The 72,089-nt window shown below is 44.4% G+C and overlaps 2 protein-coding genes across 4 annotated transcripts; one reads left to right on the top strand and one right to left on the bottom strand.

Moving 5' to 3' along the window:
* The first annotated feature begins 31,401 nt into the window (after positions 1-31,401).
* LOC112902915 lies at positions 31,402-34,736 on the top strand. The gene is made up of 7 exons (XM_025972110.1): positions 31,402-31,558; positions 31,651-31,691; positions 31,981-32,038; positions 33,467-33,560; positions 34,099-34,183; positions 34,256-34,321; positions 34,412-34,736. The coding sequence occupies exons 1-7, from the start codon at positions 31,468-31,470 to the stop codon at positions 34,496-34,498; spliced, it is 522 nt and encodes a 173-aa protein (XP_025827895.1). The 5' UTR covers positions 31,402-31,467; the 3' UTR covers positions 34,499-34,736.
* A 448-nt stretch (positions 34,737-35,184) lies between these two features.
* On the bottom strand, positions 35,185-40,933 carry LOC112902914 (alpha-ketoglutarate-dependent dioxygenase alkB). 3 transcript variants are annotated; one of them, XM_025972108.1, is made up of 7 exons: positions 38,252-40,933; positions 37,991-38,143; positions 36,973-37,325; positions 36,346-36,484; positions 36,144-36,210; positions 35,948-36,069; positions 35,185-35,843 (listed from the first exon to the last, which is right to left on the bottom strand). In XM_025972108.1, exons 1-7 carry the CDS (start codon positions 38,343-38,345, stop codon positions 35,704-35,706), a joined length of 1,068 nt encoding a protein of 355 aa, XP_025827893.1. In that variant the 5' UTR covers positions 38,346-40,933; the 3' UTR covers positions 35,185-35,703. The 3 variants fall into 3 exon arrangements, with proteins under 3 accessions (XP_025827893.1, XP_025827894.1, XP_025827891.1); XM_025972109.1 differs by having other exon boundaries at positions 38,236-38,604; XM_025972106.1 differs by having other exon boundaries at positions 37,986-38,143; positions 38,236-38,601.
* Between the last annotated feature and the right edge of the window lie 31,156 nt (positions 40,934-72,089).

The following is a 72,089-nucleotide window of genomic DNA, read 5'->3' as shown; positions in this document are numbered from 1 at the left end:
TGTCCTATATGTGGTAAGGACACAGATTGTTTCCGTCTTAAATTTGGAGGAAAGATTTGTTACTTCGATTGTCATCGACGTTTCTTGCCAGCGAATCATCAGTTTAGGGCCCAGAAGAATGCTTTCAAGAAAGACACTATTGTCACAAAGGGGCCGCCGAAGCGTCTTAGCGGTACTGAAATTGCCGCTATGCTGGATGATTTGAAATTAAATAAAGATCGTGATGGTTATGAAGGTTTTGGAACTGAACATAATTGGACTCACATCTGTGGATTGTGGGAGCTTTCTTATGTCAAGGCCTTGCTTTTGATGCACAACATTGATGTCATGCATCAAGAACGTAATGTTGGTGAAAGTATTATAAGCACATGTATGGACTTCGCTGACAAAACGAAAGATAATTTGAAGGCCAGAAAGGATTTAGCAGAAATATGTGACCGACCAAGTCTGCATCTGACAGAAAGTGGTGGTAAGCCACGTGCTTCTTTTTGTTTGAAGCCTGAACAGAAGAAAGACGTTATGAGGTGGTTGAAAAATTTAAAATTTCCCAATGGTTATGCTGCGGGATTCAGGAGAGCAGTGAATGTGAAGACAGGAAAATTAAATGGTTTAAAAAGTCATGATTATCATATAATCATGGAAAGACTTCTTCCTGTAATGTTCCGTGGGTATTTGAATGATGATGTGTGGAAAGCTTTAGCTGAACTAAGCTTTTTTTATAGACAACTTTGTGCTAAAGAAATTACAAAAGAGATGATGGAGAAGTTGGAGAAAGAGATCCCGATACTTGTATGTAAGTTGGAAAAAAATTTTCCTCCTGGTTTCTTCAATCCAATGCAATATTTACTTGTCCATCTTCCGTATGAAGCTAAGATTGGGGGCCCTGTGCAATATAGATGGATGTATCATATTGAAAGGACATTAAAAAGGCTTTGTGCAATGGTTGGAAATAAAGGGAGAGTTGAGGGGTGCATCGCCGAAGAATTTAAGTACAAGGAGATAGCATCGTTCACAAGTGTATATTTTGCCGAGGAACATAATGTTAATGCTCCAACGATGCGGTACCATGTAAATGAAGATCGTCCCTGTTCAAATCTGGGAATTTTTCAGAATAAAGGCACGACCGTTGGTGCATCTACATCATATGATTTGTCTGAAACAAAGCGAAAGGCTGCTTTACACTACATGTATGCCAATATGCCGGAGATGCATCAATATTTCAAGTAAGAGTTAGTTGCCTATTTAGTTACTCATCTTATTTGTAGATTTTGCTTTACACTCACTATTTTGCTTTATCAGGATTTTTGATGATTTTATTTGGCCTTCCAAGCGTAAACGAACCACACAACAAATTGAAGCATCACGACGAAAGGGATTCAATGGAAAACCTAATTTCCTCACTTGGTTCCGTGAACATGTAAACACCGATAACACTCCGTATTAGTATGTCACATTTTGGTTATTTTATTAATATTTTTTGTTGGCAGTGCGAACAAAATAATGTACACGAGGATTTAAGACAACTATCTTACGGAATAGTGTCTGCCCGAAGCTATGGTCGATATGATGTCAATGGATTTCGTTTCCGTTCTACCAAATTTGAAGCTGATCATCCTCTAGCAGCCACATCAAATGTTGGGGTTCTCGCTAGAACTATGGACACAACTTATTATGGAATCATTAATGACATACTTGAGTTTGACTTTGCTGGTAACAAAAATCTCAAAGTAATATTTTTTGATTGTGATTGGTTTCATCCCAACACTGGTACAAGGGAGAACCGATTTGGTATGGTGGAAGTCAAGCATAGGGAACGATTACGTGGCTATGATACTTTTGTTCTTGCCCATCAAGTTGATCAAGTGTATTATGTGAAGTATCCATGTCCAATTTTTGAAGCTTGGTGGGTAGTATTCAGAGTGAAATCTCATCAACTACTTGTCCCTAGTGCTGCCGATTATCATGAAACTGAGTTAGGGGAGGGGGTTGATCAAATTTATCAAGATGATGAACTACCAAGCTTCTTTAATGTCGAGACAGAGATCTTGCAAGACTCTTTAGTTGCAGATCGTGATGATGTCGTAGTCATGACGAAAAGGAAACGAGTGTCCAGAAAGAAAAAAGTTACATGGCGTCCTTTGAGAAGAAGAAAGCCACATGATCCTGATTATGAATATGATTAATGTATTTATCTTGTACTTAATTTTATATTTTATATGTTTATTATCATGTATTAATATTAAGGTACTAACTTCTTTGTGTTGATTTTGTTGAACAGGATGTCATCAAGAAAGATCAAGAATATTGCAAAAGCTTTTTTGAGAACTGCAAGTGGGTCAAAGAAGGCGACATATGAAGAAACCTTATTTCAAGGTAGTACTTCAAGCTCAAGTCGGCGCAAACAGTTAATGCAACAGTTAACACAAGATCAGCCAGGTCGCATTGTTTGTTTCCAAAGAGCTGAGGTATAAATTCTAAATTACTGCAAACGTAGTTATATATAATAAATTAAATATTTCTTACTATTTTGCAGAATGAGGAGGAAGAGAGTGAGGAAGTGGAAATGGAAGAAGAACAGGGACAAGAAGAGGAAGGGGGACAAGAAGATGAAAGGGGAGGGGGACAGGGACAAGGAGAGGGAGGGGGACAAGAAGAGGAAAGAGGAGGGGGACAAGGAGAGGAAAATAACCTTAACGAGCAGTTTGTTGAGGGGGCAGGAGATGGGGAGGAAGAAGTGGTTGGGGGAAGAGCACCTCGGAAGAGGCATTGGAACATTCCTCCAAAAGTACCAGCTCAAGCTAACGATAGAACTACAATCCAACCAATTGGTGACAAGTAAGTGTATTTTGTCTTGATTGAAACTTCTTATTTCCTATAATTTCTAAATTATATTATTTTCTTGTAGGACTTGGCGTGATCTGGAATTTGATGGAACGGGTCACCGTACACAGGTCAACTCTATTATAGGTAGTCTGCAACGACTGCATTGGCCTGGGATGGTGACTTTGCCTGATGGACGGCGTAGACCTGCTACAGCATGGGAACACTATCGTCTTCATCGAGTTGTTGTTGAACCCGATCCTGAAAGAATAGTGATGCCTATTACTCAGGACGCTCAAGGAGCAGTGATTGCAGACTTTTGGGTATTATTCTTCTCCGCAATAGGATATGTCATCAAATAAGATGTTTTGTATGCTTATCTGTTTTTTTTTTATTTCAGGCTCGTCTAAAGCTGGCAAACAATGCCAATGTCGAACACGCTAAGAGGGTCTTTCACAACTGTGCTGCGGATGTTATGAGGGATACAATGTCCTATCTAAGAATTCAGGCCAATAATGAATATCTTTGGAATTCTGAAAGAAAACGACCAGAATCAAAGCGAGCATCGGGTGAAATTTACCTGACTGAGGAACAATATCATCAGGTACAATATTTTGTATGTTTTTATGATGTTATTATGTGATCACTTAATTGGAAAAGTGAAATCTGTGTTGTAGACGACAATTCCATCGTGGATGCAAACTCGTGAAGAGGGTTGGTATGGTTTGTGCCATTGGTGGGCTTCAGAGGAGTTCAAGTCAATTTCCATTAGAAACAGGAGATGTCGTGGAAAAAAAGTGTTGCACACCTACGGCGGCGATGAGCATATCCGTTTGGCGAAACGTATTGTAAGATTTCTTAACTGTATTTCTATGTAGAAAACTTGTTCAAACAAATAATTCTAACTTATAACTACAGGAACACAACACTGGTGTTGAGCCGAGTCCTGTCGAAGTTTTTGTTGCCGGTCACAAGGGCTCAAATCCGAGCAATCCTGATTTATTGTGTTCTCAGACACCTTCAGATCGTCTGGTGAGATCTATGTACTCTTCATTGAATTGCACTAGTTTTTTTCCTCTAATTCAATGATATATTTTGTGTGTAGATGGCTTATGGTCAAGAAATGGTCAATCGATATGGAGATAATTGTAATTGGAAAGAACAACCAATTGATCAAGAGGTTGTTTATGCTATTGGAGGTGGAAAAGCTCATGGACGGTAAGACTTTAACATACGTACTAAGCAAAGGATGATTATTGTAAACAACTTCACCCTCTTATTGTGTTGTAGGTACGGCATGTTAAATGGAGTCATTGACTCGAGCCAGGTCAGAGGTGCACGATCATCGCGGACATCCAGCAGTACGTCTCGTCGGGCCTCCGAGCGAGACTTGGAGTTTGATCGGCTGCAGGAAGCACTAAGACAGCAACAACTTTATGCAGAGAGTCAGAGACAATATCAAGCAACTCAAAATGAGTATTATGCAACTATGCTGAAACAACAACAGGAGTTCCTTCGAGTAAGTGTCAAGTGTTATTTCTTTATATTTTCATGATATTTTTCTATAAGAGCAATACTCAGTCCTACATTGAACTATTTGGCACATAGAACTTAATTAATACAAAAAGGACGATGGTTCTGACCGGACAACAAAAAAGAGCAAGTCCTACTAGATTTAATTCAGTCAGCAAAGCCAAAATGATGCAAAAGACCCATTTCAGTTGGAAAGATGACCTACCTGATCTTTAGCTATTATTTGTTAGCATGGTCTATATTAGGCAGGGTTGTTGCTATCTTTGGCAAGCCCTTTTGGGTTTAGGGAGGTGCGGCAGCACATGCATGTTGCCTTGTGCGCCCACTCCTTGTAGAAGCTATCAAAGTGGTTACCCCTCCTGTTTAATATATTTTAACCAGTAGGGGCTTGCCCCTCCTGTTTCTATCAAAAAAGAAAAATACATGAGCTAGTAACAAAACCATACGTGAGCCATTCTACCTAAGCAATCCTAACAAATCGAGGCTAACAACAAACTATAGATGATATCTGAACACCATGGCCGATCAAGCTGCTGATGTCCCAGTGTTCTTCTTGGCACGTCGACTGAAGGTCTGGCACAGTGGCACCACATAACACCTCATGCCAAGGCAGATATGGTTCTATGACGCTCAGCTCTATGGTGTATAATCATTTAAAAAACTAAAATTGTAAATGCAAAAAATTTGAACATAGACTCTAATGTTGTTTGTAGTATAGTTTTATCTTTTGCATACTTCATTTATTTCAAATATTTAGAGATAGAAAGGGCTCAACTAAAAATAGCATCCTTTATTCCCTGATTTCCCTTATAAAAACAAACTAACTCCTAAAATTAACATTGGAGCTTGCAAGGCATATCTGATCACATGAAAGTAGTTCAGTCAGAACTCTTAAAACATGGAGGTTATGCATTTTGCTATTTCAAGTTTTTCACTAAGCCACAGCTAGTATTGCCTAAAGATATGAAATAGAAGTTTATGAGAAAATTTATGGGTTCAAGTTTTGTATTTATTCAGAAGGATAGAGATGCTCAGTTCAAATTTTCAGAAGGAAACATACCAGCGAATAACTGTGAGGCCATGCAAATTTTCAGCAGTTATTGCAAAAAAGGATTTTAAGAAAGAAATGATGGATTTCTGAAATGATAGTTTTTTTGGCCAACTTCTAAAGGACAGCAAACTTACTAAAATTATTGATGTAAATGATATTACGGAGTTGTCTTTGTTAGGCGTTGGTTGAGACTTGAGACATCTGAATACTACTTTCGCTTTCAACATTCTTAGGACCAGTCTGAAGTTGCAGAACGAAGAGCTCCTTCTCAAAGATGGACAACTGTCATCATTTTAGGACAAAATATTAACTTGAGTTTTCATAATTAAATTTCGATAAAAGCAACAGAAGAAATGACTTCATATATCACTAACCTGGGGAAGAGTCTGAACGGCTGGACTATCAAAATTTTAGGACTTTGGGACCCATTGGGAATACACATGCAACATGAATTTTAGGACTTACTCACTGCACATTGCTAGTTTGTCGATCATTTGATACACCATTATATGGAAGTTCATGGCCGGTAGTTGATGTTGAAGCTTCAGCTCCATAATTGCAATAGAATTTGATATATTGATTTTTATTGGCAGCAAATAGCACAACAGCAAGGATTACCTGCACCTTCATTTGAAATGCCACCGCTGCCACCTCCACCTCCACCACCACAGTTTGTTTGGCCTGCTTGGCCCCCTTCGGTATGAAATTTGACTTTAAATACTTACTTTTATTTGATTGATACATTTAACAATTTTATTTGTGGTTTATAGGCGGTGAACACTCCTCCGGCAAGTATCCAAGCTCCAGGAGATGCAAATCAACTTGGAGAACAAATTGCAGCTCAACTTTTTGCAAGTCCAGGAACAGATGGTAGTTGCCACAACTCAAATCATCCAAGTGATCATATCCTGTAGTTTAGTTAAATTTTTATATCTTGTTCAACTTGAGATGGATGATGGATTGTGACTCTAAATTGTGGTTGGATTTTTTAGCTTTGTTTGTGGAATGTGACTGTTGGAATATTGAACTATCCTGTTTGGTTGAAATGATACAGCAGCCAGGGAGGGAGGCAGGTTACGGGTTAGATTAAGACAACTTCCGACGGCCAGCAGCGAGCCGTCGGAAGTAAAGGCTCCAACCGGTCCAGCCCACAGCCAGGAACTTCCGACGGCCAGAAAGGAGCCGTCGGAAGTAATGACTATTTCCGACGGCTAGATACGAGCCGTCGGAAATACGCGAGACGCCGTCAAGGCAGCCGTTTGAAGGATTGTGGGTCCCACTTTCGATTACTTCCGACGGCTTACAGCTGCAGCCGTCGGAAGTTATTATTTCCGACGGCTGCCGTCGGAAGTAACCTTTAACTCCGACGAGTATTTTCCGTCGGCTTTCTTCCGACGGTTTTCGGTCTAAGCCGTCGGAATTAGGTTATTTCCGACGGCTTTGGCCATTTTTCCGACGGCTTTGGCCGTAGGAAGCTGGCCGTTTTGCTGTAGTGGTAGGAGTAATGTAGCTACTCGACGTCTTCTTCGGTGAATAGAGCTGCATCGTCTCGACCTCCGGTTCGCTTGCAAGCATCGCCATCCTCAGGTGCTCTAGGCTTTGATTACCGGTGCATCGCTGTAATCTCGTCTAGCTCATCTACCAGTTATCGATTCCTATCATATCATGTAAGGCTGCATCGTTTGACCTCTTGCAAGATTTGATAGAGTCACAGTTATCATAGCCTTAATTAAGCTTGCATCGGCTGATATTCCTCTAATCTATCGTAGTTTGCTTTAATTAGCTTTTATCATGTTGAAATAGACTATAGATCATTTAATAGCCTGTTGCATCTTAATATCGGCTACCTCTCTAGTACTGTTGGGATCAAGTTCTATTGTGGATAGATCCATCAGCTTGTGAAGTTTAGATTAACCTCTTGCTGCCAGTGTTTCTAGATTGCAACTACTAGATGCATCGCTGTAGTTTCATCTAGAAATACTGGTGGTAACGTTAGTTTAAGCTTCATCGGTTTATGGCCCTAGTCATAGTGGGCAAGAACTCAACGGTGCTCCTTTTCCTATTGGCTTTCTAGCTGATAGCTTTCACGCTTTATTATCATCAATTGTGTGGATCTGGTTTGGACAACCGATGAGCCGCTGATGCTTATTAGGATGCTAGGATTGGCCTAGATCCATCGGCTTATATCTTTTGAATCTATTGCTTAGATGCAAATAACATATTGATTTCATTAATGAAAGCATCAGATTTGTTCTCATTAGCCGATAGTTTTTTATTCTTGGTCTTTACTGAGCTTTTACCGACCTCTTATCTCGTTGCATTTAGATTTATCGGCTAGTGGTTTTTAAGTCTATCGCCCTGCTGCCAGCGTTGTCTCGATTAGGTTCGATCCGACTGGGGTGACGCTAGATTAATCGTCATTAGCTTCCTGGTCCTATTTATAACAATTTATTTGTTCGGCGATGGGAGCATACATGCTTAATTATCGCATCGGCCATTGGTCGTCGGCTCTGTGTACTTCAATCTTATCATATAGCCGACAGATCTTCATATATGCTATTTATCCAAGTGTCGTATCGGCTAAGCATTGTGATTCTATTAAGTGACCATACACACCTTGTCAGTTGAATGGTTAAACTGACTGGCATGCCTTGCATCTACGCAAAGCTATTTTGGAGGTTGCGCTGGAGGAAAGCAAATCTCCCATATTCTTGTGTGGGTTCATGTAGGAAACTAATCACCTGTTTTTGCCCGTCAACACACTTTTGGCGGGTCCAGTGGGACACGAAGATATGCCATGCTTCCTAATCTCAGACATTCAGGAAAGATGTGCCAATAATTACTACGGGATAGTCGATAATATCTATCGACTTCATTGTGAGACCCGATATAAAAGCTCACATTTCCATTCAGCTAAACAAGCATCTGCGTCAGCTGTATCGAGTCAACAAGAATAGCTGATGCAACGGTGTAGCGATGTTAGCCGAGGTATTCAAAAAGTAATTCACTCCAAGTGGGCATACTTCGGCAACGGCACAACTAATGATGTATCGGCGACTAAAGACCATGCTCTGAGCAATATTAGTCCAGTCCAATGGCCGATAATGTAACTGGACATCAGAAGTATCTCGATCAATCAAGTTACGTAAAACATAAGAGCTGGGAATATTGTACAAGGATCGACTGGCTTTACGAGCAGCAGGGATTCGGAATCGATGACCCGCAGTGAATATTGCTGAATCATAGCTTTGAGATGACAGAGATGGCCGTTGATAACTCAGAAATTTTTTTATGTAATTCCATCGATAATGGGGCGGCCGATAAAGATAATACTACAGCCAGTGGCAGTGGTCAGGGTGACGGATGTTGTCAATGCAAAGTGCAACCGGTGAGTTAGAGAACCATCTGGATTAGCAAAAGATGATCTATTTAAGAACAAATTGGCCAAATAATATTCAAAATTCCAAAAGTGTTAAGCTTTACCACTCCGTGCTCATAATTGGCAAACCATGCATCAGCTTGGTTATCTTCTTAGGAGGGCAAGTTTTGGAATCTTCTGTCGTTGTTGGATTCATGTTACAACCGATGATTATTACCAAGAAGAGAAGAATCGGCTGCCATGGTCATTAGTGGGATTGCCTTTTATCAGAAGTTGATGGTCTAACAATAATACGACTTTATATCGGGAGCCGATGGTGAACTACCTTCTATCTTGGCTTGGAAGACGTGCCATAGTGCATTTACAGAGAAGAAATTAAATTGTCTAATGCTGCCGACGCCGTTCTCGCCTTCGACAGGGAAGACAATGGTGATGATGAGGGAGACAAGCTTGAGAGCCGTGGTATATCAGTCCGTCACGATAACTGGGGCAGGCATGACACGATCACCGGCGATATAATCTCCAAGGGTCTAGTTAGTATTAATGATCGTGGCAAGGGCAAGAAAAGGATTTTAGCTCACAAGTTTCCGATAAAATTCTCTTGCCTGAGGAAGATTAGCGGCCGGTGGAATAAAATATACCTCTAGTCGGATTTAGCAGCCAAAGAATGTTCAAGATTTTGAGCTGATGTTGATGAGCATCGAAGCTCCCATACGACTCATATCGGCTTAAGTGCCATTAGGCATCGGTTACTGAACAGCTGACATGAGCTGCCTATCTTTCTCACTGATTTACTGCAAGAGTCAAAGCAACGTTTAGCAGTAATGGTCATTGGAATTAAGAGTGGCGATGCACATGGTCAGACAGCCGATGGAAGTAGTAAGCCGATGGTCGGTGGAATCCTGTAACTCCGCTTTGAACTTTTGTTGATTGGCTGTGTGCTGATTAAGCAATCGGAGCCTAGATGACCGATGGATTAACTCCTTCAGAGCTTGCAGCAATCACATTAGGGATTAACAAAAAGTACTGCACGTAAAAGTAGCCAGGAGATTAATTCATCAGCTATCATGTTTGACTATCGGCTGGTACACATTCATTAGGTACAGCCGATGAAGAGGGTTTTTTGATCCATCCATGCCTCAGGTAGAAGCCAACAGAGGAGAAGCCAACAGTGGGATCAAACAAAAGCCATCAAGCATGTCAGAGCTACGGGGAGCAAGTCAAGGTTCCAAGTGGTCCAGCACGTCAGGAACAAAGAAAAGACCAATACAGCTGACCAACAGCCGATAGCTTCTCATGCCTATCAATACCGAAGGAGTCAAGGATAGGGCATCATTCAGCACCCAGGAGCATAACTACTCAGAAGACTAGTGTATACAGCTACAAAACATTCTAGTTTCAATGATTGCTTGGTTTTTTATTTCTGAAGGAGAAACCTGACAAAGGGGAAACATCGGCTCCTTATGACTCAAAAGTTCCAACAGATGCAAGAACAACCGATACGAAGAGCAAAGAGTGTCGACTCTTGGTTCAAATATAATAATAGCCAATGTGCCCACCTGCGCGAGAATTTTGGCCAAAGTATTTAAAATATATGTATATATATATATATATATATAATGTTCGGATCCATGTGAAGCAGATCGAATTGGAGTTGCTGAGTCAGCCTCATTTGATCTGAAAATCATCTTCTGCGCACCCTGACAAGGCTACAATAAGATCTCCAAGCTGGCATGAGATGTCTGAGAATTTAATGCGTACATCGGCTCCAAACAATCATTTATGTATAAACAATCATTTATGTATTTGTGGTAGCTTCTTTATGGGCATACCAGAGAGCCAATAGCCGAGGCAAGAGGAAAGAAGCGAGCTAGCAGAAACTCCATGCACGTATAAATGCGTGACAGGCTAATATGGCTAGTCATTGATTGGCACTATGCATGACACACGTGGATACGCAAGGCAAAGATGGGCAGATGTGATTATCGGTCACTAAGTGCCGAAGTTGAACCGATACGGTGCTGAGCGTGACCACGGAGATCGTGATGGGGCTAGATATTTCGGACTATGAGATGGCCCACATCACCATGATCGACGATGAGGTCGCCGCATTGCTACCAAAGTGGAGTTCGAACCCCAGCATGGACAAGGGCAACAATGACAAGACTCCCAACGCAAGCCACCCGATGGGATTACCTACTGGACCAACACCTGTCACCCAGCTGAACAACTATTATATTGTTCATGATCAAAGATCGATGGGAGCCACTCAAGAAGAAGACATGCACGCATAGTGGATACAAACAAACAGTCGATGGTTGTTATTGAGCAACAGAGACTGACGATCACAAGACTATGTTGCTGCCGATGCCGCCAATACTGCTGCCAATATCGGTATGATGAGAGAAACGTTATTTCTTACTGCAAAATACTTGGGAGTTTTATCTTGCCAAATAAAAATATCTTAGCTCCTCAATGCTATGATAAATCCCTACCAGAGCCATATGTTGACACATCTTTGAAAACCTTATACATATGCTACTTATTTTTGCATTGAGTGTTGTCAAATTGTCTGTGACCCTTGTGAGATTCATTTCATGCTTTTAAGATCAAGATCACGTACACTCCACATACGGTTCCATTGCTGGGTTTTTTAGGCATTAACTACCGGGCGAATCGCTACTTTGTGATATGCGTGGAACAAGCATGCCTCCTTTTCATTCCTTACCCAGAGCTCCACAAAAAAGCTTTATTAGAAGTAGAAAGAAAAGAGGCAACACAATACCTTGGTGAGAAATCATACACATTGAGCGATCTGAGAGAATCATTTGAGGAGCAAAGTTTTATTTTGATTTAAAAACCTTTCAAAAGACCCAAGTTATTTAGCAGGAAGAGTAGAGTTGACTTGATTCTTCACATCGGTTTTAAAAATTGTGATAAAGAAGCTTAAAGAGGATCGTCGGCTATGAAATGGTTGTACCAAAAAAATTCGCCACAGTCTCCAATTCGCTACGATCTTCATCTGTCAGGTGCTCTAAGCTTTAACTACCAGGCGCATCGCTGTGGTTTTGTCTAGATTCATCTACCGGTTACTGAAGTCTCAGCTAGTCCATCAGGAAATATGATTCTGGTAAGAAATTTGAAGACATCAGCTATGAAAGAGCAGTATCAGAAAAATCAAGGTGTGGAATCCATGAAGTGATCAAGCAGAAGTTTCGAAGCATGAAGCCTTCATACTCCGAAACGAGGGGGGGGGGGGCTTGTGTTGACACCGGATTTTATCGGTAAATCCGATGTAATCTTAAGTATGAAGATCACCAGCTATTAGTGTGCATCGGCAGGGACCACATGCGACGAGCGGGCATGCATGCCAATGATTCACAAGTTTGACTTATTGGGATTTAATGATCATGCTGGAGTCCAGGAGGTTTATTTAAATATTGGCTTAGATTCATCGGGTTGGTCAGGCAAGGTGATTAGAAGGCAAGATTGAAGGAAAAGCCTCCATATATAAATAAAGGCGATTAAATAAAGAAGGAAGGATACGGCATGTGTGTTTGTTTGCCTTGCTTGGGTCACGAGGGAACAGTCCGGGTTAATCACGCATGTGGATCTTGGCACGGATGGATCAGAAAGAAGCTTAATCGAGGAGGATTCTACGGAAAGAAAATTAGAGTCCATGTATCTTAATATTAGCCTGTTTAGATATTTCTTATTTAGAAAGTTTGGTGTGCCATGACCGGCTAGGTTGTCTAGGATATAAATATGTGCCTCCGTCCATTGTGGAAGGGATCATCTCTTGATCAATACAAAATAATTTATCTTTTCAATTTACCTTTTCGGCTCTCACGCCAAACTCTAGGAGTAGGAGTAATGTAGCTACTCAGCATCTTCTTCGGTTAACAAGGCTGCATCACCTCGACCTCCGATTCACTTGCAAGCATCGCCATCCTCAGGTGCTCTAGGCTTTGATTACCGGCGCATCACTGTAATCTCGTCTAGCTCATCTACTAGTTATCATCTACTAATTATCGATTCCTATCATATCTTGTAAAACTGCATCATTCGACCTCTTGCTAGATTTGATAGAGTCACGGTTATCATAGCCTTGATTAAGCTTGCATCTGCTGATATTCCTCTAATCTATCGCCTCACTATTTAGTTTGCTTTAATTAGCTTTTATCCTGTTGAAATAGATGATAGATCATTTAATGGTCTATTGCATCTTAATCTCGGCTACCTCTCAAGTACTATTGGGATCAAGTTCTATTGTGGATACATCCATCGGCTTGTGAAGTTTAGATTAACCTCTTGCTGCCAGCGTTTCTAGATTGCAACTATCGGGCGCATCATCGTAGTTTCATCTAGAAATACTGGTGGTAATGTTAGTTTAAGCTTCATCGGCCTATGGCACTAGTCATAGTGGAGCAAGAACTCAACGGTGCTTCATTTCCTATCGGTTTTCTAGCTGATAGCTTTTACGCTTTATTATCATCAATTGTGTGGATCGGGTTTGGACAACCGATGAACCGCTCATGTTCATCCGGATGCTGGAATCGGCCTAGATCTATCGGCTCATATCTTTTCAATTTGTTGCTTAGCTGCAAATAATAGATTGATTTCATTAATGAAAGCAATATCTTTTCAATCTGTTGCTTAGCTGCAAATAACAGATTGATTTCATTAATGAAAGCATCAGATTAGTTTCTTATTCCTAGCCTTTACTGAGCTTTTACCGAACTCTTATCTCATCGCATTTGGATTCATCGGCTAGTGGCTTTTAAGTTTATCGCCCTGCTGCCGGCGCTGTCTCGGTTAGGTCCGATCTGACTGGTGGTGACGCTAGATTAATCGTCATTAGCTTGCTGGTCCTATTTATAACAATTTATTTGTTCGGCGATTGCTTAGTTTGTTGACTCTATTCAACGGCCAATGAGAGCATACATGCTTAATTATCGCATCGGCCAGTGGTCGACAGCTATGTGTACTTCAATCTTATCATATATGCTATTTGTCCAAGTATCGTATCGGCTGAGCATTGTGATTCTATTAACTGGCCCATATTATTACACATCTTGTCAGTTAAATGGTCAAACTGACTGGCATGCCTTGCACCTACGCGAAGCTATTTTGGAGCCTGCGTCGAGAGGAAAGCAAATCTCCTAGGTCCTTGTGTGGGGTCACACAGGAATCTAATCGCCGGTTTTTCTGCATCAACAGGGCCCATTTGTCCCGGCTGGAGCCATCAACTTGGACAAATGAAGGACTTTTAATCCCGGTTGGGTGCTCAAACCGGGACTAAATTCTCTAGACCCTTTTATCCCCTTCTTCCTCGCCCTGCCCAAGCTATTCCTCCGTTAGTGTTCTTCCTGTTCTTGGCTCTTGGGTGAGAGGAGGTCATGCCAATTTTCTCCACGATTTGTGAAGGCTTTTGACTCCTCCATCCAGCCACCGGTTTAAAGTTAGAAACTTCATCATCTTATCTTCCATTGCTATTGTAGCTCGTATCATGGTTTAGAAATAGAGATTTTAAGGTTTTTTAGATTGGGAAAAATGTTGGAGTTTTTTCATTTATACACCATTTGAGCTCAAATTATTTAAGGTTTGCATAGAGTATAATGTTATTTTTTGGAATGGGAGTATATACATAGAGAGAGAGGAATACTGTTTTGAAAAATATGGATATGAAAATGAGTATAGTAGGATTTTTTATTTTTAGAATGAGAGTATGTATATATGACCATATGTGGATTTGAATGTGAAATGTGAAATATGTGAATGTGAAATTTCAAATTGAATGTTTATGTGCAATGTGAATGTCAAATTGAATAATTATTGAAAGTGAAAAAAAAGATGTATACTTGGTATTTATTTTGTACTATGAATGAATTATTTTGACACTCTAATGATATATTTATTTAGGCTCACATTGAAACCGTTAAGAAGTAAAAAAAATCTTTATTTCGGAACATGTATCTATCGTTAACCTTGACCATGCAGTGATGATATTGCCATTCGGGGTCAACATGATATTCGCGATATGGTGCGATATAAGGACATAATGAAGGAGTACGGCCTTGGTCCCAATGAAGAAATCCTCACCTTTGAGCGAGGTGAGGATGCCGCCATTCAGACCAAGACCGTACTCCTTCATCACGTCCCTATAACGCACCATGTCACGAATATTAATGTTGGCTCCGAATGGCAGTGTCATCACCGCATGGACAATGGACAAGGTTAATTACAGATACATGTTTCTAAATAAAGATTTTTTTTCTCGATGGTTTTTGCATATAGAGACTGAAACAAAGTTGTGAACCTTGATTGCATCCCATATGGCATGGGCGATGAGTGTTTGCCTCAAACTGAAGAGTGTCAAAATAATTAGTGGTCACCTCTAAAAATTTATTCTGTTGCAAATTAAGTATTTTATGTAAAGAACAAGTATGTGGTGCTAGTCAATTTCAAGAATGTGTTTACAAAATGCATATGGGAGCAGGCCATAAGAACAGCATACCAAATATGGTCTTATGTCAATATTACAAGTGGACCTTGTTTTCATTCAATCAGCTTCGATCAGGATTTAAATCCAGAAGAAATATTAATTCCACTAATGAGAGTGTAAATGTAGGTAAACATGTAAGCCGACTACCTGACCAAAAAGGTTACTTCCCAACTTATGCAGCTTCTATCAAGAAGACACTATACCGTTCCTCTAAAGAACCCAAATGTTTCATGAGTTGAATGGCTGACTGGGAATGCAACTAAAAAAACAGGATACCCAAGGAGAAGAACATCAATGAGCTGGTAACCCTATATTAAGACTAGAAGAACCTAACAACAAATTAATCACAGAAGGGAAGTTAACTGAAATGCAGAGAACAACACATTTCAGTCCAGAAACCAGACCTGGCGTCAAGAGGAGCATGGGCGGGCGCAGTTGATGGCGGCGCAGACCTGGTGTCGGGGAGGAGCGCGGGTGGGCGCAGTAGGCGGTGGCGCAAGCCCAGCGTCAGCGCGTCAGCCTCGGGGCGACGGGCATCGGCACAGGCGGCCAAGCGGACGGGGGTGGAGGCACGGCGCTGGCTGAGGAGCGCGGGCGGCCCTGCGTCGCCGATTCGGGCCAGCGGCGTTCGGGGAAGGGGGCCGGCGACGCGATGAGGAAGGGGGACAGCGGCCCTGTGTCGCCCATTGGGGCCAACGGCGTTCGGGGTAGGCGGCCGGCGGCGCGTCGAGGAAAGGGGACGGTGGCCGTGCGTCGCGGTGGTGGGGCATGGCGCTGTTGGCGGCGGCGGGGCGTGCCGGCGTGGGTGGAGCATGGACTGCATAAGGTGCGAGCGGTGGGGCTGGGCCTTCTAACGGCCTGTTTCGGACCGCTGCACTCCCAGCTTTATAACTCTGTTCCAACTCTATATCGCTAAATATCTCCAACTCCATCAACTCTGCTCTTTAAAAAATCATGAAAATACTGCACCGACTTGGTCTTCACCGCCTGCTCCGACTCCGACCCGGTGGTGATACCCGTTTTCTCCGCCGGGTCCAATTATAGGCCGCGGATGAAAATACTATCATAATGAACTACTAAGAAATATCAAATCCTACATATGATTGTTGTTTTACAAGGAAACAATAATAAGGGAAACATTAGTATCCTTTTTCCAGTTCGGTTCCTTGCTATTAAAAATGTTGAATCAACCGACAAAGAATTACTAGCTAACCACTATTGCCTCCATCCTACATTCTTATCCCCTAATGTTGTGAATTACTAGCAATAATGAAGTAATATGTGAAATATTGAAGTAGTGAACCAACCGTATGTTTTACATGTTGGAAACACAAATTTGAATCAAATTATATTAGCAGATGAAAAATCAACGGAATAAAAATTTAGAAATTGATAAAATGCTATTCTACAATTAGAAGTGTATGCATGGAATTCTAGAATAACATCACTTCAATTAAGAAGTTAAAGAAACAGATATTTTGATGTAAATTAACTGCAAAAGCCATATTTCAACTTTTAAAAACAAAAATATGAGTTCTGCGGTGTACACTCTTTTGTATATTAACTTGTATAGAAAAACTTATTTACTGCATAAATCAACTATAGATACTTGTACTGTAATTACAATTCAAGCTTATATAATTACTAGCATGGATGAGCGAACTGGGTAGTTGTGTTTGTTTCTTGGTCTGTCTCTATTTTCTACTGTGTTTTTATACTATGAATAACTACGCAAATAACCTCAGTACAAAACCAAAAATTATATATGCTTAGCTAAGGTAGCATTTTCACCGCCAGCCCATGGTCCCAGCCTCGGGCCGGCGGTGAAAATCATTTTTACCATCGGTTCTAACCTCCACTATATTGGAACCGGTAGTGAAAATATTTCAGCACTGGTTTCTCTAAAACCGGCGGTGAAAATAGCGGTGATGAAAATAGTTTCTGTAGTAGTGACGGATGATTATCAATGTTACTCAGTAGTAATAAGCCGGTGTAATTAAGATATTAGCGATTGAGAAACAAAAGATAAATAAATTTGGTACTGTTCAAAGATTGATTTATCTTTTTCTCCTTTAATCGATCTATGTCTACGTGGGTGCTGTTCAAAATATAATGCCATCATTTCAAGTAGGAGAAATCTCGTAAAGTAAAGAGGAAAGGCACCCTGGAACGAAGAATGATGTACGGAAAATGTTTTTGTATTTTACCAAATGACGGTGGAAGCTAGAAAGTGAATGGATTATGGCCAGATGTTATGGAAGCTCAATATATCAATAATAAACCCTTAGTTGTAGAAAACATCATCAAACTGACTGTCCTGTAAGGTCTAATCTGCTTCATATGTGCTGTACCAGATAGAAATAGTGCGCGGCGTTGCAGCACCTTGGCCTAGTAGCGTGTCTAGATTGATGAGCTCCATTGTTGTGTCTTAAGGGGTGGGCAGTTTAGGGGATATCTGAAATTATGCTCTAAGCATATGCTCCTACAGGCATTGACCTATTGCCCAACAATTGACTTTTATAGTTCTCTGAAATTATGCTCCTAAAAGCGTTGGACTGATTGCTTCAGAGGTTTTAGCCGTCCTGGCGTATGCAAGAACGAATGTGTGAAATTTTCCAAACTCCATGGAGAAAAGTGCCTTATCCATAGTATAAGTAGATGCACTGTCATCCATTTGAAATAAGCTAAAAATTTAAGAAATGATTAAATCAATCTTGTCTCACTGTTATGCACCAGGGCAATATCTGAAGTCAGACGCGCGGGGACGGACACTACAGGAAAATAGTGTATTTTCGTTGGCCAGAAACCGACGAAAATAGGCCAAAAGCCGTCGAAAATAGCTGTTTTCGTCGGCCCGCCGATGAAATTAGGCCGACGAAAATAAGATCTTTTTCGTCGACAACCGACGAAAATAACTATATTTTCGTTGGCCAGAAAAGCCGACAAAAATACGTCCACATTTTCGTCGGCCAGCTTAATTGAAATCAAATTATTTTACTAATCAGAGTCTGTATGGCATTCTCACTACAAAGCAACTCTGGCTGTGCAGGATCTGCGCCGTGGTGGCCTCCAATGTATGTCTCAATATAGCTTAGGGCCACCCCACTTTGTGCCTCCTGGCAAAGAAGAAATTGTGATATTGCAGATAAGTATATAATAATTAAATTGAAATAATAAACACCTACCATTCGACGAGCCAAACGAAGGTGTCCATCAGCCCCATATCTTTGTGTAACCCGACGATTAGCTTGACGATTAGCTCTCTTCATCCTGAATTTTTCCACAAAGCTAGGTGAAGCCCAATAAGCATAAAGTGCTCGCCAAGCATCCGGACACTTTCTCAACCAAGGCAAACCGCTAATATCAACTTGAAGGTACTCATCCTCTCAGAAATGTATCTCAGAAGCGTCCAGTTTCTTATTCATGTCTTGCAGCTTAATTTTCTTACAGTATAGACAAACGTACTGTATACGAGCATTGGACATCATGTCCCTTACCACCTTCGTCGCTGCCTTGTCGAACACGGAACAAGCCCTATCTTGTAGGCACTGCTCCTCCCCCTCCGGCAAACGATACCTCTCCTAAAAAGAAAAATAAATTTGTTAGACAACTTATAAATGAATCAAATAGATAGTAGTTATACAAGTTAGACAAGTTATGATAAAAAAGTACCCAAAACTCATTCCAAACCCTCGCTGCAGTCATGACGCCCTGATCATCCGATTGCAGCTTATAGTGCTCCCACTTCAATGCAAGCTGAAACACACCTCCAATTGTGACCATTCCTGGGTAGTGAAACCGACAAAGTGTTCCCAATATTGCATTCACAGGTCTTAACCTATTTCTTCCCTCCCAACAAATGTCGTCCCACTGCCTACAATTACAAAATGATATTCATCATGTTTCTTACTTGAACTATATAATATATTAAATAAAATAATCATAATAATAAAATATATTACTTACCAATCCCCATGTGGCCTAATCTGTCGACGATTTGCTGGATTGGTTGCTGCAGGAGTCATCATATTGTTGCCTCTAAATCTAAATGTATTGTATTAGTTAGCTAGCTCATATAAAATTTTTCATGAAATGATCATAACTACCTGAACACAGCTTGAGTAGCAGTATCCTCCTCCTCCTCCTCCTCCTCTGCATCTCCATCTCTATCCTCCCACTCTTCTCTATCCTCGCCCCCATCTCCCTCTCCACTACCTCCATCTCCATCACCATCCACATTCGCGACATATTCTTCATCATCCGCACCTCTATCTTCCTCTTCTTGCTGTTCAAAGATAAGTATATATTTATTGTTATTAAAGAAATTAAATTACACATGCAAACTACATGTGACTTACTTGCATAGCCTCGTCTAGACATCGCTGAAGTGCACTTCTTCGGCTTAAGTGAGAACTGCTGCCTCTAAAGAGAGAAGGCCTATCTGAAGATGCGGAGCCATCATTCTTTTTTCCCTGACTCCTTGAAGACGAGGATACATTCTTCTTTCCCTTCCCCTTCAAAGAGTGCACAAATGACCTCATCCTGAAAAAAATAAAATATGGTTAGTTAATATCATATAAAGCAATGGTAAATAAAAGATAACAAGTTTCATAACAACAATTAGCAAATAAAACACTATTAAGAAAAACTAGTTTTTACATCACATTACATGTTAAAAGTCCTCGGGGTCATCTTCTTCAGCTACGGAGTCACCATGAGTAGCATCATGCCGCATTTCAAATGTTTTGAACATTACTTTACTTGCACGACGTGGCCTTTTTTCTTACGGACCTCAGAAACTATTACATCACCGGTGTCATCATCTAATATGTCAAGTGCCATCCCAATATCAACTTCAAAGGCTCCATTGCACTCATCTTCCTGATATGCTTCAGGAACAGTATGATCAAGCTCACATTCATTGTAACCTTCATCTCCACGAATAGGAAATCGACCTGGAGAACATACTCTCTGAACAATCCACCATGGTTCTAAATTTTCCGAACGGCATGGATACGACATATAATAGACCATCTCAACTTGATGTGCGAGAACAAATGGATTGTAACCAGAAAGTCGCAATTTGTGGTTCACCTCCACTAAACCAAGTTTTTTGTTATGCTTTACCCTAGAACCTAATTTACTATTGAACCAATCATAATAAAATAACACAACTCTTAAATCTTTTGAACCTTCAAACTTTAGCTCCACTATATTCTGAATGACACCGAAATATTCCATGATAGAACCATCTGAGGCACTCGCGGTGGTCACAACTCCACTATTTGTTGTGGCGGCATGTGGATTTTTTGCTTCAAACTTGGTTGAATGGAACCGAAATCCGTTTATGTCATAGCAACCATAACTCCTTGCAGTCGTGCTTCCATGTGAAAGCTATCTTAGATCATCATGAACACTGCTATCCTTCATGCACTACAAGTTTTAAAATTTTGTTAACTCATAACGAGTTATATAAATAAGGTAGTTAGAGTAAGGATGCTTACATGTCTTCTAAACCATGTGACAAAATTGGGACCACCACGTAAACCCTCACGCTGTAAGGTTTCGAGCTGTTTAGCAGTTGGTTGTCGTGCATATCTCCATTGTTCTTGATCAAACAACCTACATATTCTTTATTTAGCACAAGTACATCACTAAACGTGATTCACATATGAGATATATGTCATGGTACTTACACGAAATATTTTTCCATCTCATCCATATTTGTGTACATATACAACAATGCAGTATTCCATTCTTGTATGCACATTTCATAGACCAAACTAGCGCCGACGGCCTTGCCAGTCCACTGAAATAACTTGAGATTGCTCGTCGGTGTCTCATTCGAGTTGTGGTAGCGCGGTATATGAGCATTAATGTTATTTTCTTCTGCAAAATATGTGCTCGTGTAGTGTGAGATCTCCTTAAGATAGAATGCCTCGGCAATTCATCCCTCCACTCGTGTTTTATTGCCGATGGTTGCTTTGAGCTTCTTTAAGTCTCGTTCAACAAAATACATCCACCTGTATTGTACGGGGCCACCCACCTCAGCTTCATAAGGCAAATGCACTAACAAGTGTTGCATTACATTCATGAAACCCGGGGGAACACCTTCTCCATCTTACATACTAAGATAGGTATTTCCTTACTCAGTTTTCTCATTGTATTCTTGTTAATTTCTTTTGCACATAATTGCCTGTAGAAAAAACTTAACTCAGCCAACATTATCCAAATTTCTTCAGGGAGGTACCCACACAGCATCATAGGCAACAACCTTTCCATGATGATATGGTAATCATGACTCTTCAAACCATTCATTTTTCCAGTTATAATGTTCACCGCCCGTTTCAGATTAGCTGCATATCCATCAGGAAATTTAAGGTTCTTCAGCCACAAAAGAACCTCTTTCCTCTCCGCAGGCTTAAGATAGTACTTAGCACGTGGCTTCTCCATATGGCCAGCTTGATTGGGTCTCAGATTAAGGGTTGGCCGAACACATATTTCAGCTAAGTCTTGCCGAGCTTTGAAATTATCTTTAGTCTTATCTTTCAAATAAAAAATATACTAATTATACTTTCTGCAACATTGCACTCTTGATGCATTACATCTAAATTATGTGAAAGGATCATAGCAGTAGCATAAGGAAGGCTCCAAATGGCAGCTATATGTGTCCAATTATGCTCCTCTTTGACCCCTTCAAACCCATCATCTGTGGGAATTAACCGACAGTGGCTTGCTACAATCTCTTGACCGGTCAAACGCTTGGGTGGACCCTTAGTAACGATTGTGTCCTTGCGAAAGATATCTCGTTGACTCCTGAACGGGTGATCATGAGACAAGAACCGATGGTGACAGTCAAAAAAGCAGAATTTGCCACCATATTTCAAACGAAAAGCATCTGTATCACCCATGCATATCAGACAACATAGATGACCGTGCGTGCTCCATCCCGAGAACATTCCATATGCAGGGAAATCATGAATAGACCAAAGAAATGCTACTCTCATACTGAAGTATTCCTTCCGGCTGCTGTCATACGTCCTAACTCCATTCCACAAGTCATGCAGACATCAATCAATGGTTGCATGAACATGTTCAAATGCTTACTGGGATTGTCAGGGCCAGGTATAATAAGTGTCAAGAACACATACTCATCTTTCATGCATAATGATGGTGGAAGATTGTATGGAATTGTTATCACTGGCCAACATGAGTAGGGGGCAGCATTTGAGTTAAAAGGAGTGAAGCCATCAGTGGCCAACCCAACACGCACATTCCGGAGGTCACTTGCAAAACTTGGATCATAATGGTCGAGGGCCTTCCAAGCCGTACCATCATAAGAATGACTCATGCATCCTGTATTATTACGAATTCCCTCTTTGTGCCATCTCATATGTTTTGTAGTCTTCTGAGATAGGTACAACCGTTGAAGCCTTGGTTTCAATGGTAGGTACCGTAACACCTTAACGGGCACACTTGTTATCTGCACACTTCCATCTTTTTTCACCACCTTCTTGTATCTGCACTTCTTACAAAATGAACAGTACTTGAGATTTTCATTGTTCTTCCAAAATAACATGCAATTGTTCTCACACGCATGGATTTTTTGATACAGTATTCCTAAACCAGCTAACAGCTTCTTTGAGTAGTAAAAGTCTTTCGGGAACTTGTGAGGTTTTGGAAGCATGTTCGAAATTAAGTCAACAAGATCATTGTAACAACTTACTGAAAAGTTGTACTTGGACTTTATAGCCATTAACCGTGTCACAGCAGCAAGCTGTGATAAAGTAGTGGCCCCATGTAATGGTTCTTTTGATGATGCAAGCAGACCAAAATATTCCGGTACCTCAGCAACATTCTTAACCTGTTGGATAAAATCATCCATCATTGCATCCATCCTATCTTCGTTTTCCTCAAAGCTATCAACTAGGTTGTATGGCTCCTGCTCCTGTGACTCCCCATACTCATACCACCTCTCATAATTCGGCATGAAACCAAACTTGCACAGGTGACGCTCCATATCAATCTTGACTTGACGAGAACAATTCTGACACTTGTTACATGGACACTTCGCTAAACCACCGCCAGGAGACAAGAAAAATACATGATCAACAAAAGCTTGTGTGTTGACCATCCACTCTCGCGTAGGCATTCCGTTACTTGTCCAACCATCATACATCCAACTTTGATCATCTCTCATTTTCTCAAACTAGCTACTTCATAATGAAAGTGAGAAATGTTACTTCATTAACGATACTAAGCAAACAATAATTATCAAGAAAATGTAACACAAATATTTTTAGAGTACTACAGTTTCTGGCCTTAGAGTAATGAACAACAATGCATCATTAAGTTTAATAGTTATTCGGTCAGTTCGAAACTAGCAGGAAAGAGAATGAGCAAGCATACCTGTGGGCGGCGGTGGGCCACGGGGGCACGGCGTGGGGCCTCGGGGGCGGCGGCGGGGGCCTCGGGGGCGGCAGCGGGCCACGGGGACACGGCATGGGGCCTCGGGGGCGGTGGCGGGCCGTGGGAGCACGGTGTGGAGCCTCGGGGGCGGCGGCGGGGGCCTGCGGGGCGGCAACGGGCCGCGGGGGCGGTGGCGGGGCCCACGAGGGCACTGCGTGGGGCTTGGGGGGCAGCGGCGGGCCTCGGTTGTCACACCCGATTTATAAGAACATAAACCGAGCAATCATATATGCGCTAGGATCAAGTCACGCATATATACAACAGAATCATCAAGATATCACAACACGTATCTTGAAAGAAAAGCATATAAATTATAAATGATTATCTTTATTACAACTGAATCAAGAATCAGTTCAAGGAATGCGGAAGCGTAAATAAATACATGAAGATCAGGCGCCACAGGGACGTCGGCTGGGAGACAACGCCTAGAAATCGTCAAGTCTGCTGATGTAGTCCTCCACATTGCCTGGTACTGAGCAGCAGTCGAAGATATCCCAAAGAGAACAGAAGAATAGAGGAGGCAAGTGTGAGTACACAACTGGTACTCAACAAGTATAACATGAATTATGAGGCTCTAGGGTTAGCTGACTCGACTGCATTAGCTTTTAGTCTTGGCAAGTTTTATTAATGCTATTTACTACAAGTGGATGAATTACCATAACCCAAGTTACATAATAATTAATCCAAATTAAACATGAGTCTACTGAAAACCAAGCCAAAACCACCAAAGGTACATCCCACTAATCAGACGGAGGATCTGGGCCGCTCATGACCGTGAGCACGGCTAGTATACCAGTTTTACACTCTCGAGAGGTTGCACAACTTTACCCACAAGTCATGAGCTATGCTAGTTGTTCATCATACTTCCTTAGGTGAGATGACTAGCAAGCACACTACGAGACCGTTACAAAGGATCACGTTAGTAAGGTGTAACCACTAAGATTTCTGGATCAGCGACGATGGGGCCCACCTCACGGGGGTACAAGCACACAGCACAGACCAAGCCGGAGGAGCAGGGACCATTGAAGCTTACCACCCCCTTGCCCCGCAGGTAAGTTACTCCCAAACCAAAATGACCTAATTAGTAAGTCAAGACCGTCCCATTCCAGTCTTGTGGTTGCGCGGTTGTCTCAGGTTGTCGCTCTATGAACCGGTACTTATGGAGAGTGGCCAACCAAGCACTAAGCACCGTGCTGGCCCCCTAAACCGAGTTTCTAACAAAAACATATTTTAAGAAGATGTGAGCCACTCAAGCACACAGCACAGAGGGCCACTCTCAGAATTAAGTTGCATATCACCATTAATCAAATTTAATTAAAAAGATCGAGATGTGTGAGAGCGCAGCCCCTAGCACAACTAACCAAAATGCAACCCAAGGTATATATATAAAGGATAGGGTGGCTAGGAAGTCCTTATAGGCATACAGAATTAAAATGCAGAATGAAATTGTATTTAAGAGTGATAGGATATTCATGTTATACTTGCCTACCTCAAAGTTCTTCTGCTGCTGCTCAAAGGCTTCTGAAGATGGTGGCTCCTGGTACTCCTCTGATGGCTCAACGTCTACTCACGATCGCAACGCCAACACATGGTCCACACATGCACATACATACAAATAATAGTAAAAGATAAGAAACAGTACAACAATACAGTAAAACAGTACGCAAAACTAAGCTAAAACTATTCTACACGTTACAACAATCGCGTGAGCGTGAAAACCACCTAAAACGGAGCTAAGACGCGAAATCTAGGGTTAAAACAAGGTCCAGGGGCTTTTATGTAAGAAAACAGAAAGATCCAGGGGTTCTGTGCAAAAACTAAGGGCCTGAACCTAATTAAAGGTTAGACCTGGGGTCTAACTCGCAAAAATATCAGGCATGGACGGCGGGTTCTATTTCTAGAAAGCTCAGGGGCCAAAACCTTAAAAACAGGACCTAACTGCAGTTACTTTTGAACTAGGGGTGGACTGCGGGTTGATTCCTGGAAAACACAAGGGCTCTTTAGCAAAACAGGCTGGCTAAAGCGATATCTTTAAATCTGGGCCGTAGGATTTGGATCGGGCGGTTTGGATTTAAAACGAGAGCGAACCGGTATCGGAGGATCTGATCCGCTGGATCTGGATCTAAGGGTCACGGTTTGATGATATCGGGATCTAATCAGGGGTGCCGGCTGCAGATCGAACGGTCCGAGACATTTGGGGGCGCGGGCGGCGGCGATTTCTCACCGGAGATGGCTTCCGCAGCGGCGCCTCGCAGGTGCTGGGCAATCTCGGGGCTCCGGTGGCTAAATCTACTCGAGCCTAGGTCGGGGCATGATCAACGTGGCACAGGGGATCCATCTAGGGCTATGGTTAGGCTTGGCGAGGCTCGGGCTTTGCGTTCAACGGCGAGGGGCGGCTCTGCGCGGTGGACATCACCGGCGTGCGCGTGTTCCCGTGCATAGGGGGCCTACGATCCAAGACGGCTAGCGCTGAAGGTCCGGGGGGGAGATGTGTTGCTCACCAAGGGCTTGTGGTGGCCGGAGCTGCGGTGCGGGGTAGACGTCGACGATGGCCGGGCGGCGGAGGCACGGCGACGCTCGCGGACAGGCTGCAACAGAGGTGGTCGGGGTCTCTGGCTTGCGTAGATCTGCTCCGGGGGCTCCTGCGGAGGTGACCAGAGGGTTAACACGACCCGAGGCGCATCGACGGCGAGCAATCGCGACGGCGGAACAACTCACCGGCGGCGGCTCCTTCGTGAATCCCCGACGATGCAGAGGCTCAGGGCCCAATTGCCGAGCTCGGGAAGCTTCTAGATGATGAGACGAAGCGGATGCAAGGGTTGTCGTGGGCTGGGATGCAGCAGGGCGGCTTGCCCACGGCGGTGCAGAAGGGTTGCGTGGCGGAGCAGGAGGGCGGCGGTGCTAGGGTTGAGCGGCGGCTACTGATCAGGGCGCAGAGAGCGTTAGGGTTCGGTTTAAAGGGGCAGCCGGGGATCTTGGGGTGGGCGCGCTAAAAGGGGGGCCGGCGAGGATCACGGCGGCCGTTGCTCGGGAGGGAGTAAAGGAGGAAGAGAGAGCTGACCGGTGGGACCAAAGAGACAGGGAGAGAAGAGGGGAACCGGGCGAGCGACTCGAGCAGGGAAAGAGAGCGCCGACAGGCGGGCCCGGGGTGGCAGACAGAGAAGAGCGAGGAGGCGTGCGGTTGGGCTGGCTGGGCCGGGGAAAAGAGAGATAGGAGAGGAGGCCCGAGGGAGAGAAGGGGAGTGGGCCGGCGTGGCCCATGCGGGAAGAAGAGGGGTGAGGGAAAGGAAGAAGTGGGCCGCGGGTTGGGAAGGTTGGGCTGCCAGCTGGGCTACTCTTCTTTTTTTTGTTTTTCTCCTTTTCTTTTCCTTTCTAAACTAATTCAAATCAATTTGAATCCAAATGGAATTTGAATTCAACCTCAACTATTCAACCAAACAAAAGAAATGCACCAGCATGAATGCACAAACATATTGATCCTAGAATAAATTTTAATTCCTTGTGATATAAAATTAATTTAAATATAAGATAAATCAAGAAAAACCTTAGAAATTTTATTTGAGCCAAAATAAATTCATTAAATATTTGGAAAAATTATATTAGGGTGTTACATCGGTGCCGCGGCGACAGGCCTCAGGGCAGCGGCGTGGGACCTCGGGGCGGCGGCGGTCCGGCGGGCCACGGGGTGTCGGCAGGCCGCGGTGCCGCAGCGTGGGACCACGCTCAGGGGCGGCGGCGGGCCTCGGGGCGGCCGCGGGGGCCCGTGGGGCAGCGGCGGGCCGCGGTGCAAAGGAGGGCCGCGCGGGGCAGAGAAGGTATGCGCCTTCGATCTACAGCTAAAAAAAAAGTCATATCAGCATGGTTTATAGAAAAAAAGAATCATGCAAATGCAACTTTTTGTATCCATGTTCTCCGATTTCCCATCCGAGTCACTGGACATCACAACAACATCACAAGTTCAATGCTACCCTACCATCACAACAACATCACAATTACATCTTACCCTACCATACAGGGCAAGTACCCAAGGGTCCCAGGAAAGAGATCGAGATAGATGGCAGCTGGCCGGCGGCTCACCTGGTACGAGGAAGAGGGGCGCGGGGGCAGAGGGGCGGCGGCCGCGGGGGGCCGCGCGAGGCGGCGGCGGGGCCGAGCCGCGCGCGGCAGAGGGGCGCGGGGGCAGAGGGGCGGTGGCCGCGGAGGGCCGCGTGGGGGGGGGGGGCAGCGTGGAGCCGCACGAGGCGGCGGCGGTGGTGGCCGCGGAGCCACGGGGCCGAGGAGGCGACGTTGGCGGGGCCGAGCCGCGCGGGGCAGAGGGGCGCGGGGGCAGAGGGGCGGCGGCCGCGGGGGCGGCGCGGGGGGGGGCGGCGTGGAGTCGCGGGAGGCGGCCAGCGGCGGTGGCGGCGGGGCGCTGGGCCGGGGGCGGTGGCGGCGGGGCGCGGGGGCGGGGAGCTCGGGCGCAAGGATGTGCTGTGCGGGCCTAGAAACATCCAAACCATATCGTCCTAATTAGGGTCCATTTATTTTCGTCGGCCCAAGTGGGCCGACGAAAAGAAATCTTATTTTCGTGGGTCTAGGGCAAGCCGACGAAAATAGGAACTTGTTTTCGTCGGCCGGGAACTAGCCGATGAAAATATGGGACTGTTTTCGTCGGCCTGCTCAGGCCGACGAAAACAAGTTATAATTTCGACGGCTTTTGTTGGCCGACGAAATAAGTGAGTTATTTTCGTCGGCTTTTTTTTGGCCGATGAAATTATATATGGCCGACGAAATTGAGCGGCTTTGGTGCAGTGGGAGGACATGGACTAAGTTTTGCTAAACTAACAAAAGATAACAGTATTAGTCCATGTCCACGGAAACGGGCTCTTTGTGGCCTATATCCACACGGGTGCACGGCCCATATAGTCCAGATCTATTTTTGCCCATTAAACTAGCGCTACTTCTTTTTACATGAAATAATCAACAAAACTAGAAAGCAGAGGTGGCTTTGCCGGAGTGAACCAGCCCATGTCTCTGGTTTGCGGAATGGCCCCGCACATATTTTTTTCAGGCTGATCGCATTTCTTGTACTGGATTGGATCTTTTGGTAGACTATATGACCAGTTTTTGCATTTTATGTACAATTTCCACAAAGAATGAAAGATCTTAAATCACCTTAAGCTTCGATTAGGGCAAAACTCTGATGCAACCTTAAGCTTTGATTGGCTATAATCAAGTGACGCAAGATACATTATTTGAATCAAATGCAGCATTTTATTATCCTATGCAATGTATAAACAAAAATTGTAATTGACTATGAAGACTTGCTAGCAGGAACTGAATCTCCGGCAACAGTAGTATGAAGCTACTAATATATTTCAAATTCCAGCACCTAATAGAGTTACTATGTGTCCATTTAAGTAGCTTCTTCATGGTATATTTAAAAATATCTTGCTGATGCAACACTGGTAACTGGAAGTCCAATGATGCTCTATGATCCTTCGCTTATAAATCATGAGCTAGAAATCTATTGAGAGCACACAAATGACAGGCGGATGTATTATGGCACCTTCTGGAAGACCTGAATCAACAACAAACGAACAGGTGCCCGTGCAAAGGCTAATTTTACGCTCCGTTTGGATGTAGATATTGGAGCATGGAATTCAGAATTGGTATTTTAGACATCCAATATCTAATGTTTGGATGATTTTGGAATTGGCATTGGAAACTTCACCCAATGCCAACCGGTATTTACTCCTCTTGCTGCCCCTTGCCCTTGATACCGAGCCCTTCTCCTTTGTATTATGGTGAATTGGCCTATGCTCTTCTTCCTCATGACAGCTTCCGCCGCCGAAGCTCCACCGTGACTGCAGCCCCCCTCCTCTTCTCTCTCACGACTACGCCCCCCACCTCTTCTCCCTCGCGGCCGTGGCCCTCTCCTTCCTCGCGGTCGGCTTCACCTCCTCGTCTTCCTTGCCGACACGGCCCCCTCCTTTTCTCCCTTCCAGCTGCGGCCCTCTTCTTCCTCATGGCCGGCTTCCATCCTCGTCTTCCTTGCCGGCGCGGCTCCTCTTCTTCCTCGCGGCTGTGGCCCTCTCCTCTTCTTCCTCGCCGGGACAGCCCCCTCCTCTTCTTCCTCCTGGTTGAGGCCCCTCCTCTCCTTCCTTGTAGCTGCAGCTTCTTTGCAAGCTTGATCTCGTTGGGCGGTTGCTCGCTGGGGCGCCGCCAGCGAGTGGCGCTCGAGCAGAACGCCGTGCGCAGGGCGGTAGGGAGGGCAAATGCCAATCTCATTAAAAGGAATCGGTGTTCGTAGCCTAAGAGGGGGAGGGGGTGAATTAGGCAACTTAAAACTTTAACCTTTGGTCTCCATCTAGTTTGCACAAAATTTAAACTAAAGCAAGCTATCTAGATGTGCAACTACGATTAGTGTGAAACCCTCATCCCAAAATAGGTTTTGCAACTTATAACCAATCCTAACAAGAGCTACTCTAAGAAAGTAAAGGCACACAAGTTGCAAGAGAAATGCGGAAACATAAAGGAGGGAATGAGAGGAAGCAGACTCTTAATTGAAGAATTTATCTCATGGTATCGGTAGGCACTAAGCCACTTCTAGTCCATGTTGTTGAAGTACTTACAAAGAGTATTGTTTCCCGGTTACCAAGTCTCTTCCGGGACTCCCCTTGACTTGCCACAAAGGCTCGGCTACTAAGGCTCACACCAAGTCCCCCGGTCACCTTGATGCCGCCTTCACTATGGAGCTTCCCACGAAGAAAGGGTCCCCTCGTCCCCACACAAAGCTGTCGTCGCCGCTCCACACCAAGCCGGAGGGTCGAAGATTTGCCGAGAAACCACAAACATTTGCCGCTCCACCCTGTCCGGATTGCATAGGTCCGTCCAGCGGATGCTTTGCCGCCGTTTGTTCATTTGTTTGTTTGCTCTAGCGGATGCCGCCACCGTTGCATTAGTTGGTGGTCGCTTTGGGCGGATACTTGGGCGTCTGATTGTATTTTGCAACCTTTGTTATATTGTAGATCTTTTGCACCTTTAAGGATGTTGTATCTTTGAACAGGTTTAGATGTGTGGTTCTGTCCTGAGGTGTGATCGTGTCTAGAGTTGTGGGGTTTGCACGTGTTTCCTTCCTATTATTCTTAATGTTCTTGTTCGGTGTTGGGGTCGCCTACCACTTGCTTGGTGGTGCCTGTAACCGCTTTAATAGTCTCTGCATATTAAGATTTGTAAGGGTCTTATTATTTTAAAAGTATTATTTTTTAATGAAATACGTATTTAGATATGTTCGAAAAAAATATGACAACTAATAATTTTTCTGAAATTTCTAATAACTTATTGTGATTTTGGTCCCAAGTATTGAAGTGATGAATTCTTAGATATAAATCAATTGATAGCTAAATTTTATTAATATGCTTTAATTTTAGTTCGGCAAAAATTGGAAGCCAAACAACATGAGCCCGTAGGCCGTGTCGCGATGCGCCAGAAGCCAGCGACGGAACGCGAAGTGTCGAGAGCCTGAGACAGTGAGTCGGTGACTCTGCTGTTTTTGATTGTTGATGGAAGATCCGACGGCTAAGAATTTTAAGCGACCTGGCCTTAATGGGAGGCCAGAGCGGACCAGAGGTGTCCGCAGGATTGAGAATATATACTACGAAAATCTGGAAAGACGGGCACTACCAGCACAAGACTATAGTACAGACAGCAGGAAGGGCGGCGGCAGACATGGCGCCGGCGGCGGGCCAGGAGAGCATGATGACGAGGGAGCAGCTGCTCCACCTCTTCTCCCGCTTCTCCTTCCTCACCTCCCTCCCCGGTCGGTCCCGGTCTTCCCCCATTTCCGGTTCACTCCCCATCCCCGGCCCATCTGATTTTCTCTAATCTTTGTTCCTTACCCCCGCGTTCCAGAGGTCAAGCAGCGGATTGCTGACGCAGTCAGGGACAAGCAGGTGAGGTGCATGTGCCATTTGGGCGCCATTCCTCATCTTTAGCGCTCGTGGTGTCCCTTGGGAGGATGGGGTTCTTCGGGGGTAGTTCTTGAAATGTTGGGCTCTGTGCTTGCCTGCTTGGCACGCATCTTTCTTTGCCTGATTAGCTCGGTATTTCGCTCACACAGCTCGATTGTCTCGGGCTACTTCCAAATTTAGTTTGGACCATGAAATACAGTTTGTTTAGAACAAATTTGCATGTGAAAGGATTGGAAAGTTATGTGCAAGTTGTGTTTTGCTGTGCCTGTAGGAGGCTGTTGCCGTGACCACTGAGATACAAGAAGAGATCCTTCGCGAGATGGGTGTAGGTATGTAAATTGCATTCGACCTGAACACCTTGTTGTCGCTCGGTGGGTTTCCGTTGGCTGTAGCATTTAGACATGTGGTTTATAATGATTGTGATGCAAATGAGAAGTAGTGATTAAACTGAGATCAATGATGCACTTTTTTCCTGTAAAAGAGAGGACAAGTGAAACTAGCAGCCTGGGTCTTTTGGCCCTATTGTCACATCTACAGCTATTGATATCATAATCGTGATGCCATTACATCAGCCAATTTGGGTTTTAGTAAATATAGTTTCTTTGGGCTGTAGCATTTAGGCATGTGGGTTACAATGATAATGATGTAGATGAGAAGTAGTGATCGAATTGAGAACGTTTACACATTTATTTTGCGTAGAAGATGTGAACTGCAAAAACAGCAACCTGGACTGTTGGCCCTGTTATCCCATCTACATCTATTGATATCATATTGTGATGGCATATAACATATGGTGAGGTTTGTGCATTTGGTAGATTGATAGATTATGGAATTAACAGTGGTATTGTGCTTTTGACAATGTAGTATTGCAATAAGTGAATAAATAATCAATCTGAAGTAAACTAGGATAGAAGAAAAATTCAGCTACGTATACTACAAGAGACAGAATATATGGTGCTTAATAATAACAGGGGCTATTTTTTTCATGTTATTTTAAAAGCAATCGACTTTTTTTTCCTTAAACAGAGTTTACCAGTTTCAGGTCATGAATGAAAATGGTGCACAGCTCCCCTGCGTGTTCGATAAAAAAATAGCAGCAGCAATATAGAACCATACATATCAGCAGCAACACACAACCATACATAGCAGTAGCAGTATAGAATAATAAAAGGCAGATTATGTTGAGTGAAAAGCTGGAATATGAATAATCTATCATTAGCTTTTCAAAAAAAAATCTTTTGAAGTTTCCAAGTGGTGAAGGAAAAATCATATATATTTATAGTTTCTATAATTGTCTTCACAAATTGTTTTGTTTCAGGATGAAACTTCAGTAGATATTACCATTTTCATTAAGATTTCAATGAGAGATTTTTTTTTTCACTCTGGTTAAATCGATATTTAGATACCTGCGGTGCATGAAGGTACAGCATTCATGGGGTCATGGTTAGCTAAGATCCAAATGTTGTAGAAGATAAATGTCTTTTACTCTGCCTGCTTTAACATGCCAGGCAGACCTCTTACACTATGCTGTTTTTTGGTTTTGTATTAAGTAATTTTGCCGAGTACTTGGTCTATGTCAAGATTCAAGAACGTAATACTTGCTGAAATTAAATAATCTAGATTTATAGTTTTGTACTTCTGCAAAAGGATATGGTTTATTTTCTTCACATTTTAGAATTGCTTTTAAAATGATTGTACTCCTGTGTTGCCTTAATGTGGATATCATCGATTTCTGACATGTTATTTCTGAATTTCAGATCCAGGTTTTGGTATTGGGTGCCTAGGAAAGGTCAACCTTGTTTATGAAAATGACAAGGATTTGATGATTAAATTCTATCAATTTGTTGCCAAGTAAGTGCTTTACTCCTATATGTAGGTCCCAAGTCAGGCTAAAATCGTATATATAAGAAAACAAAGGGTTATTGATGACTGTTAAGAGTCAATAAAGCTTAGCATTTCCCTTTATCAGCTATCATAGTGCTGATGGGCACCTTCCTGGTTTCTAACTTGTTTTGTATATTTTGAGTTGACCGGTCTAGTCTCATAGTTACAATCATGCTTCAGTTATTAGTTAGTGTTTCCATAACATTTGATTGTTGGGAGATAGCACTAATATCAATGTACTTATATACTAGATATAAATATGAACATGACCCTAATGATTTGCACTATACGTTAGTCCTTGATTTATTATAATAAGGGACGATCAACCCATTAAATGACTAACCTTCACATAGAACAAGATATATATGACAAGTTATATACTTTGTGGCAACACCTTCTCTATTGCAGCAATGTTTCCTGGAGTAAACTGTGGCCAAATACTTCTTTTTTCCGGGTATGTGGCCAAATACTTACATTTAGCCTTTTTTTTCATTTTATTTGATAGAGAAGAGATGGCTATTGATGAAGCTGAGCTTGAACCTAGAGAAATGGCTGAAAAACTACATGCTCAACAAATACTACAAGAACAGGTGACGCGACACCTTCATTACGTTCGTGTTGTTTATAAGCTGCTAATTACATGGTTTGAGTTGGTCCTGCAGCAACTGAACATGCTAGTTGAAATGAGGAAATGTAGCCCAGAGAGCCAATCTGTCATACTTGGGAATGTATGTACATCTTCCCCCATTCCCATTTCCCTCCCCTTAGATTCTAATTTAACAGAAGTATTTGTTTACTTTCCTGTAATCCATGTGCAGTTGCGGAAACAATTGGAGGAAGCTAATTTTGACATCAACGCATCGATCCTGAGTCCAGAGCAAATTCAAGAGATCATTCAGAAGTGATAATTTCCCAGCAGATCAGTAGTACCAGCATTGTCATTTGGTGCTTGTGCATCCCTCTGTAATCGCTAGAAAGTGGAAATAGTGACCAGTCTTGTCTATTTGATATCTGGTGATTGTAAATTGCATCTTAAGAGTTGTAACTGTTACAAGTAACCTTGGAAAACATACTGATTTTGCAAAGACAGTTCACAGTGATTTGTAAAACATCCTGATTTTGCTAAAAAGAAAAGTTCTTAGGGATACACTTTTGTTAACCCTTTGGGAGTAACACAAATATTGAAGCACAATAAAAGTGTTGATTCTCACTATTGTTATATTCAAGATAAGTCTCCTTTTATTTTTTTAAGGAAGATAAATCTGTCTTGAGCTTTAAGAAAACAATGCATACTGTTTTACATGTCGAATCTTTAAAATATTTTAACTGAGAGAAGACTTTGTTAACCAAAAAAAGAGTTCACTAATCCTTTTTATATTTGATCTTTCCTTGCACTATCTATAGCTTTCGTCCTAATCTTATCATAGCAATAATGTGGTTTGGCTTCTCATAATTTTACCAATGTTTGACTGACCAAGTCATTTAATCTTAGGGGTGGCTGTTAGTAATCTAGTGTTTTATGGGAATCTTTACAGATTCTAGTAAAACGATGCTGTTAGATCATAAATATACAAAGAAATATAAGCCTATATGGAAAACCACAACAATACCAAGCAAAACATCAATCCATCCGTTGATACAAATGATAACTTACATATGCACAGAAGATACATATATTATTGGCATATGGATTCTCAGAATGCCTTAGATTCCTCAAGGTGAGAGACATCAAGCATAAGTCCAAATAGATTTGCAAACATCTTTCAGTAGCAGCAAAATTGTGGAGGACTGAAACATCAGAAAACTGGAACAACATGAAATCAGCTACCGACTGTTATCCTTTTGATCAGCAATCCTGCTCAAGATCTGCTTGGTCTGAAATTTCTGAAAAATTAGCTTTTTATCTTCCCGGATTGCCAAACTGAACAAAAGAATCTTGCCAATGGGGGCTACGATTGTGGTTAGTTTGATGCATATATTCGAACCGTTCTGATCCTTCATTCCTATTCCGTGCCACTTATCGAACTGTTGTACTCTGCAAATGCACCTGACTCCAGTGAAAAAGCAGCATTCATTACAAATATGTGCAAGTCCACAACCAATCTGGTCTTCAGTAGACCTGTCTGATGTTGATATTTATCCTGGAATTCTTGACATAGTGCAAGATAAAGCAGTCATCTTCACCAGAAAGTTGTGAAACCAGTGCAGAGATTTCTTGTTGGTTGCTTTCTGTGAAGATCCGTGGTACACCTGTGAAATGGAAGTCAAAGGTTAAAATATGAACACTTGATGATCTATGGTGTTTGAACGTTCTTATTTATGAACAACATTCATTCATTTTACAAATGAGTTACCATGGAAGCATTCTCGTGCTTCCCCAGCCATCAATACTATATCACCACTTCGCAGGAACATTGCTGTTGGAACTTCATCTCTTGTCTTTCCTCCAAGAAGAAAGATGCACTTGCAACCCAAACTAAAAGGATAAAAGGTAAGGTGCTATGTTATGAAAAATCTAAAAATCACAAAAATAAGAAGCTTGATTGTTACCTTATGCTTACAATAGGTTTTGTCCAATCTGCTTCCATGTCATCAACATGGCCACCGAGCATATCGCCTAAATCAGTTAAAGCTTAATATTTCAGTACAAATATGAAATGGAGCATGAAGCTACAACTCTTCAAGACAATTCCAAAGAAAATATATCAAACTAAAGGCATTTTCACTATTTTAAGAGACAAGCCATGCATACTTGGACCATAATAGTTCACTATAGCAGCTTCTGGCTTGAATTCTTCTCCAAAAGGCATAGCTGGAATAGCCATATTTTTTGCAAGACTAGCTAGAGCATCTGGAATCTTCTTGTGTGGAAGTGATACATCGTAGTTACGCTGTAAAGCAGAAGAATTTGACCAAAGAAAAAGGAGAAGACATAAATATGCTATTTCTAGCAACAGCCCAGCCTATGGTGCAGTCAAGCAAGAATACAATACAATTTTCGAACCTAATGACAGAGCAATACATCTTATAGGCACATCGGGAGATACTTTCCGTGTTTACTTTGATAGACAATAGTATTTAAAGACAGTTTCACCTGAACAATGATGAACTAGCATAGCTCCTTAAGTTGTTTGCTACTTGAATGCTCTTTAAGTTGTAATATTGTGTTATATATTCTAATGGAATTCTAGATTGATAACAATATTTGAATGAACCAAACTGAATATATTTTTAATAAACTGTAGAAAATTTTGCAGATTAAATTATATATTGCAGTGTAATGTACCAGAATATACCAATACCACCACAAGCTGGGATTCAAGCAACAATGGAAATGAGCATGGTGTTAGCACCATCATGGAAGCAAACGGATACATACTTTTGACCAATCAAATTGCAGGCCAAGGGTGCTCCACCGGAGCTTCCGCATGAGAGTAATTGCTCTGGTTGTCCTACACTCTTCACCCTTCTGGATCTCTGAGTCCTCCACAAATTTGAAGTTTTTGGATTCCGTTTTCCTGTCACCTTTGTTCTGTTCTTTTTCTTCTACATCAGAATTTTCCACTTCAACCAAGATCTTTTGATTTTTAGCAGCAGTGAACAAGTCAGAAATTGAACCATATATAGCAGTCAAATTAGTCCTATTAGGTGGCTGCGGAAATGTTTTCAAGCTTTCCCTAATCCAATAGCATTGTTCCTCAGTTGATAGAGCGCCAGGAATGAAATAGAATCCTACAAAGTTAAAAAAGATGAAATGCCAGTATATCAGAACCATACTAAGTGTAATGATATTATGATTCGTGGGCAATGTGTAAAATAAAAAATGCCATGCATGTTTGAATTTATACACAAATCTTGGCAGGAACATGGTTTAATCTTAAACCAGTAGCCAAAATTATGATTTGTCATCCGCATAAGCTGTCCTCCTGATGTGTTATCACAGATACAACCAAATCAAAAAAATTTAGAGTTGGAAGAAAGATAGGAAACAACAAGCTTAACACAAAATATATGAAGAGGATATCCCTCTCTAGTCCAGATTGCTATACTATCCACCACTCATGTTCCTATTGAAGTATTGAAATAATAGTTAAAAAAGTTTATTGATTACCGAAACTAAGATTAAACAAAATGATCAGTAATGACACCATGACTAGAGATATTGCTAGCCATTCAATTCCTAGATGAAGATCTCATTCACATAAATCTGCACCCCCCCCCCCGCCCCAACCCACACACACACACACTAGCACGCATCTAAGAGAGGATCAAAGTCTGCAAGGTTCCCTGTTCGAAGTGCAATGTTCAGAACCGCAAGTGCAAAAATCAAGCTGGACCCATCCAATTTTAACTCGAACAGAGAAGGAAAGGGAGGGAGATCTCCGCAGTTACCCGACCGGTCCAAGAAGCAGAACACGGGGCGGTCGAACCCGGCGCAGTCACGCCGACCGATCCCGGCGGGCAGCTCCCCGTCGGCGGCAAGCAGCGCGTGGAAGTCCACCACAGCCGACAGGTCGCCGCCGTCTCCATCGACGCCGGCCGGCTTGCTCCTGCAGCGGCGAAGGCGTCAGGGTTTGGGTTTTGGGAGCAGAGACGAAGATGGCAACCAAAAGGGCAAGAAAGGGGGGACCGAGATCCTGACCTGGACCTGGACCTACCCTTGAGGTTGGGCGGCTTGTAGAGCTTGTACTGCTTCTCCGCCCGCCGGAACGCCGTGCGCTCCGCAGCGGCAGGGTCGGAAGCGCCGTACATCGCCGGCGGCGCGTGAGCTTGTCTTCGCCGCTTTTAGGCCTAAGCCGCTTTGCTCTCGGTTGCTACTAGAAACTCTGGCGCGCTTTGCCGCGCCGCGCCCTACCTGAGTTGGGCAGTGTAATGGCTACCTTCTGTGTACTGTGGTTACTTAGTTCCAATCTTCTAGAGGGTATGGAGTTGCCAATGCATTTGAGAGTAGCTAATGTAATTGTAGGAGGATATAAGAGTTTGAGTTAAAGATATATAACTTAACAAATTACTTTTTCATATATACAATCCCTGCTCACATAAATAAAATTGCACAATTGAAGATGCCCGTGCGTTGCTACGGGTAATAGAAATTTTACCTGGACCTACATAAGATTACCAATTTTATACTCTTTCACTCAGTGTACATGCTGTACCGTGCTGTACCGTGACCACGTGAGGCATTGATCGTTCGGTTCCGATCCAGTTTCCGATTGGGATTCCAATTAATTTGTCCGTATTCTGATTAGGATTACGACGGATTTTGATTAGGATTCCGATTGACAGATCAAGTAATCATTGCTTACTTTAAAAAATAATAAAGATACTGTATAAATTATCAAAGAGCCACATAAATCATTGATAAATGTTATCTTGCATACGCTCTTATTAAATATTACCGCACCAGACAAAAAATAGATCCGGTAAGCAAAGATGTACGGGTACTTGATGATAAAGCTGAAGATTGATTTAAAGCCAAAATATCAATCACATTAGGTAATGATATATTGATAATGCATTTTTTAACAATACAAATCTGAAGTTATGAGCTATTAGCAAGTTAATCTAATACTTAATGTATTGTTAATTTGAGGGCAAATAACATTGGTTTGATTATTCTTAGCTATTTTACCTGTGATGATGGTTGGGTACGATGACAATGTGTTAATGTGATATGCAAATGCATAGATGTTAATTTAAATCCAGAACTATCTTATAGCTATATGTCTTATTAATAATTATTTCAGATAGAGCTTCTTTGATTTGTAACTAAACAGCAATGGCACAAACTATCATTAAGAAATTCTCATTGCAAATATATCCATATGATGAATGGGTTTAGTTATGCATCTTCTCAACTCATGCTTAGCAAATTGATCAAGGTAATAACATGGTAGAAAAGAAGTGATTACATATAGCAATAATTTCTCTTTATTATATAGGCTCTAGTATCAGTCCTTCTATAGTGAAAAGTAAAACAACGCATGATTTCAATTCAATGTTTTGTCAAGATGAACAAAGCTTCATTGCAATATGATCAGCAATAATTTCTCTTGGTTCATTCCAAGAAGCACATTTCAATTGTATAGACTCTACTCTCTGACCTTCTATAGTGAAAAGTAAAATCAAACATGATTTCAAGTCAATGTTATGTCAAGATGAACAAAGCTTCATTGCAACATGATTACACAGGAAAAAACTGAGCTATACAATTAATAGGAACATTATTACCTCTAGGACAGAAGCACGGAAAAGTTATCAGCATGACTGGTCACACTGCTTATGCATTGGAACAAATGAGTGGCTAGTGTGATTAGAGGAAATATGCTACCATAACATGAATGGCCATAGACATGAAGCATGTCACGCTCATAACTTGTCCGGTGGTTACCCAAGAAATCCCAAATTAATTGTTGTTTCTTTTAATATATAACCATCAACGAGCTAGCATAGAGAATTCCGTCTCTTACACCAAGCTTGCAAAAATAAACTTTTATTTACGTCATTTGCAGAACAGGAATAGAAGACAGGTATCTTCATGAAGGACCAGAATCTCATCTAGTAGTACCAATGGTGGTGAACGCTACGCTTAAATTAGAGTTGCTATACGTATGGGAGCTTGTAATTTATGAAGTGTAGTGCCAGCATTTTTGTGATTATCAGATGGCATTGTAAAAAACGCTAGAATAGGTTGGACATTTTGTCGAGCACGTTGCAGGCAGTGGAGGCACCGTCAGCTACGGCCACTGCAGCCTTGGAGGGATGGAGCAGGCACAGGAGCCGTGGCTGGAGCTGCTGCTGATACCACCGTCACGTCGACATGCAGCGGTGCGAGCTGCTCGTGAGGTAACCTTCCGTCGCTGCAGGCTGCAGCTGCACTACAGGAAATTTGACAATTTGGCAGCGAGGCTGGCAGAGGGAGGTGAGGAGATCTAACTTAGCGCCGTCATCGCGTCGATCTGCAGCCCGCGTGGCTCCGTGGCCGCGGTGATGGAGAGACAGGGCTGCCTGGGAGGCGGAGCGGCACACCGGCGTCCCGTCCGTGAGACGGGATCCAGGGAAAGCACGGCTCGAGCTTCGACAGGCGGCGAGCTACCAGCCTAGCCAAGGCCCGGCGCTGCCCCAAGTGCAGGCCCGCGACCTCCAATAACGCGCTACTGCTAGAGCTAGAAGCTAGCCGCAAAAAGCGACAATACAGACTGGGCACTTGCCTGTGCTCGTGAGCCGCAGCATCAGCTTGCCCGAGCGCCTCTTGGCCCAGCGCAACGTGCTCTGCCTCGCGCTTTGGCACAAGTGGAAAAGAGCGGAGGAGCTAGGAGCTCTCTTGCGCCTCGACGGCCGCGGTGGCCAGGAGGCAGGCGGCGAGGAGTCTAGCGCTCGCGAAGGGTCTGGAAACCATTGATACAATGCCGACTTTGGACGGCCCGATCAAAATCCGATGGTCATGAAAACGAGACGACGTGGCCCAATCAGGGCTCGAAAATGTCACCAAATTTAGGTCTATGGAGACTGCTGCCCGTCCGAGTTATTCCGGCCGTCAGCCCGCTACCAGTTACGGCCCATGGACCTAACGCTAGTCCTAGTGGAGTGTCATCGCAAACTTACACTAAAGCTTGGTAATTATATCGGAGTCGGAGAAGTATTATAACGATGACAGTTCTCTTTCATTTTATGAAACTCCTCTTCTCTTCTCATAAATAATTTTGCCATATCAGCAAATCTGCTGATGTAGTATGCTATTTAACGCTCGTGACATTCGCATTGAGATGGGCCTAAAGCATGCTAGCTTCACACTGACCAATGGGTCCCACTGCATTTTTAACGTCACCATTTGCATCTTCAAGAAGGGGAGAGACCGTTGAGTACATTTGACAAATAACAAATTAACTTTTCCGATATAGACAAACTAATTTCTCCATATTTAAGAAATGGATAGGGTAATTCATTATCTAGTGAGCGCTCAGTTGGCTAGCAGCCTCAAGTGGACATGTAGCTGACGCGAGTGTACTCGCGTCTCTCACCCGTGGTCTTTCGCGCATGGAGTCCTAAAGGGAATAGGACGTACCCGTCACCTGCAGAATTATGGATGATTTGGCACTATTATAAAAACGATCACGTCCTCCTTATTTATCCCGGTTAGTTTTAGATCCGGAACTAATAAAAGCATTAGTCCCGGGTCCAACGGCTATAGACCTGTCGGGAGGGTGAGGGAACATTTAGTCCCGGTTGGAGCCACCAACCAGGACTACAAATCCCTCATTTGTCCTGGTTGGTGGCTCTAGCTAGGACTTGAGGCGGGACTACAAATCCCTCATTAAGTCCTAGCTGGAGCCACCAACCAGGACAAATGAGGGATTTGTAGTCCCGGTTGGTGCCTCCAACGGGATTAATTCCATGGTCCTTTTATCCCCTTCTTCCTCCTCTGTTCGAGCCATTCCTCCTTTTTAGTTCTCGGGTGAGGGGAGATGATGCCAATTTTCTCCACGATTTGTGAAGGCTTTTGATTCCCCCATCCATCTAATAGTTTAAAGGTTAGAAACTTCATGCTCTCATCTTCCATTGTTATTGTAGCTCCTTTCATGGTTTAGAAATAGAGATTTTTGAGGTTTTTTAGATTAGAAAAAATGTTGGAGTTTTTTCGATTTAGACACCATTTAATATGTGTAACAAAATCAAAATTTTAGATATTTTAATTAATTGCGTTGTGTAATTGTTCATGTTATGTAAAATACTATATCGTGCAATGCAGATGGACTGAAAATGGATATACAATGTTGACCGACGTTCGAAAGAGTTCATTGATGGCCTCTATTATTTTTTGGATGTGGCCGAGGCAATCAAACGGAATGGTTTCATGTGCAGCCTGTGCATCCATTGCCAGAACAAGAAAGATTAGTGCTCTTCAAGGACCCTTCACAGCCATATTTTTGCTAATGGTTTCATATCCAATTACATTTGTTGGACCGGTCATGGAGAAAAAAGGGTTATAATAGAGGATAATGAAGAAAAAGCTTTTGATGGCAACTTTCCTAGCCACGTTGGATTTGGTGTCTTTGATGATAATGCTGTAATGGAAGAGCCTAAAGGAGAGGCGACAAATGATGATCCCACAGACGATCTTAGGTAGGCGCTGCGCGATGCGCGTGAAGATTGTGAAAGTGAGAATTAGAGGATGAAGTTCCAGTAGATGTTAGCGGACCACCGCAAGTTGTTGTACCTAGGATGCGTAGATGGCTTGAAGAAGCTTGACATCATTGTTGAGTTGCTATAATGGAAGGCAACGCATGGTTTATCCGACAAGGGATTTGGTGAATTACTGAAACTTTTTAAAAAAATGCTTCCTAAGTAACGAGTTGCCTGCCACAACATACAAAGCAAAACAACTTGTTTGCCCTCTAGGTTTGGAGGTACAGAAGATACACACATATCCCAATGACTGTATCCTGTACCGCGGTGATGAGTACGAGAATTTGGATGCATGCCCTGTATGCGGTGCACTGAGGTATAAGATCAGGAGAGACGACCCTAGAGAAGTCGAGGGGGAGCGTCCTAGGAAGAGAGTTCCTGCCAAGGTCATGTAGTACTCTCCTATAATACCATGTTTGAACTGTCTATTTAGGAGCAAAGATCATGCTAAGTTGATGCGATGGCATAAAGAAGAACGAGAGCAAGACACAATGTTGAGACACTCGGCTGATGGATCCTAGTGAAGAAAAAATAGATAGAACATACCCAGACTTTGTAGTGGATGCGAGAAACATAAGATTCTCTTTGAGTACGGATGGCATGAATCCTTCCAGTGAAATGAGCAGTAGTCACAGCACTTGGCCTGTGACTCTATGTATATACAATCTCCCACCATGGGGGCATGAAGCGAAAATTCATCATGATGCCGGTGCTTATCCGGGGCCCAAAGCAACCTGGTAACGACATTGATGTGTACCTAAGACCATTAGTCGAAGAACTATTATTGCTGTGGCACGAAGAAGGTGTAGGGATGTGGGATGAATACCGACAGGAGAACTTTAACCTATGAGCCTTGTTATTCGTAACCATCAATGACTGGCCTGCTCTTAGTAACCTGTTAGGACAAACGAACAAGGGATATAGAGCCTGCACACACTGCTTAGATAAAACTGATAGTGTATACTTGACTCACTGCAAAAAGGTTATATAGAGGGGTCATCATTGGTTTCTCCCCATCAAACATCAGGTACGAAGGAGAGGCAAGCATTTCAAAGGGCAAGCAGACCACTGTACAAAGCCGATACACCGAAGTGGTATGCAAGTCTTTGATATGGTAAAGGATGTAGAAGTAGTATTTGGCAAGGGACCTGGTAGCCAACCCGTTCCGAGCGAAAACGGAATGGCACCCATGTGGAAGAAGAAGTCTATTTTTTGGGAGCTACCATATTGGGAAGTCTTAGATGTTCGCAATTCAATTGATGTGATGCACGTCACGAAAAATCTTTGCATCAACCTGATAGGATTCCTAGGAGTGTACGGGAAGATAAAAGATACACTTGAAGCACGGCAGAAATTGCAACATTATGGAAGAACGAGATGGCCTACATTCAGAAATAAGAGAAAATGGACGGCACTACTTAAGTCCTGCCAGCTATACTCTTAGCAAAGAAGAGAAGGAAAATAAGTTTGAATGTTTAAATTTCATAGTTTTCTACTTAATTTTCATGTTCAAATATAATTTTTAGATATCTTTCGAAGTAGTACACAATGAAAATAAATCAAAATTAAAATAGTACACAAAAACTGGAACAAGACCCTATTTGTCCCGGGTGGTAGATCCACTTGGGACTAAAGGTGGGCCGAAGTTTTCCTGTGGCCCGCCAAAATTGGCCTTTAGTCCCGATGGAGCCACGATCCGGGACTAAAGATCCATTAGTCCTGGTTCGTGACTCCACCCGGGACATAAGACCCTTTAGTCCCGGGTGGAGCCACGAACCAGGACTAAAGGATCTTTAGTCCCAGGTCGTGGCTAGTCCCGGGTGGAGCCATGAACCGGGACTAAAGATCTTTAGTCCTAGGTCGTGGCTCCACCCGGGACTAAAGGTAGCCCCCCTATATATCCCGGCTCCCCTTCTCCTTTCTCCATTCTTGATCTTGGCCGCCGTCTCTCCTCTGTGCCAAAGTCACCGCTGCCTCTACGTCCGCTACGCTGGTGCCTCCGCCCCTTGCGCCGCGCCGGTGCCTCCTCCTCCTCCGCCTTCGCGTGTGCGCCTCCGCCAGCACCCTGAGACACACCATCAGCGCAACATTCAGACCGCCGCACCAGTCTGGCCGTTGACGACGTCCAGCGCCCCCTGACCTCCTCCAGTGTCCCCCCACCGGCCCTCTTCGCCTCCTCATCCTCGTTGCCTACACGGCCGCCATCGCCACCACTGCCTCCCGTCGTCCTCTGTCCGCTCCGCATCAGGTCTGGCCGCTGCTTCCGTGCAGCCGCTCGGGCCTCCTGTGGCAGCTGTGCAGCACCGTGCCCCTCCTCCGTGCCGTGCCCCTCCTTCAGCAGCTGCGCCTCGCCGTGCCCTTCCTCCGGCAGTTGAGTCACCCCCTGCATTGCCACCGTACAGCACCGGCCAGCCGCAACAGTACTGTGTGAGTGTGCCTGCGCATGTGTTGTGTGTGTTGTGCGTGTGTGTGTTGTGTTAGGTTAGTTGTTTGAATTATTTTTGTATTTTGTATGTTAAGTTGTATGTGGTAGATTTATGTCATGAAACTAGCTATTTTTATTTGGTTTAGATGTTTAATTGGATAATTTGTTAGTACAATTTATTAGTTAGAAAAATTAAATGGCTCGTGAGCAAAATCATAAAGATTTAACAAAAGATTCAATTTTTGTTGGTTATTATTGAAGTCTTGAATGTATATATATAAAGACAAGTACTTAGCATTTTTTTTATAAAGTCAGTTACTTAGAGTTCTTTGAAAAAGTTATTATATATACACGTAGACTTGTAGTTTGTGTCATTTTTGTAGACTTGCTGGTGACTTTAGTGACAAGACATAGTTCTTGAAAATTTAATGTATATATGGCATAGTGACTTTAGTGAATAGAAAAAATTCTAGAAATTTGTATATTTACTTTAATGACTAGAAAAATTTCTAGAAAATTTGTATAGTGGCTATTGTGACTAGATTTATTTGTAGAAAATTGATAGTGACATTAGTGACTAGATTGACCTCTTGAAAATTTCATGTATATTTACTTTAGTGTATATTTGTAGAAATTTCATGTATAAGTCCTTAAAAATTGTATTGGGCTGATCCTTAGCGTTATTTTTCATAGCTAACCCTAAAGTCTATAGTTACTTACGTATAAGTCCTTAGAAATTTTATAAGGCTGATCCTTAGCGTTATTTACATAACTAACCCTGGAGAAGTCTATTATTAATTATGTAGAAGTCCTTGAAATTGTGTAGTTACTTAGTGTTAATTATTTTACATAAATTCTTGATTTTTTATTTGTATTCTATTACTAGTTAAGATGGACCTGAGAGAGGATGAAGTTGGTAATGTTGAAGAAGAAGAAGCCGGTGCTGATGCTCATCATCATGACGAAGAAGAAGAAGCAGGTGATAATGATGCTAGCAATACCAACATATACCTCAATATGTCCGGTGATGGGATTGAGCAATCCAATGATGGTGATGATCAACAAACCGAGAATGTATATATATATATATATATCTTTTACTTGTAGCCCTCTGTCGGTTTTTCGGACCGCCGACTAGTGAATTTGTGTTTGCGCGTCTGGCCGGATGGTGTGCAAGGAAGACAAAGAGGTTTATGCTGGTTCGGGCGGAATGTCCCTACGTCTAGTTCGAGCTGCTCATGTTCTTGAACTAGTTTGCAGTAGGGGTTACAAATAGGCGAGAGAGGGAACGGGCTCCGAGGTCTCTAGTGGCGAAGTGCTGTGTGGGTGAGTTAGTGTTGTCCCCAAAATCCATCCCCCTGCGGGGGTCCTCCCCTTCCCTTTTATATGCCAAGGGGTAGGGATCGGATAAACGAGAGAGAGAGAGGGAGAAATAGAGAGATCGCCGGGATCCCGATTTTCCTCCTCCCTGTGTGCGGTCCCTACTGGTCCTATAGATGATGACGGGGTTGTCCTTGCGCTGCTCCCCAGCATGACGTGCGATGTGCGTCTCAACAGGACAGACGGTGCAGCCGCTCGGCGTGCTTGGTGGGCGACGTATGCCCCGACATGACGGGCAGCATGAGCCCTCGGCGTGTTTTACAGCTTGACCTCTGGCGCCGCGGACTACCGGGGCTCGTGGTAATGGCCTGTCCTCTCTAGAGGTCATGGCGAGGCACGTCCTTACCTGCCCCCGCGCTAGAGGTTTGACCCCCGGCACGACCTGTCATTCCGTGAGACCCTGAGGGCCCCATATCCCTACGGCAGGTACGGCCAAATCCGTTCCCTCGGGGTCGAGCGAAGTGGAGCTCCCCCTCAGGGTCGGGCGAGGCGGGGCTTATCCCATAGGGGTCGAGCAAGGCCGCGCTCGCATCCTTGGGGTCGGGCGAGGCGGAGCCTGACCTCTGGTGGTGGGGCGAGGTGGCTCGTGCCCTTCTTCTGGGCTTGGTATTGCACCATCGGTGCCCCTCCTCCTGGTGGTCCGTCCATGCCCATGCAATAGATTAGGCTGAGCTGCATATTGCGGGAGAGCTAACCCGTAATAGCTTCCTAAGTAACATGCTTTCAGGGGGTCCATGACATTCGCCCCCGACAGTAGCCCTCGAGCCCCTGTGCGGTTCGGTGAGCCATGCTGGGGTTTCGTTTTACCCAAGCATCATCTCTTGCATCAGGCCAAATGCATTCCCATCCTCGTATATGGGTTGACGTGGTTTGGGTTGTTCTCTTTCTGCTCGGCTTATGTGGGTGCGCACGAGCGCACCCACTAGGTGTAGCCCCCGAGCCTCTGGGTGAATCAGAGATTTGCGCAGAGGGTTCAGCTCGCGTGCTTGTCCTTGTGCTCTGATTGATGTGACCGATGAGTAATCTCCCTCCATTTGACTCACGTGGGTGCGGGCGAGCGCACCTAGTGGGTGGAGCCCCTGAGCCTCTGGGCGAATCTGAGATTTGCATAGAGGGTTAGCTTGCTTGTCCGGAGGGTACCCCGGGGTGACGCCTTGGTCCAGGCGCCTCTTCGTCGGATCTCGTTCTGCTGACAACGCTCGGCAGCAGTCTTTGCAGCTATTGGGTCGTTGGGTGCCGGTTCTCCAACTGTGCCCATCCTTGCTTGCCTCAGGGCTCGCGTGACGCCCGCCGCCTGCTTCTATCTGTAACACCCTAATGTAATTTTCCCTAATTTTAAGGAATTTAATTGGGCTTAAATAAAATTTCCAGGGTTTTCTCTAATTTATCTCGCATTTAAAGTAATTTTATAACGCAAGTAACTAAAAGTTATTATAGGATCAACTTGCTTGTGCATTCGTGCTGGAGCATTGTTTTTATTTGTGTTGAGTTGTAGGGTTTGAGTTCAAATTTGGTTGAATTCAAATGGATTTGTGTGAATAGATTGAGTTTGGGAAAGAGGAAAGAAAAAGAAAAGAAGAAAGAAGGCAGCCCCAAACCCTTGGCCCAGCCCAGCTCAGCTTCCCCTTTCCCCTCCTCTCTCCCGCATGGGCCACGCCGGCCCACCCCTTTTTCTCCCTCTCTTTTTCCCTCCACAGCCGGCAGCCCATTCTCCTTCTCTCCTTTCCCCCTCCCCCGCGTGGGCCGTGCCCCTGCCCAGTCCTCTCTCAGCCGAGCCCTCTCTTCTCTCTCGCTGGCCGCCCGACCCCACCCGTCATCCCCCTCCTCCCGCACCCCTGTTCCCGCAACGGCCGCGCCGCTACACGGCCGTGAGCCCCGGATCTCCTCCGCCCCAACCATCCCCGAGATCCCTGGCCCTGCCCTTCTTATCCCCCTACACCACCCCTTGGATCCCTCTCATCCCAACAGCGCCGCCCTAAAGCCCTAATCGCGGCCGCCGCCTTGCCTCTGCTTGGAGCTGAGCCCGCCGCCGCGGGTACGCCGAACCACTGCAGCCCGCCGCCTGAGACCTCCGCAGGAGCTCCGCCCAAGTGCCAGGGTCGACCTCCGAGCTGTGCTTGCGTCCTTCATCCCTGTGCTCGCCGGAATTGAAACCGAGTCATCGCCGTCGGTGAGGCCGCCTCCGAGCAATTGCCGGCCACCAGTGCTTCTCAGGCCTTGCTGACCTCCCCATCCCCTTCACAGGACCTCCCCGCATCGATCCCCGGTGACCAGGAGCTCGGAGACCCCCGGCATCACCTGCCCCCGCGAGAGCCCGAGCCTTCCGTCGCCGGTCGCCGTCGTTCTCCCCTTCCGCCACAGCCCCGGCCTCCACAACCTCTTGGTGAGCACCTCTTCCACCCCCTGCTTCTTTTGCGCCGGTTGTTGTAGGCCGTAGACCGCACCCGAGGCCGGAACGCGCGCGCCGTCGTTGCGCCGTCACCCCGAGCCGCCCTCACCGTCGTTCTGCCCCAGCCATGCCCAAATCCTCGACCACAACTGCCCAGGTGGATTACACATGCCGCCAGCAACCTTCAGGGCTTGACCTCGTCTCAGATGGAGCCCGGACGGCCAAGATCAGCCTACGCCGGCGATGCGCCGCCGCGGAGACGAGCTCCGGTGACCTCCACCGCCGCCCGGACCCCCCTCTTTCTTCTGAGCCGTCCGATCTGCGGCCAGTGGGTAGGATTAGATCCTTAGCCCCTTGATCCCGACCGTCAGATCGTGATCCAGCGGATATGTTTCCCTCGTACCGGTTCGCCCTTGTCTTAAATCCCGGCCGTCCATCCTTGATCCGGCGCGCGAGATTGAATTTCCTTTATGTTAGGCTCTGGCGCGTTAGATTCCGATCAGATGGATGAGAATCAAGCGTACCCCTTCGTTCAGTAAGTCTAATCTCAGCCGCCCGATCCAGATCCAAGGGCCCAGAACAGAAGATACCGCTTCAGCCCGCTTCTTTTGCTAAAGAGCCCTCGGGTTTTCCTGGAATCAACCCGCGCTCCCGTGTAGTTCAAAAGTATTTGCAGTTAAGTCCAGTTTTATTCGTTTAGACCCCTGCGCTTTCAGGTTTTAGTGCCCGCCGTCCATGCCATGAGTTTTAGCGCGTTAGACCCCGAGTCTATGCTTTAATTACGTTTAGGTCCCCAGTTTTCGCGCAGAACCCCCTGGAAGTTCTGTTTTCCTCGCAAATAGGTCCCTGAATCTTGTTTTAAGCGTAGTTTTCGCGTCTTAGCTCCGTTTTAGGTGTTCTTTATGTCCGCGCGATCGTTGTAACACGTAGAATAGCTTTAGACCTGTTTTATGTGCTGTTCTATTGTATTGGTGTACTGTTTCTTATATTTTGCTATTATTTGCATGTGTGTGCATGTGTGGCCCATGTATTGCTGTTACGATCGTGAATAGACGTCGAGCCACCGGAGCAGTACCAGGAGCAGCCATCTTCCGAGCAGTTCGAGCAGCAGCCGGGAGAGTACGAGGAAGGCAAGTATAACATGAACCTCCTATCACTTTTAAATACAATTTCATACTGCATTTTAATCCGGTATGCCTATAAGGACTTTCCTAGCCACTTATTTACCCTTTACATATATCCTATGGGTTGCATTTTGGTTAGTTGTGCTAGGTTGCTGCGCTACAACATATCTGGGTCCTTTTTAATTAATTTGATTAATGGTCTTATGCAACTTAATTCTGGAGCCGACCCTCTGTGCTGTGTGCTTGAGTGGTTTGTGCGTCCTTAAAAGATGTTTTTGTTAGAAACATGGTTTAGGGGGCCAGCACAGTGCTTAGTGCTTGGTTGGCCACTCTCCATAAGGACCGGTTCATAGAGCGACAACCTGGGACAACCGCGCAACCACAAGACTGGAATGGGAAGGTCTTGACTTACTAATTAGGTCGTGTTGGTTCTGGAGTAACTTACCTGCGTTGGCAAGAGGGGTGGTAAGCTTCAATGGTCCCTGCTCCTCCGGCTTGGTCTGTGCTGTGTGCTTGTACCCCCGGAGGTGGGCCCCATCGTCGCTGATCCAGAATCCTTAGCGGTTACACCTTACCAACGTGATCCTTTGTAACGGTCTCGTAGTGCGCTTGCTAGCCATCTCACCTAAGGAAGTGTGATGAACCACTAGTGTAGCTCACGACTTGTGGGTAAAGTTGTGCAACCTCTCGAGAGTGTAAAACTGATATATCAGCTGTGCTCACAGTCATGAGCAGCCCAGATCCTCCTTTTGATTAGTGGGGTTATCAACCTTTGATTAGGGAGATTCCCCGGGTGGTTTTGGTTTGGATGGTTCTCAGTAGTTCTTAATTAATACTGATTAATTTCTTATGCAACTTGGGTTATGGTAATTCATCCACTTATAGTAAATAGTTTTAATAAAAATGGTCAAGACTAAAAGCTAATGTAGTTGAGTCAGCTAGCCTAGAGCCTCATAGTTTGTGTTATACTTGTTGAGTACGAGTTTGTACTCACACTTGCCTCTCTACTCTTCTGTTCTATTTCGGATATCTTCGACTGCTGCTCAGTGCCTGGCAACGTGGAGGACTACGTCAGCGGCTTCGATGACTTCTGGGCGTTTGTCTCCCAATCGACGTCCCTGTGGCGCCCCACTCTTCACGTATTTATTTTACGCTTCCGCATTCCTTGAACTGATTCTTGATTCAGTTGTAATAAAGATATTCATTTTATAATTTATACGCTTTTATTCGTGACATGTGTTGTGATATCTTGATAATCTGTTGTATATATGCGTGACTTGATCCTGGCGCATATATGATTGCTCGATTTATGTTCTTATAAATCGGGTGTGACACTATCTCAGCCAGCGCCTACCCGCTTCATCTTATCCTGCGCTGTCCCGTCGGATCAGCAGCCGTTGATGGGAATTGGGGTAGGTAAGTTTTGTAATGCTGGTTGCTTGGTTTTGGCCCGTCCAGCTCCACGGTGACATCGTGCCCCAGCACGGCTATAAATAGCGATGCATAATTACTTTTGCATCGGAGGAGTAGCTGCTGATCTTTGGCTTCTGGTTGTTTTCACCAAGACCACCCGGCAAAGCTTGTAACAATGCGTGGTAGAACTCGGCCTCCTAGAGCCCAGGTTTGGCTCGTTCGAGCTGGATCCCGATCCTTCATTGGTTGCTGTTAGTAGATTGACTACGAGCAGAGCAGCATGAGGAAGGAGAAGTCCAGCGTTTAGATCCTCGGCTTCACCTTCGTGAGGTTTTCGTCATGTCATGCAACATCCTAGGTTTTTCTGGAATGTTATAATTGTGCAAAATTGTGAGTTTTCAAAAACTTTTCCTGTATGTGCTATTAGCTTGTTCTAAATATAAGCATGGGTTCTCTTTATCTCGAAACCTTAGTAATTCAACTCAACATTTTTAACTAAGGACCATTAAAATGTTAGTATATAATAATTTGGAGTTATTTGAATATCTTTTGAACTTGTTAATTCGAATTTAGTTTGGTTGGTTTGAAAATTTTGTGGAAATTAATTTGAATTGAGCCATTCAAATTAATTCCAAAAACCTAACAAGCTAACCTAACCTAAAACCACCAGCCAGCCCAGCCAGCTTCCCAGCCTGCTAAGCACAGCACAGCCTGCACGACCGTTTTGGCCCAAGGCTTCTGGCTTAGCACCACGTGGCCCACGTTGGCCCGCTCGACTCGGCTCGCTTCGTGCCCCGCTCCGGCCTGCTCAGCCAGCCTGCGCACAGCACAGCCCTGCTAGGCTACCCCGCCACCCACACACGCCGCGCAACCCCCTGCCTTCCTCACCGCTGCCACTGCCGCCCCGACCCCACGCGTCAGGTGTGCCTCCCCTGTTCCCCTTTCTTCCTCCTCACCGCTTTATCGCCCAATCAGCCCCGCGTCCCACCCTCTCACCCGCGCATCACTCTCCTCTCCCACATCGCGCTTGCCTTGCTTGGCAACTAGGGAGCGCAATCGCCCCACGTCCCCCTTTCCACCTCACCCTTGACCGCCCACGCACCCTCGGAAACCCTAGCCCTGCTCTCGCAGCCGCCGGATGCGTGCCGCATGGCCATGGCATGGAAGCCAAGCATCGCCGCCATCCCTACGCACCCAAGCCTTAGCGCCGCGCGTATAAGGAGCCCCCAATCGCAGCCGTTGAACCCTAGAGCTCTAGGGTTATTCTCCCCTGTTCCATCGCTGCCGCCAAGAAGAGAGGGCCGAGGGAGGATTGAGGAGAGGAGCTTGGAGAGGAGCCGCCCGTTGCCGAAGAGCCAAGGAAGCCACCAGCGCTGGAGAGGCCCCGGAGCATCTTTCCCACACCGGCGCCCCCGATCACTCCCGATGATGCCCCTGCTCTGCCTACATTGCTCTAACTTGCCACAGCAGCACCTCCCCGCTGTCGCGCCCTGCTCTTCTTCGAGCCACCCGGTTAGCGCCACCACCCTTTCTCGTCCTTCCTCATGCTGCCGACATGCTACGGCCATCGATGAACCTTCCCTTTGCAAGCCTAGGACCACCCATCCCGTTTTCTTGCAGGGACCTTGCCATCGCCCTCGTCCACCCTTGCAGTCGCGACGTCGCTGCGGCCAAGCTTGCTGGAGCACCGCATGCGTCACGGCCGTACCGCGGCCCTGGATTCCAGGTCTTGCACCGGCCAACCACCTGAGCCATGGTTGTTGCTCCACCATCTCACTGCCATCCTACCCCTGCTCCTCACCGAAGCCCAGCCGCTCGACCTGCCCTTGCAGTTCCTCACGCGCCACGGACACGCGCGGACCCGGAATGCTAGGAGCCTGCGCGTGGGCAAGACAACCGTCGGATCTAGCCGCGCGCGCCACTCGCCTTGCGTGCCCCGCCGTCGTCTTGCTGACGCCATGCCTCGACCCCGCCATGGCCTTGCCGTGCGCGGTGACCACGCACCGACGCCACGGCGTCGCACGCATCGCGGCCAAGCCCTTTCGGGCATTTGATCGAACACTCCCGGCGCGCTCGCACACACACCTGGTCACATGCACACGCAGCTCCCGCACTAGATCCGGCCGCCACATCGGATCCCACGGGGTGAAGCTAAGCAGTGGGTCCCACTGACCCGCTGACCCCGTTGGCCGTTGACCGGTCAACGCTGACGTCAGTAGGTCCCCACTACTGAAGTCAGCAAGTACTGACCTCCTGGTGATGTCGCGCTAACATCATGCTGATGTCAGCATGCCACATGGCATGCTATGATGCTGCCACGTGCCGCTTCTATGTGTTTTTCTTTTCCAAAATCCTTTTATTAATTTTAGAAATAGGTTTTCCTTAGAAAATTAATAATAAATCAACCGGACCTCCGAAAATTATGAAACCAGTTCCATAATTCTTCTAAATTCATGAACTACCTGTTAGAGTAGGTTTTGTGGTGATTTGGGTCTTATTTGGTGACTTTTTGTGCACTTTTGCATTTTGGTCCATGCCCTTACTCATATTTACGAATAGGACCCGACTATGAGGAGCTGACCGACGGCTAGGACCACCTGGAGGCCCAGGAGGACTTCAAAGAACCACTAGGTTCATGCCCATCTATGATCTGAATACTTATTAGGCATTGCTTGCTAGATATGCTATTGCTTCATGATGTGTTACCATGAGATGAACCTGCATAGCCTATTTATTTACCTGAACTCCTTGCAATCCTATCACACTTGAATTTTATAAGAGATGCCTTGCAATGCTTTGCATGTGTATGTGTGGGAATGTCCTATTTTAGTAGATCGGTATCTTGTCGTTCATTTGGTTGATCCCCGGCTGGCTTCTATTCGAGTGGGTCCAGGTGTATAACCCCTGCAGAGTGAAAACTATATGTATAGCCGTGTCCTCGGTCATGGACAACCCTACTCTTCTATTGCTCTTATTAGTTAGTGTTACTCATGAATTCTACGTCCCTCTAGAGATGACTTCCTGCCTTGGGCAGTTGAGATGCGAGGAGAGGGAGTCCTCGCATTGACTTGGTGGTTTTGAAAGGTGTGTGTTGGGACCGGGAGTCCGGAATGCCGGAATGGCCCGAGTTTGGAGTTTGGATGATGTTATACTTGTTGTTGCACATGCATAGGAAACCCCAGCTGAATCCCTTGAACTTTTGTTATACCTTAGTATAGTCCACTTTAAAGCTTGCATTCAGATGGTGACGTGAACCTATCTCATTGTTATCGCCATAATTTAGCTAGGCCAGAAGGTGGGCCGCGAGCAAGATGGGCTCAAAGGATAATTGTAATGGGCTTGCGAATCGGCCCTTGCGCAGGCATTTTAAGGTTAGGATTGGCCATGTATCTAGATAGGCGTGTGCATTTAAATTAGTTTAGATAGAGATAACCCGGATTCATGTTGTAGTTAGTTAGGATTGGTTAGGAGAGGAAAGTCTCTGGACTATAAATATGTACCTTGAACTACGAATGAAACACGAACATCAACCATTCGCCCTGTTTTTGGGTATGAGAGCAGCATCTTGCCCTATTTTCGGTTAGTAGATCCAATCTTTTATGGTTATTCTTTGTTCATCAAAGATTTAGCTTAATATCCACATAATTAGGCCCTTCAATCAAGTTAAATGATCCGGCAGTACGTTTGATGCTTTGTATTAACCTAAAGAGAGATTGTTCCGGGAATCGGCTTTTTGTTGGTTTTTAGGCGTCTGTTTAGGTTGTTATTCTGTTATCTTTCGTGTTTGTTAGGCTTAACTACGCGTAGGATGTTTTGGTTGTGCGGTGAAATCTTTAATCGTCGTAGATTGAATTAGCTTATTGATTACATAGCAAGTTTATATTATCATCGGATATGCGCGCTTTGTTTAAATACTTAGATCCAATCTGATGCTGGAAGACAATCAGCTCTTTACAGCTGATATCGGGAATCACCCGATGAGTCGATTACGACTCGGACTAATGTTTAAACGTGTCTGTGCATGCAGGAAACTAACTGAAATCACTTCTTTCTGATCAGGTACAAGGTCAGGTGGCACGCCTAGCAACCCAGACGCCAGGTCGTGTGCCGGATCCTGGGCCGTTGACCAAGGGACTGGGGCCCACCAGCAGTCCTGGGAGCCTCCCAGCTCCTCGTGTTGCCTGTCGCTGCTCGCCGGTGGGTTTTGACCGACAAAAAATTATGGCACGCCCAGTGGGACCATCTTCATCAACTACATCAACTTCTGCCGTCGGGATGTCGAGTGTCACACCCGATTTATAAGAACATAAATCGAGCAATCATATATGCGCCAGGATCAAGTCACGCATATATACAACAGAATCATCAAGATATCACAACACGTATCTCGAAATAAAAACATATAAATTATGAATGAATATCTTTATTACAACTGAATCAAGAATCAGTTCAAGGAATGCGGAAGCGTAAAATAAATACATGAAGCACAGGGCGCCACAGGGACGTCGGCTTGGAGGCAACACCTAGAAATCGTCGAGTCCGCTGATGTAGTTCTCCACGTCGCCTGGCACTGAGCAGCAGTCGAGGATATCCCAGAGAGAACAGAAGAGTAGGGAAGGCAAGTGTGAGTACACAACTTGTACTCAACAAGTATAACACGAATTATGAGGCTCTAAGGTTAGCTGACTCAACCGCATTAGCTTTTAATCTTGGCAAATTTTATTAAAGCTAATTACTACAAGTGAATGAATTACCATAACCCAATTTACATAATAATTAATCAAGATTAACCAAGAGACTATTGAAAACCAAGCCAAACCACCCAGGTAAGCACCCACTAATCAGACGGAGGATCCGGGCCGCTCATGACCGTGAGCACGGCAAGTATACCAGTTTTACACTCTCGAGAGGTTGCACAACTTTACCCACAAGTCATGAGCTACGCTAGTTGTTCATCACACTTCCTTAGGTGAGATGACTAGCAAGTGCACTACGAGACCGTTACAATGGTTCACGTTAGTAAGGTGTAACCGCTAAGGTTTCCTGATTAGCAACGATGGGGCCCACCTCACGGGGGTACAAGCACACAGCACAGACCAAGCCGGAGGAGCAGGGACCATTGAAGCTTACCACCCCTCTTGCCTCGCAGGTAAGTTACTCCCAAACCAAAATGACCTAATTAGTAAGTCAAGACCGTCCCATTCCAGTCTTGTGGTTGCGCGGTTGTCCCAGGTTGTCGCTCTATGAACCGGTCCAGCACATACACATACATGCAAGCAAAGACAAAAGATAAGAAACAGTACAACATTACATAAAAACATCACACAAAACTATGATAGAACTGTTCTACGCATTACAACGATCGCGTGAGCGCGAAAACCAACTAAAACGGAGCTAAGACGCGAAATCTAGGGCTAAAACAGGATCCAGGGACCTTTCTGTAAGAAAACAGGAGGTTCTAAGGGGTTCTGAGCAAAAACCGAGGGCCTAAGCATAATTAAAGGGTAGATCTGGGGTCTAACCCGCAAAAACACCGGGGATGGATGGCGGGTTCTATTTCTAAAGAACTCAGGGGCCTAAACAATAAAAACAGGGCCTAACTGTAAATACTCAGTTTCCGTTCCATCAGCCCTTCAGGGATATGATGTGCCCTGAAGGCATTCCAGAATTCTTCCCAGGAGATAACATGGCCATCAGCTTGGATAGCACAATAATTATCCCACCAAATACGAGCAGCTCCGCGTAATTGTTGGGCAGCGAAGTGAGCCTTGCTAGAATCCGTAAATGGAATCGTAAGAAGAGCAAACTTAGATTCAATTGTGCGGAGCCAAGCATCGGCATCCAAGGGCTCCTCTACTTCGCTGAATAGCGGGGGTGGAGTACAGAGGAAATCTTGATAGGTTGCCACCTGAGGTTCATCACAACCCCTTCGTGATTGCCGGCACTGTTGATTCTGCTGTGCTTGTATTAATAAATTCAGAAGTTCGGTTAAACGAGCCAGAACTTCGGCTAGATTTGGAATTGGTGGTGACGGTGGTTGGGAACCGCTGATCTGTTCTGTCCGGAAACCTTCCGGGGTTCCACGTGTGGCTCCAACCATCTAGAACAAGAATTCGGATGACGAAATTTATTTACCCTGCTGAGAATTTACAAGGTAAATGGAGCAAGACAACTGATTCTGATAACAGCAAAGACTGGAAATTAGAGAGATACTTAAGATACCCAACTAAAAGATCCTATTGGGACCATGCTAAGAATATCCAACATGTCACCTATCCTTAGGAAAGCAACAAAATTAAGCACCCATTTTGTTGATTAGTGTATTATGCATGCATGTACTATTCGACCTCACAACCAAAAATAACTGCCGAATCTCTTCGGACTTACGTAGTTAATTTCGGTGGCATAATACATACGTCTCTCACTATTAACTAGTCGGTAAGCCCTATCCGTCCTAATTTTCGTAATCGTGGTTAGTGTACCTGCAGAAAATCACAATATATATATTCAATGAACCTTTCATGCCAGCATGTCATGAAAGCGTCCCCAATCATTACTGTTCACTATAGAAACAGCATCTGTACCATTACCGCCGTACAGACAACGTTAACATACGTCGTCGAAACAACGGATTCACGGGGGTACCGCAAAATGCGGGGGTATGAACAGTGATCACCATACCCTGCGTCGAACCATATACTCCCGATATAACCAACCGAAGTTGATATATTGGTAGCATCTCAAGTAGGCCATTGCTTGAGAAACAGTGTTCGGTTCGCATCACCGACGGGAAGGTTAACTCCCCAGTTAGCTAAGAATCCTTACCTCCTTACCTCATTGTCGAAGGTGTCGTTACAGAATATAAGGTTGGGTTGTGCATGAATTTAAGTTTTGACAGAAAAGTAATGCTGGAAGTTAGAGTTATATATATACATATATATACTATAGCTACATCTAATTCCCTTATTAGATATCACCCTAGGGCTTTACGTATTAAGCACAATCCTTAACGAAACCAACGTAGTTTTGCCAAATACTTTGTTGGTCAAACTTTTATGCTGAAAGCATTTTTAAGGTAAAATGTATCTCCAAAGTAACCTTATCGCTCTGATACCAGCTGTGGCAGAACCAACCTGAATTATACCGGCTCAAGTACGCGAGTCCATTCCCGAGGGCTCCAACGTGCTTCAAACGGTATAATCCCTTGACCTGTCGGGTAACGTCCCGATAAACCACCGAATACAGGATCAAATAAGGTTACCTCACACGAAGGTGAGTCCAGAGATACGGTCACCATTATATTTTACATCACAGAGAATTACGTTACAAGAGTTTCCAACAGTAGTACGAAGTTTCAAGTTTATAGAAAACATTACAAACTGTTAAAGTTATGGTTCTTGGCAGCGGAAAACATACGCGATGATTTACAACACATCGTCAAGACGGATGTCATGCTAAGCCCAGGCACGACATCACTCGGTATCATCAGTGTTGGCCGGGGACGGATCCCATTCCACGGACTAATCATCTGGAAGAGCACAGGGCCAAGGCAAGGGAAGAGTAGGATCTTCAAAGACATTACCTGAAAAACAAGTAACTAGCAAGACTGAGTATGCTAATACTCAGCAAGGCTTACCCATCTCATGGTATACTTAGCCATGTAACTAGACTTATGAAGGCTTATGATGATTCTGGGTTTAGTTTCAGCTGAAAAGTAACAAAGAGTAGATCCTTAATTTCAACTTTTAGCTTTCAGGTTCTAGTTGATTATCCATTCTAGGTAAGCACCTATAACTACTCAAACATGGTAAAATCTTTAACCAAACATCATCTTTGATAATCATAACATTGCTCTTGTTACTCTATGTGGTAAAGGGATCAAGCAGTCTCAATCTTCGCGAGAAACGGACGATTCTGAATCGAATTTCCAACCTTGCAAGGGTAAACCTAACTCACACACTTGGAACATCCAACGATAGTTCCGAAGCAACCGTTTGCCTTTCATTCCGACTCGTGGACAGGTCCACCATAAGCGACTGAGGACCATACGCACACCCAATGTGTGTAGGACGTATGCCTGTAGCGCGACTACATGACCATACTCCTGGTTGCCCTGCAACACGTATTCCCACATGTCGAACCAAGTAACCAGAAGAACCAAATACATGTGGTGGGAGGTATGTCCACTCCTCGGGCCGATTGGCTACTAGGCTTACCGCTTACCCATAACTCACGGCATGTGGCTAGTACTTTCAAACGCTTAACCACCGCTACCACACACTGCGGCCTTAGCAAATTCCACAACACAGACGGGGTATCACCTCAATCATGATACCTCTTACGAATCCCGTCCGTCATCCTTATAGTGATTGCAGGAATGTAAGCATTACAACTCCTAAATCGCGCGAGTGACAGGAAATCACCCGACTTCTACCGGTCCTATTAGCATAGCAGCTATTCGATATGGACTCAGGCACAATACATAGGTTCCTAGATTTCATGCATCTAGGGTTCCATTTCAACTCCTAGACATAATGCATAAGTATAGATAAATAGACATAGATTTCAGTGTAAATAAAGTAGTGGGTTATGTCCGGGGCTTGCCTTCTTGCGTAGGGTTGGGGCAGTAGTGGTAGTATTTTCCGAACTTTGGTTTGGAACTTCAGTTAGATCCTCGGCGATGGTGGTCGGGTCCTTGGATAACTCTTGGTCTTGCTCTAAGATTAGATCGTGTGGCAGAACCAACCTGAATTACAGCAGCTCAAGTACGCGAGCCCTCTCTTGAGGGCTACCTCGTGCTTCAAACGGTATAATCCCTTGGCCTATCAGGTAACGTCCCGATAAACCACCGAAAGCAGGATCCAACAAGGTACCTCGCACGAAGGCGAGTCCAGAGATATAAATGCCATTACACTTTACATCAGAGGCAGATATATTATATAAGGATATAAAAGTAACATTAGTGTCCAACGAGGGACATTATTACAAAACGGTTTAAGTTTTAAGTCACAGCAGCGGAGTTTGAAAACACGAACACTGTACACGTCGTTATTACGGATATCATGCTAGCCCTGGCATGATATCACTCGGCGGAATCTGTGTTGGCCGGGGACGGATCCCACTCCACGGACCAACCATCAGGCAAGGGGTAGGGCCACGGTGTAATGAAAGCTGGCTCATCAGGGAGATTACCTGAAGGAGATAGTTACAAGCAAGACTGAGTATGCTAATACTTAGCAAGACTTACCCGCTCATGGTATACTTAGCCATGTATCTAGACTTATGCAGGCTTTTCAGGTTTTGGTTTAGAATTTTCAGCTGAAAAGCAACAAAGAGTAGATCCTTAATTTCAACTTTTAGTTTTCAGGATTCTAGTTGATTAACCATTCTAGGTAAACACCTATATCTACTCAAACATGGTAGTATCTTTAATCAAATCATCATCTTTGACAATCACATAGTTGCTCTTGTTACTCTATGTGGCAAAGGGATTAAGTAGTCTCAATCTCCGTGAGAAACGGACGATTCCTGAATCGAATTTCAAAACCTTGCAAGGGTAAACCTAACACACATGCTTGGAACACCAAAGGGTCGTTCCGAAGCAACCGTTTGCCTTTCATTCTGACTCGTGGATCAGATCAACCACAAGCGACTGCAGGACTATACGCACTTCCAAAGTGCAGGACGTACGTCTGTAGCGCGACTACAAAACCCGTACTCCTGGTTGCCCTTGCAACACGTATTCCCACATGTCGAACCAAGTAACCAAAAGAACCAAATACATGTGGTGGGGGGTATGTCCACTCCTCGGGCCGATTGGTTACTAGGCTTACCGCTTACCATATTTCACGGCATGTGGCTAGTACTTTCAAACGCTTAACCACCGCTACCACACACTGCGGCCTTATCCAGTTCAACAACACAGACGGGGTATCATCTCAAATATGATACTCCACATAATTCCCGTCCGTCATCCTTATAGTGATAACAGTAATGTAAACAGTACAGTTCCTATATCGCGCGAGTGATAGGGAATCACCCGACTTCTACCGGTCCTATAAGCAGAGCAGCTATTCGGACTCAAGTTCTAGTGTTCAATACATCGGTTCCTGGAATTATGCAACTAAGGTTTCCAAACAACTCCTAAGAACTTAATGCATAAAGATATATATAAATAATATAGTTTCAGTGTAAATAAAGTAGGGGTTATGTCCGGAGCTTGCCTTCGGAAGCGAAGCTAGGGTCAGACGAGTTAAAAGTTTCCAAACCTTGGTTCGGAGCTTCAGTCACTTCCTCAGTAACTTGCACAGAGTCTTCAGATAGCCCGGGTTCGGGTTCCAAGATCAACTCGTAGTTTCCGTCTTCAAGTATCGGCGAGTCTATATGATATGCAAAACTATAAGTTGAAGAATGCGTATTCTTTTATATTATTTCACAATAAAGTTGCAATCTAACAAAAGAACATTACATTTCAACAAACAACCTAACTACCCTGTATTGGGCAGTCATTTATCGAGTATCAACCAAACTAACTAGTTACGTTAAGCAACAGGGTGGTTTACCCTAAACATCTATACTAACTTCATTAGATAGCATGTTTGGTTACCATAAGCAACAACTAAACACACTTAGCAACTTCATTTATTTTATTAACTAAACATTGTAATTAACCTTAGGTTATTATTTAATTATGGCTTACTTTTGATTAATTAAGCAAACCTTAAGTTAGGAAAAATAAATTAATACTATGAAAATTATCCTAAATGGGTTTAATTGAAATAACATTACCTAATTTTTTTAAATATTTTGTGCAATAGATAAATCAGAACAAATCACTTAATTAAACAATATGTTTAAGTTGAAAGAATTTTTTTTACAGAGCAAGATATTTCAAAACAGGAGCTACAAAAATTACTGAGCATAGATTTGTATTAGATATATTTACTGCAGTTTTATTGGAATTTTATTCTAAAAGGAACTAAGCCACAAAATTAAACAAGATCAAAATTGAAATTTCAAGATGCAATTATAACTGGAGTTTTACACTAAAACTAGGGTTCAAAATTTAAGGACATCATAAACTACTCAAGATTAATATTCCAGAAAAGTTTCATAATTTTTCATGCATAATAATTATTATTTATGAATTATCTTTGAATTTAAGCTTGAAACTTATAACTCAAGTTATATTAGGTGCTGATTCTCAAATTTTTATGATGGATCATACTTATAAAATTCAAGTTATGGTAGAAATTTCATCCATAAATATGAACAGATGCTTTTGAAATTAACTTGTGAAGGTTTTATTAACATATAACAAAGGTAGCAAAACCTCCTAGCTAGAGAGCTGATCCAAGCCTCAAAAATTTACACAAGACTACTCAAGCCATATGCAACACATGCTCCGAAAATCAACAGCAGCAAGGCTATGGATCACAAGATTTAATTAAAGCATCCCTTTACTTGTATTTAGAATACAGCACAAACTATACATTTTCATAGCATGATTATGAAACAAAAGTTGTAGAATTCATCACAAGGATCCTAACCCAACAAGTTTGGTATTTTTCTGATTTTTCTACACATTCCTATGATTTTCCAAATGTCAGGTTTTAAATCCATGAAAAAGGACTGAAACTTTGCAGATAAGACCCTAGAAGAATTCAAAGGCTTGCAATGTGGCCCCTGGCCGGAGTCAGAGTAGGGGAAGGAAATTTGACCGTCGATTCCGGCGAAGCTCGTCGCTGGCGGCGGGGAAAAATAGGGGGAAAAGCATGAGGGAGTAGAGGACGACCTTCTGTAGGTTTTGGGTGGGGTCGGAGAGGTCCGTGTGGGCCTGCCCACGGTGAGGCAGAGGCGGCGGCCGGGGAGAACGGCGCGGCGGCGCTCCGGTGTCCGAGCGTGGAAGGGGAATGGCCGGGAAGCTGCGCGAGGATGAGGTGTAGCTGAAGACGGGGTCAGCGCAGGCGGAGCAGCCGTGGAGGAGTGGGGCGACAGCGAGCTCGAGCTCGCCGGCGTTCGGGTGGCAATGGCGGCGGCGTTCTGAGGTGTCGGAGTGGAGAAGAAAGGAAAGAATGCGAGCATTAGCTCTGCGGGGTAGTTGTAGTGCTCAAGCGTGCGCAAACACGAGGACTGGCTCTTGATTTGGAGCTTGCCACGGTGACGGCTCGGTGGCGGCCGAGCGGCGATGGCGCGCGCGTGGCGAGCGCAGGAGAAGCCAGGGAGGGAGGGGAGCAGAGGTGGGGGAGGTAGAGGGCGATGCGTGGGCACGTGCAGGAGCTGGAGGTGGAGCTCGGGGTGCGGCATCGGCGGTGAGCGGCGGTGGCAGGAGCGAAGCAGAGGGGGAAGCAGAGCGCCAGAGGAAGAAGAAGCAGGGAGGTGTCAGAGGGACCGGTTTGCAAATTTAGAAAATTCCAGGGACTCCTCTGTAAAGAAAGAATTCCTGTTGATACAAAATCCTAGTGAGAAAAATGTCTAAAGCAAAGTTGTAAAGCATTTCAAACCCTGCAACAATGCTTTAGGGTTCAAGTTCAAAATCTCAAAGGATATAGTTTTATTTTAAATTTTTGAACCCAACTCAATTTATAAAGCTTTTTGTTATAATTCAAACAAATTGCTTTAATATTTAGGTCCTTTTTGCAAGATTGCATGCAGTGTAATCATGACTAACCTTTTTACACTTTAGCCCTTAAGTAAATCTGAGTTTTACTTTTATATTTCAATCATTTCACATGTAAACCCTTATATCTTTGTGTTAATCACGCATAGGTCCTTAGTTTCAAACAAAAGTCTATTTTTCTTAGGTTTTACTTCACTTTTGTACTTTTCTTCTCTATAGTCATTTAGGTTTGACACTTAATAATATATTACCCAATTACACTCAAGGACTTATATAATTCATAAATTACAAATATACCCCTAGCTCTCTTGTATCACTCACCTACATCATGGCAAGCATACACATAAGATATCCAAACTTAGTGTCTAGGTTACTAACTACCTGGATGTTATAGCATTCCCCCCTAAAAAGAATCTTGTCCCGAGATTCCGAAGCTGAATAGAATCAGACGATTAGATTTGAGGATTGGCTTAAAGGAAATTCGGAAAATTTCGTTGAAGATAAGATTCTGTCTCCCAAGTTGCTTCTTCCTCGGTGTGATGATTTCATAAGATTTTATACATTTTAACTGTCCTTCTTCTAGTGAGCCTTTCCTTGGTATCCAAAATTTGAATAGGTTGCTCGATGTAAGATAGATCGGGTTCAATCTCAATGGCACAGGTCTCTATGATTTCTGTGGGTACTTTGACATATTTCTTAAGCTGAGAGACATGAAAAACATTGTGAATAGCAGCCAATTGAGATGGAAGGTCGATTTTGTAAGCCACTGGGCCACAAACATTGAGGATTTCGAAGGGTCCGACATATCGGGGTGCTAACTTCCCTTTTATACCGAAACGTTGGACACCTTTGGTAGGAGATACTCGGAGATAGACAAAATCTCCTACTTGGAATTGTAGAGGTTTTCTTCTCTTATCTGCGTAACTTTTCTATCTGGACTGAGCTATTTTAAGATTGGATTGAATAATGTTAACCTTATCTTCGGCTTCAATGACTAGGTCTGGTCCGAAAATTTTGCGTTCACCGGTCTCAGACCAACTCAAAGGAGTTCAACATCTGCGACCGTATAAAGCTTCAAAAGGAGCCATCTGAAGGCTAGATTGGTAACTATTATTATAAGAGAATTCAGCCAAAGCAAGACATTTGTCCCAGCTTGTACCATTGTTAATAATACAAGCTCGGAGCATGTCTTCAAGAATTTGGTTGACTCGCTCAGTCTGTCCATCAGTCTGGGGATGATATGCAGAACTTCGAATCAGTTTAGTTCCTAGAGCTGATTGTAATTGTTCCCAAAAACGTGCAATAAATTGGGGCCCTCGATCCGAGATAATGGTTTTTGGAACCCCATGCAATCGAACAATTTGATCCAGATAGACTTCGGCATACTTCTTAGCAGAGTAAGTGGTATGCACAGGGAGAAAATGAGCTGTTTTAGTAAGTCTATCGATAATTACCCATATAGAGTCATGTTTTTGGGAGGTGTTAGGAAGACCAACAATGAAATCCATACTAATGTCTTCCCATTTCCATGACAGAATAGGTAGTGGTTGAAGTGTACCAGAAGCTTTTAAGTGGCTAGCTTTGACTCTCTGGCAAGTATCACACTCAGATACATATTTGGCAATTTCTCTTTTCATTCTGGTCCACCAAAAATGTTGTCGTAGATCTTGATACATTTTGGTGCTACCAGGATGAATAGAGAATTTAGATAGATCGGCTTCATCAAGGATTTGTCTACGCAGTGGATGAACTTTAGGTACAACAATGCGATTGTTGAACCATATGACTTCTTGATGATCGGTGTGAAAACACTTATATTTGGCTTCTCTCAGAGATAGCTTTGATTTAATAATTTTGATACCCTCATCATGTAGTTGCGACATGATGATTCTATCTTGAAGAGTAGACTCAATGGATAGTAGATTCAGACTACCTTGAGGAATGATCTCTAGATTGAGTTTTCTCATCTGATGGCAGAGAGTGTCACTGAAAGTTGCTACGGATAAACAATGACAATGTGCTTTGCGGCTAAGTGCATCCGCAACCACATTGGCTTTGCCTGGATGATAGTATACCTCAAGGTCATAGTCTTTGATTAATTCTAACCAACGCCTTTGCCTCATATTCAGGTCAGCTTGAGTGAAGATATATTTGAGGCTCTTATGGTCAGTGTAGATATTACACTTGGCACCCATAAGATGATGTCTCCAGATCTTGAGAGCATGGATAACTGATGCCAATTCAAGATCATGTGTCGGATAGTTTTGCTCATGAGTTCGAAGTGCTCTGGATGCATAGGCAATGACCCGGTTGTTTTGCATAAGGACACAACCAAGGCCAGTTCCAGAGGCATCACAATAGACATCATAAGGTTGTGTTATCTGGCTGAACTAGCACTGGGGCAGTTGTTAGAAGTCTTCTCAAAGTATGGAATGCTTCCTCACATTTGTCATTCCAACGGAATTTAACTTCTTTCTTAAGTAGCTCAGTCATGGGTTTGGCTATTTTAGAGAAGTCTAGAATGAATCGGCGATAATATCCCGCCAATCCTAGAAAACTGCGAATTTGATGGACTGAAGTTGGAGGGTTCCAGTCCATAACCTCCTGGACTTTGGTTGGATCAACTGATACGCCTTCATTAGAGATAGTGTGTCCCAAAAATTTCACACTATCCAGCCAGAATTCACATTTCGAGAATTTGGCATAAAGGCGATGATCACGTAGTTGTTGAAGAACGACACGTAAATGATTAGCATGATCCTCTTTAGTTTTGGAGTATATCAGAATGTCATCAATGAAGACCACGACGAATTTGTCGAGTTCCGGCATAAATACTGAATTCATGAGATACATGAAATATGCCGGTGCATTAGTAAGTCCAAATGACATAACCAGATATTCATATAATCCATATCTGGTCGAGAATGCCGTTTTTGGAATGTCACTAGGCCTAATTTTAATCTGATGATAACCAGAGCGTAAATCAATCTTAGAAAAGACCTTAGCTCCGGCTAGCTGATCGAACAAAATGTCAATGCGGGGAAGAGGGTACTTATTTTTGATAGTAACCGCATTGAGTGGACGGTAATCGACACATAGCCTTAGGCTATTGTCTTTCTTCTTAACAAAGAGAGCAGGACAACCCCAAGGTGAGGCACTTGGGCGTATATAACCCTTATCAAGAAGATCTTGGAGTTGGATTTTCAATTCCGCTAATTCATTGGGAGGCATGCGATATGGCCTCTTTGAAATAGGAGCGGTGCCAGATTGAAGTTCAATAATGAACTCAATGTCTCTGTCCGGTGGCATTCTAGGCAAGTCGTCTGGAAAGACATCTGGGTATTCACAGACTATAGGAATATCCTTGACTTTGATATCTGTGATAGTATAAGTGCAAGGGTGCAGACATTCTAGCTGAGGCAGATAAAGGGTGGTGATCCCATAATATGGTGAATCCATTTCGACAACTCGGGAAGAAATATCTAGCCGCACTTGATGTTTAGCCATCCAGTTTGTCCCAAGTATAACATCAATACCCTCCAAACTTAGTAAAACCAAATCAGTTTTGATCTCTTTACTACCTAACTGAATTGGCACACTTTTAATTATTTGGTTGGAAGTAATATTTCCCCAGGGGTAGAGATCATATAGGACCCCTGGGTAGGACAAAGATCGAGTCCTATTCGGGTACCACAGTTGTTACTAATAAAACTATGTGTTGCTCCTGAATCAAATAATGTAACAACTGGTTTATGGTGAATAGAGAATGTACCCGATATGACGGGAGCTCCATCCGGAAGCTCTGCAAGGGTGGTGAAGTTAATCCGTCCTTGCCGGACCTGCATCATTGGTTTCTTGCCCTTATTCTGGTTACCCTGAGTAGAACTCTGCCCTTGATTAGGTTTCTTGGGCCGTGGACAATCTCGGATAAAATGATCCGCACTCCCGCAATTGAAACAGCGATAATTGCTGCTTCTCTGTTGCACTTGTTGAACATTTGGCCGTGGGCCAGATTGTTGTAGTTGTTGCGGAGGAACGGGAGGTCTATACCTTCCTTGCTGTTGGGGCGGCCTGAAAACTAATCTACCAGTTGGGGCATTCCGCTGCGGTGCTCTGAACGGTGTGTTGGGAACAACCCGATACCTCGATGATTGAGCACTCGAGGGCCCAATCGGGGTCTTTCTTTTCTTCTCAGCACGATGTGCTACAATGCAATCTTCTTGAGTTAAGGCCATATTAACCAGCTCGCTAAAACTATTAGCCCTTACAAGATTCAGACATTCTTTGAGCTTGGTATTAAGGCCTCGACGGAAACGATCTTGTTTCTTGGCGTCATTATCCGCATGATACCCTGCATACTGGCATAGATGATTAAAAGTCTGCGCATACTGTAGGACTGTGCTGGTACCTTGGGTAAGTGCCAAGAATTCATTCAACTTTCGCTCCAGAAATCCTTCGGGAATATAATGTGCCCTGAAGGTTGCCCGAAACTCATCCCAGGTGATAACATGCCCTGTAGGCTGCATGGCGCAGAAATTATTCCACCATATCCGAGCAGCACCGCGGAGTTGCTGGGCAGCAAAGGAAGCTTTACTTGAGTCCGCACAAGGTATTGTCAATAGAGCGAACTTCGACTCTATGATATGAAGCCAAGCATCAACGTCCAAGGGTTCTTCAGCCTTACTGAAAAATGGAGGCTGAGTACTGATAAAATCTTGATAAATGGTGTCACACCCGATTTATAAGAACATAAATCGAGCAATCATATATGCGCCAGGATCAAGTCACGCATATATACAACAGATTATCAAGATATCACAACACATGTCACGAATAAAAGCGTATAAATTATAAAATGAATATCTTTATTACAACTGAATCAAGAATCAGTGCAAGGAATGCGGAAGCGTAAAATGAATACATGAAGAGCTGGGCGCCACAGGGACGTCGACTGGGAGACAAACGCCTAGAAGTCATCGAAGCCGCTGACGTAGTCCTCCACGTTGCCGGGCACTGAGCAGCAGTCGAAGATATCCGAAATAGAACAGAAGAGTAGAGGCAAGTGTGAGTACAAACTAGTACTCAACAAGTATAACACAAACTATGAGGTTCTAGGCTAGCTGACTCAACTGCATTAGCTTTTAGTCTTGGCAAGTTTTATTAAAGCTAATTACTACGAGTGGATGAATTACCATACCCCAATTGCATAAGAAATTAATCAGTATTAATTAAGAACTACTGAGAACCATCCAACCAAAACCACCCGGGGAATCTCCCTAATCAAAGGTTGATAACCCCACTAATCAAAAGGAGGATCTGGGCCGCTCATGACTGTGAGCACAGCTGATATATCAGTTTTACACTCTCGAGAGGTTGCACAACTTTACCCACAAGTCGTGAGCTACGCTAGTTGTTCATCACACTTCCTTAGGTGAGATGGCTAGCAAGCGCACTACGAGACCGTTACAAAGGATCACATTGGTAAGGTGTAACCGCTAAGGATTCTGGATCAGCGACGATGGGGCCCACCTCCGGGGGTACAAGACACACAGCACAGACCAAGCCGGAGGAGCAGGGACCATTGAAGCTTACCACCCCTCTTGCCCACGCAGGTAAGTTACTCCCGAACCAACACGACCTAATTAGTAAGTGAAGACCGTCCCATTCCAGTCTTGTGGTTGCGCGGTTGTCCCAGGTTGTCGCTCTATGAACCGGTCCTTAGGGAGAGTGGCCAACCAAGCACTAAGCACCGTGCTGGCCCCCTAAACCATGTTTCTACAAAAACATATTTTTAAGGACGCACAAACCACTCAAGCACACAGCACAGAGGGTCGGCTCCAGAATTAAGTTGCATAAGATCATTAACAAATTAATTAAAAAGGACCAAGATATGTTGTAGCGCAGCAACCTAGCACAACTAAACAAAAGTGCAACCCAAGGTATAATATACAGGATAAAAGTGGCTAAGATATCCTTATATGCATACAGTATTAAAATGCAGTATGAAATTGTATTAAAAAGTGATGGGAGGTTCATGTTATACTTGCCTTCCTCGTACTCTCCCAGCTGCTGCTCGAACTGCTCGGAAGATGGCTGCTCCTGGTACTGGTCCAAAGGCTCCGCGTCTACTCATGATCGTAACGCCAAAACATAGTCCAGCACATACACATACATGCAATCAAGGACAAAAATATAAGAAACAGTACAACATTACATAGAAATAGCACACAAAACTATGCTAGAACGATTCTACGCGTTACCGCGATCGCGTGGATATAAAGAACACCTAAAACGGAGTTAAAACGCGAAAACTACGCCTAAAACAAGATCCAGGGACCTATTTGTGAGAAAAACAGAACTCCCAGGGGGGGTTCTGCACAAAACCGAGGACTTAAACGTAAATAAACCCTAGACGCAGGGGCTAGCGGGTTTAAAAACCTCAGGCTGGACGGCGGGTTCAAAATCCAGGAAACTTAAGGGCTTAAACGAATAAAACAGGACCTAACTGTAAATACTATTGAACTAAAGAAGACCGCGGGTTGATTTCTCAAAAAGGCAGGGACTCTTTGGCAAAACGAGCGAGCCGAACCGGTATTGGTGGATCTGATCCGCTGGATCGGGTTTCAAGGGCCAGGATGAGATGAGCTAGGATCTAATCAGGTTCAGCTCGGCTCACGGCTCACGACAGCGGGCGGCTCAGCTCACGGCTCGGTTCACAACCCTTGGAGCGGCGGCGTGGCCACCGGGGCTCTGCCTTCGCGGCGGCGCCTCGCCGGCGCGCAGCGTCCCCGCCTCGGAGCGGCCCTAAAACGCACGACGACTAGCGCAAGAGGAAGAGGGAAACAAGGGGTTGCTCACCTAGGGCCTGGATTGGTCGGGGTGACGCGGAGGGCGGTCGTCCACGACAGCGGGCGGCGGAAACGGCCGGTGCTCGCGGGGGTGGACGTCGGGGTGCGCCCTGGGCGCCCTGGTACCGTGAGCAGCGGCGCACTTGGGCTGTGAAGGGTAGACCGAGGTTAGAGAAGCCGATGACGCTCTGTAGGCGAAGGAATTTCGGCGTCCCGCAAGCTTACCGTGGAGGCGTTCCGGTGAAATTGGCGGGACTGCCACGGCCAAGGTGGGGTGGTGATGTGGGGTCGTGAGCGGGGTGTGGCGGCGGGACTCCGGACCCCCTTAGCGGGCGGTGAGCGGCGCTGAGGCGGTGGAACGCGGGTGGCGCAGGATCTCTGCCTCGGCGGCGCAGAGGTGGTACGCTAGGGTTGAAGGCGGCGGTGGAAATGGGTTCAAGGGAAGGCGCCGGGGGATAAGAAGAGCAGGGCCAGAGTTCTCGGGTGCGGTTGCGGCGGGGAGGGGCCGGAGATTTCGGCCGTGCCGCTGCGCGGCCGTTGCGGGAGCAGGGGTGCGGGAGGAGGGGGATGACGGGTGGGGTCGGGCGGTCAGCGACAGGGAAGAGGGGGCGCGGGCTGAGAGGACTGGGCTGGGGCACAGCCCACGCGGGGAGAGGATGGAAGGGAGAGGCCCGAGAGGAGGAAATGGGCCAGGGAAAAGAGAGCCCGAGAGGGAGTGGGGGAAAGAGGAAGCTGGGTTGGGCTTGGCTCGCTGGGAGGAGGACATGGGCTCTTTCTTTTCCCCTCCTTCTTTCCTATTTCTTTCTACACTCAAACATTCAAACCATTCCATTTGAATTCAAATAATTTTGAATTCAAACCCACACAAATAAAACCATGCACCAGCATGAATGCACAAGCAAGTTGACTTATAATAAATTTTATTTTCTTGTGTTTTTAATTACTTTAATTGCCGCAATAATTAAAGAAAAAATTTGAAAAATTTATTTAAGCCCAAATAAATTCATTAAAATTAGGGCAAATTACCTTAGGGTGTTACAAACCTACCCCCCTTACAGGAATCTCATCCCGAGATTCTGATCGGCTAGTTAGCAAAGAGGTCGGGGTATGTC

This window comes from Panicum hallii, chromosome 8, assembly GCF_002211085.1.
Source record: "Panicum hallii strain FIL2 chromosome 8, PHallii_v3.1, whole genome shotgun sequence".
Lineage (NCBI taxonomy): Eukaryota > Viridiplantae > Streptophyta > Magnoliopsida > Poales > Poaceae > Panicum > Panicum hallii.
This window is presented reverse-complemented; position numbering and strand designations above follow the sequence as displayed.

Coding starts and splice junctions, on each gene's coding strand:
- LOC112902914 (XM_025972106.1), bottom strand. CDS start 38,345: ATGTACGGCGCTTCCGACCCTGCCGCTGCGGAGCGCACGGCGTTCCGG. Junction 36,485..36,972: donor TGCAATTTGATTGGTCAAAA/GTATGTATCCGT, acceptor TCTGCTTTACAG/CGTAACTACGATGTATCACT. Junction 36,211..36,345: donor AGTGAACTATTATGGTCCAA/GTATGCATGGCT, acceptor TAACTGATTTAG/GCGATATGCTCGGTGGCCAT.
- LOC112902915 (XM_025972110.1), top strand. CDS start 31,468: ATGGCGCCGGCGGCGGGCCAGGAGAGCATGATGACGAGGGAGCAGCTG. Junction 34,184..34,255: donor AACAAATACTACAAGAACAG/GTGACGCGACAC, acceptor TTGGTCCTGCAG/CAACTGAACATGCTAGTTGA. Junction 34,322..34,411: donor AATCTGTCATACTTGGGAAT/GTATGTACATCT, acceptor ATCCATGTGCAG/TTGCGGAAACAATTGGAGGA.